The 72,089-nt window shown below is 40.3% G+C and overlaps 1 protein-coding gene across 1 annotated transcript; it reads left to right on the top strand.

The window, feature by feature from the left end:
* The first annotated feature begins 42,260 nt into the window (after positions 1-42,260).
* On the top strand, positions 42,261-53,924 carry TCP11X2 (t-complex 11 family, X-linked 2). Its single transcript, XM_045384165.2, has 9 exons — positions 42,261-42,391; positions 44,682-44,814; positions 48,711-48,831; positions 49,566-49,786; positions 50,617-50,753; positions 51,000-51,220; positions 51,319-51,500; positions 52,262-52,425; positions 53,627-53,924. Exons 1-9 carry the CDS (start codon positions 42,265-42,267, stop codon positions 53,857-53,859), a joined length of 1,539 nt encoding a protein of 512 aa, XP_045240100.2. The 5' UTR covers positions 42,261-42,264; the 3' UTR covers positions 53,860-53,924.
* The last annotated feature ends 18,165 nt before the right edge of the window (positions 53,925-72,089 follow it).

Genomic DNA, 72,089 nt, shown 5'->3' with positions numbered 1-72,089 from the left:
TTGCGGCACTATTCACAATAGCAAAGACTTGGAACCAACCCAAATGTCCATCAGTGACAGATTGGATTAAGAAAATATGGCACATATACACCATGGAATACTATGCAGCCATAAGAAAGGATGAGTTTGTGTCCTTTGTAGGGACATCGATGCAGCTGGAAACCATCATTCTTAGCAAACTATCGCAAGAACAGAAAACCAAACACCGCATGTTCTCACTCATAGGTGGGAACTGAACAATGAGATCACTTGGACTCAGGAAGGGGAACATCACACACCGGGGCCTATCATGGGGAGGGGGGAGGAGGGAGGGGGGAGGGATTGCATTGGGAGTTATACCTGATGTAAATGACGAGTTGATGGGTGCAGCACACCAACAAGGCACAAGTATACATATGTAACAAACCTGCACGTTATGCACATGTACCCTACAACTTAAAGTATAATAATAATAAATAAATTTAAAAAAAATAAAAATAAAAAAATAAAATCTATAAATTCTGGTCCCCCCAAAGAAAAATAAAAAAATAAAAGAAAACCAACTGCAATTAAAAAATTGACTACATATTAAAATAGACACATAACCAAAGAAGATATACCAATGGGAAACAAAAAGATGCTCAACATAATTTGTTACTGAGAAACACATTAAAATGACAATGTGAGATGGAACTGGAGAACATTGTGTTAAGTGACCTAAGCTGGGGACAGAAAGATAAACACTACATGTTCTCAGTCATGTGGAAGCTAAGCAAAGTTGATTTCATAGAAGTAAAATGTAGAACAGAGGATACTAGAGACTGGGAAAGGTAGGGAGATTTTTTTTAGAGGATACAAAATTACAGCTAGATGGGAGTAATGAGTGATGAGTTCTAGCATTCTATACCACTGTAGGATGACTATAGTTAAGAATAATATGTAAATTTAAATAACTAGAAGGAGGATATTGAATGTTCCCAGTGCAAAGAAATGACAAATGTTTAGGATAACGGATTTGCAAATTATCATAATCTGATCACTATATGTATCGAAATATCACTATGTGCATAAATATGTGCAATTATTTTGTCAATTAACAAATTAAATAAAAGGAAAAATGACAATGTGATACCACTGCATACCTATTAGAAACCTCAAATGATTGATTATACCAAATTTTCTTGAGGATATGGAGTAACTGAAATGCTCATACATTGCTGAGGAAAACGAAAATTGTCCAACCACTTTGATAAACAGGTAGTTTCTTGAAAAGTTAGACATACACCTACCACATGATCCAGCCATTCCAACCCCAGGTATTTATTCAAAGAAGTGAAAGTTTATGACCATAAAAGACTTGTACACAAATTTTTATAGCAGCTTTATTTGTAATAGCTCAGAAGTTGAAACAAACTAAATGTCTACCAAAAAGTGAATAGATATACAAATGTGCTATATCCATATATTAGAATAATACTCATCAATAGAAAGAAATTAACATAATACGTGAAACAACATGGTTGATCCCAAGAGAATTATGCTGAGTGAAAGATACTGGACAAAAATGAGTACATATTGCATGATTCCGTTTACATGGAATTTGAGAAAATAAAAAGAATCTAGACTTCCAATTCTGAAACAAGATGGTATAGATTCACTTATCTATGCCCCTACTGTCTAAATACAATTAAATAGCCTCACAATTATTTAACAGACAATGACTGAAGCAAAACCAAAAAAACCTCTATGAGCTGGAAAGAAGAGGGCAGAATGGCTAGTATACTTGACTTTAAAAAAAAAAAAAAAAAGACAAAATGCTGAGTTTCCTGGGTTTGGTGTTTATCTCCCATATACCCCAGATTGGGTTTGGGAGTGTCCGGCACTCAGGAACCAATAAGTATAGACAAAACTGACCAAGAAAATAATGGCCAAATTTCTGCCCAAAAGACTAAGAAAGGAAAAGTTCAACAGAAACCTACGGAGAAGCTCCAGCTCCTGCTCCACAACTAGAGCCCCTGTAAGTAGTCTCACCGAGGAGACCACCAGCAAAGATTAAGTAGGAGCACCAGAAAAAGCAGAGTAAAATAGAATTATGAGGGCTCGGGTAACTAAGCTGTTATCGGAGTGAAAGCCCACAAAAGTAGGCCAGAACGTACACAATAAAACTAACCGGGAAAACTGCCTGCTAAAATAGAATATTTTAGGATAGAGAGAATAGGATAAAGAGTCTCCTAATGTAATAAACAAAATTTCCAGGATTCAAATGAAAGTCACTAATTTTACCAAAAACCAAGAAAGTCACAATTTGAATTGACGACAATTGATGCCAACACCAAGATGAATTAGATGTTGGAATTATCAGTTACTGTGACACCTGGCAACTCAGCTCTATTGAGCTCAGTTGAGTTCCTGAAATTTATTCCCTTGTTGATTCTTGGATTGATGTTTTTATTATATATCTCTTTTCATCCTTTTACTTTTAACTTCCCTATACTTTTTATGAAGTGAGAGTCTTATAGATAGCATATAGGTGAGTAGTGTTTTTTTTTAAATCTATCATGCCAATCTCCATCTTTTAATTTGTATATTTAGACAATTTGTATTTAAAATAATTATTGATATGTTCTGTGGTCAGAATGTGTCCCCCAAATCCATGTGTTGGAAACTTAATCCTCAGTGAAGCAGTGTTGACAGGTGGGGCCTAATGGGAGGTGTTTAGGTCATGAGAGCTCTAGCCTCAGGAATGGATTAATGCCACTATAAAAAGGGCCTCCAGGAGTGAGTTTGCTCTCTCTTGCCCTTCTGCCATGTGAGTTTGTAGGAAGAAGGCCCACAACAGATGCCTTGATCTTGAGCTTCCTAGACTCCAGAATTGTCAAGTCAAAATGAAAGTAAAAGTTCAGCCAATAATCACTGTGATAATATAAACAAGAGTCTGAACTGGAGAAAATGTCAGCTCTCCCCATTCTATTTTCCTCCATGGAATGACACCCATAGACTCAGGGGCAGGTGGATAATCACAGACGTGAGGGTCTTCTCACTGCCAAGGGAGCAGTGAACAAAAAGTTCCTGCAGTTTCCTGTAAAGCCTGGGGAGCGGGAAAGGGGGGAATGGCTGAAAGTGGAAAAGTACTGAATAGTGAACCAGAGTGGAAAACAGTGATTTCAATATCTCCCCCCAAAAGGAAACCTTGGCAGAGGTTCCTGAGGAAGGCATATTAATTTCTTGTGGCTGCCATAACAAAGTACCACAAACTGTTTAGGCCACAAACTGGAGGCCTTAAGCAACAGAAATTTGTTGTCTTGCAGTTCTGAAGGTTAGAAGTCTAAAATCAAGGTGTCATCTGTGTTGGTTCCTTCTGAAGGCTGTGAGAGAGAATCTGTCCTATTCTTCTCTCCTAGCTCCTGGTAGCCTTGGGCATTCCTTGGCTTATAGATAGTATTGTCCCTGTGTCTTCACATTGTCTTCACTCTGCATGTCTCTCTCAGTTCCACATTTCCCCTTTTTATAAAGATACCACTCATATTGGATTAGGGCCCACTTAGTAACCTAATATTAACTAGATCATCTGCAAAGACCCTATTTTTCAGGTAAGGTCAAATTCACAGTTACTAGAGTTAGTACCTTAACATCTTTTTATGGGATACAATTTCACTCATAACAGAAGCCCTCTGCCAAATGCCCCCTAATAACTAGGCCTCCAAATGGAGGTGCCTGGGCCAGGAATGCAGATATGAAATAAGAGTATGGGTTACAAGAGACAACTGAGTCATTGACTGCAACTCCCTTCAAAGACTGAATTGCATTGATTATGCATCAAGTCTGGTGTAGGGAGGGCAGCTTTATCCTGTGAGGCCTGTCCAATATGTTTGTCATTGCCTATGGTCAGGGCTAAAATATTACACATAGGTGTTTAGCCAGGAGCTTGACTCCTCCATCATACCCATTGAATTCTCAGGACCCAAGTAAGAAACATAGTCTACCCTATCGTGAACTCGAATGGGTCAGATTTGAGGAGCTGTGTCAAGACCTGGGCAATTAGTCTGAGGCCACAGTAAACCATGATGATCATGATCAAAATTATTCTAAACAGGATGATGTGTTTAGACCGGCCTAGAGGATTGGATATAACCATGAATCCCAACAGTTTCCAAGCCAGGAAAAAATGTCTCAGAACATTAGGGTGTACTTTAAGAACGCAGGAGGCTTCTTTTTAAAGTTTTTATATGAATCATTTTTATCTAGTCCAAGGTGTGAATTCAGGCACAGCACAATTCTGGCCAGCAAGTTAAAGTTGACCTAAATATCTTCTAGAGCTAGGGCATTCTCATGATAGTCGGGGTATACACACAAGGAGTATAATCCTAGAGGGCACACATGGTCCCACTGGAGACAAAGAGTTCACAATGCTAAGGCACCCTAAGAAGGACATAGATTAATCAGTTGGTTAGATTAACGAGGCCCCCATTTTGATCTCCCACTGTGGGGCCTTCTGCTCTAGGGTTCCCAGTCCAGTCCAAACAGTTCAGTTTAGTCTTTGGATTTAGAGGGACTGCTTGAGGCTGTCAGTTTCAAAAAGTTAAGGTTGTCCATAACATCAGCTGATCATCCTTATGAGTGTGGAGAGTATCTGTAGGTGTTCTGTGTGGAAAATACAGGAGCTGTGACCAGATTCTGCTGCCTCTCATAGTCAACATTGTCAGATACGATTTTAGGCTTAGGAATTAGTGTGAATCACTGAAGCCTGAAAGGGCAGCAAAGGAAGATTTTATTTTTATTTTTCAGGATGAGGGGAACACAGTTCTGAAAAATCAAGATCAGTTCTGAGAAAATAAAAATCACTGATATGCTCTCCCTCCTCAGTGCCTCCCCAGGTGCTGCTTTTTTTCTGTTGTTGTTGGTTGACTCCCATTTAGTAATCAAAACCTCCAATTGTTTTTCTCTCCCTTATTTTCATCCAGACCTTTTCTCTGGAAGGTTTGTATGCAAGAGGGACAAAAGGCTTTTTATAGAAAACAATATTTGTTTTATAACTTCAGCAGAAAAACATGCAATGTTTAAGAATTCTTAGCATAGGACAGGAACCCCAGCACTCTGGGAAGCAAAGGCAGGTGGATCACTTGAGGCCAGGAGTTCAAGACCAGCCTGGCCAACATGGCAAAACCCTGTCTCCACAAACAATTAGCCGGGTATGTTGGTACACACCTGTAATTCCAGGCACTCGGGAGGCTGAGGCATGAGACTTGCTTGGACCCGGGAGGCAGAGGTTGCAGTGAGCCAAGATGATGCCATTGCACTCCAGGCTGGGTGACACAGTGAGCCTCTGTCAGAATGAAAGGAAGAAATGAAGAAGGAAGGAAGGAAGGAAGGAAGGAAGGAAGGAAGGAAGGAAGGAAGGAAGGAAGGAAGGAAGGAAAGAAGGAAGGAAAGAAAGAAAGAAGAGAGAGATAATGAAAGAAGAAAGAAAGAAAGAAAGAGAAAAATTTTAAATGGGCTCACATAACTTTTCATTCATTGCTGTTTAATAGTTGCTTTAAACTTTCAAACTTTCATCTTTATAAGTCTTCAGGAAAGGGGTCAAAGGAGATGGAAGGCCCTTGCGGATTCCCCATAGAGACTGAGGTTTTAATAACTATAAAAAAGGTTACACAATTGAAGGAAAGGGACAGACAGACTGATCAAATATAAGGTCCAAATGAGAAATACCATTTCATTGAATTGATGCATTGAGATGAGAGAACGCTTGCCTGAGATGTGTAGTCCTGTCTGTGGGTATCTTGTTCTTTTCATTAGCCAAGTAAGCCTGTCCTTAACTGTCCACTGAAATGCTTAATAATCCCAGTAACTTGGGAACAATACAGAACTTGGAGAGTCCATTGTATGCCTCATGATTGAGCCCACTGATATGTAGCCTGGGATACAAATATGACACTATCAGATTCAGTGTGCTCAGGAAAACCAAACAGAGAACAAATATGGTCTTATAGGGCTACGATAGTGTGTCCTGAATCAGTGGAATGCACAGGGAGGGCTAGACCAAACCTGGAGAAGTGCCAACTGCAATCAGGATCCAGTAAAGTCTTCTGCATGGGATGAGACACCCAAAATGGTCTACCTGTCAAAAACATTCTGGCCTGTTGGTTTAGGGAATTCTGTCCCTGAGTAGTGATTTTAGCTTTGGCCAGGGTTTGGTAGGAAGGACAGTTTTTTCATGCTGTTTTGACATCTCACAGCAGTGGCAGTCCATGCTTGTAGTCCCAGTCTAGGATGATGTCTGAATTCCCATGGGCCATCTTCTCTTCTTGTGGATCCAGGAGGCAATTGGTTGCACATCTGCTTGCTCTGGGGTAGACACTTCAGTCTCTATGTTTAGCTGACAAACACTGTCTGCTTCTTAGTAATAGTCCCCTTTGTCAACATAGGGGCCTTTCTGGTGAGCATCCATACAGGTAACAAACAGGACTAATTTTTAACCAAAAGCCGCCTCCTCATGGGGGGTTTGTTTTATATGCTGGTCCAAGGTTGGAAATAAAATCAACACGCAGATCAATAGGCGGGATGAAAGACTCAGGAATGGCACATGCTGGGGAAGTTTGGGGGTGTATTAGTCTTTTTTAAGCTGCTAATAAAGGCATACCTGAGACTGGGTGATTTATGAAGAAAAAGAGGTTTAATGGACTCACAGTTCCACATGGCTAGGGAGGCTTCACAGGAGCCTCCTGAGGGAAGGTGAAGAAGGAGCAAAGGCATGTCTTACATGGCAGCAGGCAAGAGAGCCTGTGTAGGGGAGCTGCCCTTTATAAAACCATCAGATCATCTGACACTTTTTCACTTTCAAGAGAATGGCATGGAAGAAACCTGCCCCTGTGATTCAATTATCTCTCTCTGGGTCCCTCCCATGACAAGTGGAGATTATGGGAGCTATGATTTAAGATGAGATTTGGATGGGGACAGAGGCAAACCATATCGTTCCGCCCCTGGCCCCTCCCAAATATCATGTTCTGACATTTCAAAACCAATCATGCCTTCCCAACAGTCCCCGAAAATCTTAACTCTTTTCTGCATTAACTCAAAGGTCCGCAATCTGAAGTCTCATCTTAGACAAGGTAAGACCCTTCTGCCTAGAAACCTGTAAAAGCAAAAGCAAGTTAGTTACTTCCTAGATACAATGAGGGTACAGGCATTGGGTAAATGCACCTGTTCCAAGTGAGAGAAATTGGCAAAATGAAGGGGCTACAGGCCCTTTGAAAGTCCAAAATCCAGCGAGGCAGTCAAATCTTAAATCTCCAAAATGATCTCCTTTGACTTCATATCTCACATCCAGGTCATGCTGATGCAAGAGGTGGATTTCCATAGTTTTGGGCAGCTCCACCCCTGTGGCTTTGTGGGGTACAGCTCCCCTCCTGGATGCTTTCATGGGCTGGCGTTGAGTGTCTGTGGCATTTCTAGGTACACAGTGCAAGCTGCCGGTGGATCACCATTTTGAAGGCTAGAGGACAGTGGCCTTTTTCTCACAGCTCCACTAAGCAGTGCCCCAGTGGGGATTCTGTGTGGGTGCTTCAAACCCACAATTCCCTTCTGGACTGCTCTAGCAGAAGTTCTCCATAAGGGTGCCATGCCTGCAGCAAACTTTTGCTTAGACATACAGGCATTTCCATACATTCTCTGAAATCTAGGCAAAGGCTCCCAAACCTCATTTCTTGACTTCTGTGCATCTGCATGCTTTCAACACCACGTGGAAGCTGCCAAGACTTGGGGCTTGGACCTTCCGAAGCCATGGTCCAAGCTGCACATTGACCCCTTTTAGCCATGGCTGGAGCAGCTGGGACTCAAGGCACCAAGTCCCTAAGCTGCACAAAGTAGGGGGGGCCCTGAGCCCAACCCACAGAACCATTTTTTTCCTCCTAGGCCTCTGGACCTGTGATAGGAGGGGTGCTGCAAAGGTCTCTGACATGCCCTGGAGACATTTTCCCCATTGTCTTAATGATTAACCTTCAACTCCTTTTTTTTGATGCAAATTTCTGCAGCCAGCTTGAATTTCTCCTCAGAAAGTGGGTTTTTCTTTTGTCTTGCAACGTCAGCCTACAAGTTTTCCAAACTTTTATGCTCTGCTTCCTCTTGAACCCTTTACCACTTAGAAATTTCTTCCACCAGATACCCTAATTCATCTCTCTCAAGTTCAAAGTTCCACAGATCTCTAGGGCAGGCGCAAATGCTACCAGTCTCTTTGCTAAAGCATAACAATAGTCACCTTTGCTCCAGTTCCCAACAAGTTCCTCACCTCCATCTGAGACCACCTCAGCCTGGACTTTATTGTACATGTCACTATCAGCATTTTGGTCAAAGCCATTCAACAAGTCTCTAGGAAGTTCCAAACGTTCCCACATTTTCCTATCTTCTTCTGAGCTCTCCAAACTGTTCCAACCTCTGCCTGTTACCCAGTTCCAAAGTTGCTTCTACATTTTCGGGTATCTTTACAGCAGTGCCCCACTACCTGGTACCAATTTACTGTATTAGTCTGCTCCCATGGTGCTAATAAAGACATGCTCGAGACTGGGTAATTTATTTTAAAAAGGAGGTTTAATGGACTCACTATTCCGCATGGCTGGGGAGGCCTCACAATCATGATGGAAGGTGAAGAAGGAGTGAAGACATGTCTTACATAGCGGCAAGTGAGAGAGCCTGTGTAGGAGAATTGCCCTTTATAAAACCATCAGATCTCATGAGACTTATTCACTGTCATGAGAATGACATAGGAAAAACCCACTCCCACGATTCAATTACTTCCCACCAGGTCCCTCCCATGACACGTGGAGATTATGCGAACTACAATGCAAGATGAGATTTGGGTGGGGACACAGCCAAACCATATCGGGAGGGTACCCCATGGGGGCTTTGTTGATAAATTTGGAAAAGGCAATTCTCTATTTGAAGAGACTGGTTCTTTTCTAGTCACTTCTTCCCTGAAGTGGTTCTTAAAGGGACTTTTAGGTCTGGCTCCCAGAACAAAAGCTGAGTTATTTCTGTAAAAGGACCTTCCTTATGTTGTGGTTCAGCAGTGGTCTTTTTGGTGTATGTTGAGCAGAAAGGGTCAGGGTAGGAGCAGGGAAAGACAGAGTGTCCCTGGTCAGCATGTGGTTGAAATGGTTGTGGACCCTAAGTGAGGACACCCAGCTGTGCCCAGAGCTCTATCATTAATAACCATGGGATCCTGGCCAAGTCTTTTCTCTGGGCCCACCTTGAGTTCTCACATGTCAGATAAGAGGAAGAACAAGATGATGTTGAAAGTCCTCTCCATCACCAAAGGTCTCTGAGCCCTCAGAAGTGTGAACCTCCCAAAATTGAGACAGATCTCAGTTAATTTAGAAAGTTTATTTTGCCAAGCTTGAGGATGTGCACCTGTGACGCATCCTTAGGAGGTCCTGGCGACATGTGCCCAAGGTAGTTAGAACACAGCTTGGTTTTTATACATTTTAGAGAGACATGAGACCTTAATCAACATATGTAAAATGAACATTGGTTCAGTCCGGAAAGGTGGGACAACTCGAAGCAAAAGTGGGACAACTCAAAGTGGGGAGTGGAATTCTAGATCACAGGTAGGTGAGAGACAAGTGGTTAGATTCTTTTGAGTTTCTAATTAGCCTTTCCAAAGGAAGCAATCAGATATACATTTATCTCAGTGAGCAGAGGGATGACTTTGAATAGAATGGGAGGCAGATTTGCCCTAAGCAATTCCTAGCTTGAATTTTCCGTTTAGCTTAGGAATTTTGGGGGCCCAAGATATTTTCCTTTCACAGAGGTTCGTTCCCAAAGGATTTACCTTTCAGACCCAGACTTTCTGGGGCCCAGTTCTTGACCATGAGCTTTTATTTAAAACTCACTCAGGCTCAATGGTAGGAATAGCAAAAGCCTGTACTTCCAAGGTATGAGAGGATGTGTGTGCGTGTGTGTTTTCAGGACTCAACTTATCCCCAGGTGTCGGCGTTGTGGTGTGGCTCTCCCCAGCCTACTACATACCAGGCAGGTGCACATAGTGTATATGGCATCCCCAGTCCCTGTGGCTTGTCCAGCCAACCTTAGGATCTCCTTTTTAACAGGTTGGAGCCATTGGCAATGAGGAGGAGTGGGTCAGCCTCTATGAAGAGGAGAATGACCTGATTCCCAGACACTGGAAATCCCAAACCTCATACCCCACACTCACTACAGTTTAGGACACCAGATTGTAAGCCACTTCAGGAGGAAGAAAGTGTTGGCATCTCAAGCACGTGGTTTCAGTCTGCAATAACACAAAGTTATATAACATAAAAAAGTTTTATGTATGTAAATTAGGAGTTTTCAAGAAGCAATAATAGTAAATCAAAACCTTAAGGAATAGGCAATATACACAGTTGAATAGCATTCCAAGGGAGATTATACCTTGAAGTCAGGTTAATGATGTTCTTTCCATTAACACTAGCTATTAAAATAGTGTATAGAAATGGCTTACTATTATATTAAGCTTAATCACCAAGAACCAAAGGCAGCAGGAATGTAAAGCATATTGCTTTGTAAAGCACTTTGCTTTACAGAACTCCACAACCTCTTGGAACTGTTAACTCGCAGTGTGCAAGCAAAGCAGGTGTCCTAGGAATATCCATCTGCTCCCCCTTTCAGAGCCTAGAAGTTGCTAGTCTCACAAATCAAGAACTTCATATGCCATTTAACTATTTGTTTCTTGATCCTGAAACTCATGGGGCAGTAAATCCTTGGACTTAACAAAGAGTAGAGTGACCATGAGCTGTTACTAATGTTATAACTTCCTATATGATTATTGAAGGAGATTATATTTCTAGTTATCAGCAAGTGTTGAGTTTGATAATGTCATTGTTCTGCCAAGAAAGATATATTTCATAAGATTGAGGAATGAAAGAATAAGAATTGGTAATTCAGGGAGTGAAAGGTAAAATTACATCTTTGTGAATAACTTTTTTTTTAGTACAATATCAAAGTTAGAGTTTGAAAAAAACTAATGAAAAATGCTGTTTAGCTTAGCATCCTTGCTAAGATTACAGCAGATGGATCAAGATACAAATACTCATATTTAGAGAAAAACATTTTACTTAAAATGAGCTGTTGGGATTCAAGACTTACCAAGTAAAATTAGCTGAAGCTGTATAATTGTTTCAAACACCAGAAACCGTGATTACGGAGCAGTGTCTCTGTCTTAAGTTCATGTAAATTTAGGGAACTTCTGTAAAAAACGTGTGTGTTTGTGTGTGTGTACGTGAGGATGTGTGTACTTAGAATTTTTTTCTTGTAGTTAAGTTCAGTTTAAATAAATATATATGTACATAAAGAAGAGATAGAACTGAAAACATTAGCATAGACTTTAAAGACCATCCAACTCTCTCATTGTATAGATAAAGAAATAGACGGCTGGGCACAGTGGCTCACACCTGTAATTCCAGCACTTTGGGAGGACGAGGTGGGTGGATCACCTGAGTTCAGGAGTTCGAGGCCAGCCTGGCCAACATGGCAAAACCCCGTCTCTACTAAAAATACAAAAATTAGCCAGGCGTGGTGGCACGCGCCTGTAGTCCTGGCTACTCAGGAGGTGGAGGCAGGATAATTGCTTGAACCCAGGAGGCGGAGGTTGCAGTGAGCCGAGATCCCGCCACTCCAGCGTGGGTGACACAGTGAGTCTCTGTCTCAAAAATAAATAAATAAATAAATAAATAAATAAAATAAAAATTAAAAAAAAGAAAAGAAATAGAGACAAATCCGACATGCTGAAGGTCTCATAGTTACCCATTGGGTTAAAATCCCAGGGTATGGGTTCTGGGGGCACTGAGAGAGGCACAGAAAATAGCATGTGTATTACTTATAAAAAATCACTGTGCAACTCCTAACAGGGTTGCCTGTCGAGCCCTCTGTGGTCCAGCATCCAGCTAGGAGTTCTTTGTGGGGTGTCCCTTCAATTTCCTCTTTTAAGACTTCTTTACGGAATAGCCAGATCCAGAAATCTTTTCCGAAGGGTCCTTACCTAGACTGCCCAGGAGAGGGCACATGTTTACCATTTTTATGTCTTTCTGTTGGTTTATATTTGCTATTTTGACGCAGCCACTTTTTTCGTACCTGAGAATTTGTCTGTTAAAATTCAGGTTGTGTCATGGACTGGTTGATCTAATTCCATTAGGAAGTTTAATTGAGCTTGATAATCAGTAAGAATGGTATGAATGGGCCTGGAAATTTGAGTTTGGTTGACAATCCTATTATCTACTCTTCCCACTTCCTCATTGTGGACCCAAGGGATGACCAGAGTGGCTCACATCTATATCTATAGCTTTTGTGATTCTGGTTCAGATATGTTATCCAATGGTAAGGAACTTGTCACGGGCAGTTGAAACCTGTCAGGTCTGAAGTAGTAACCAGTTGAGGAAGGAAAAGTATTCATACTTTTCATTTTCCTCCTCTTCTTCCTACTACTTAGGCAAAGTGTCCAATGTCAAGGCACTCTAGAGTACACATACAAAGTGGTGCACTCCACAAGGTGCCAATCTCCCTCACTACATTTGAGAAGATTATGTCCTTCATTTTGGAAGCAAGCTTACCAAGTCTCTAAGGTCTCATCAGGCCACACTAGGTGAGGTGATCCTCTTTCATTAAAAGCGTGAATCTCAATAACTCACTGCTTTGCAGGCTTTCCATCATTGCCAAGGACCTGCTTAGAGCTAACAGTAGTCACTGGGTGTAATTCAGCTAGGAGAATCTCCAATGACTTTTGGGCTCATCATGGGAGAACAGTAAACAGTAGCCAGAGAATTGCTTCCCTGAATTTCTTAGAGTCCCTCTTTTGGAATTCAAATGTGACCCACTAGATAAGTTCAGCAAAATAGTTGGAAATGAATAAGGATTAATGGGACCCCTCAAATTAAACATCCAATAGTTCACTGGCAACATCCAAGAATTCCCCATGGCTTCTGCTAGCATTTCCCAAGACCCATTGATATAGTTGGGAAAGTGTCCTGTGGAACGTGCTAGCATTTCCCAAGACCCATTGACAAAGTTCTCTGTAGGATCCTCAAACTCTTGCAAAGCATCTACTAACACCCTCTGAGAGTGCCCCATGGACTCCACTAGCACCCCATTGGCAAAGTGGCCCATGGGATTTTCAGGCTTCTTGTTTTTCTACAATTGTGCTTAATCCACTACACTACTTGCTGCACCAATTTGTCAGGAGCTCAGCTGAGCTGAAGAGAGCTGAGCTACCAGGTGTCAGAATAGCTGATAAAAAATGCCAAAATGAAAGTAACAATCAAGCTTTTAATCACTTACTATGATAACATAACCAAGAGGCTAAACTGGAGAAAACACCAGCTCCCCTGTCCCATTTTTCTCTGTGGCACACTGTTGGTCTAGGATCAGGTGGGTTGGGTCAGCACAGATGTAGGGGTCATCTCGTAGCCAATGAAGTCTTGAGCAAAAGGCTCCTGCAACTTTATGGACCAGAAGGTTAGAGGGAAGGGCTAGGAATGGGAAAATTCTGAGTACTGAATCAGAGTGGAGAAAAGCTGTTTGCGATTACTCCTTCCAACTCCATAAGGAGGCCTTGGCATAGGTGCCTGATGAAGGCTTTTGCCAGAGACCCAGATAAGGAAGCCTCTGAAAGGAGGTGCTTGGCTTAGGAATGCAGATATGCATAAGAGCATGGCCAGCCAGGTGAGCCTGAGTCCTTGACTGCAACTCCCTTCAGAAACTATAATTCACTGGCTATGTACCAAGGTTTGTGTGGGAAAAGTAGCTTTTTCCATGTGGTCTGATTGGTGACAACTTTACAATTGCCAATGGTTGGACATGAAAATAATATGTAGATTTTTAGCTAGGTGCTGGACTCATCAAATGGAAGACATGAACGAAACTATGAACCAACTAAACCTAACACATATACAGAACACTCTGCCCAACAATGGCAGAATATACATTCCTCTCAAGTGCACATGAAACTTTTTTTCAGAATAGACAATATGTTAGCCCACAAAATGAATCTAAATACATGAGAAAATATTGAAATAATGCAAAATATTTTCTTCAACCACAACAGAATGAAACTAGACATCAATAACAGAAAAAAAACTGGGAAATTTTATACATGTGTAGAAATGAAACAACACACTCCTAAAAAGTCAGTGGGTCAAAGAAAATCACAAAGGATATTGGAAAATATTTTGACATGGCCGAAAATGAAAATGCAACATACCAAAACTGATGGGATACAGCCAAAGCAGTGTTCAGAGTGAAATTAACAGCTGTATGTATACATTAATAAAGAAGAAAGATTTCAAATCAATAACCTAAGGTTTCATCTTAAGAAACTAGGAGGCTGTAAGCCAAAAGAACAAAGCTGGTGGCATCAAGCTACCTGACTTCAAACTATACTACAAGGCTACAGTAACCAAAACAGCATGGTACTGGTACCAAAACAGAGATATAAACCAACGGAACAGAACAGAGCCCTCAGAAATACTACCACACATCTACAGCCATCTGATCTTTGACAAACCTGACAAAAACAAGAAATGGGGAAAGGATTCCCTATTTAATAAATGGTGCTGGGAAAAGTGGCTACCCATAAGTAGAAAGCTGAAACTGGATCTTTTCCTTACTCCTTACATGAAAATTAATTCAAGATGGATTAGAGACTTAAATGTTAGACCTAAAACCATAAAAACCCTAGAAGAAAACCTAGGTAATACCATTCAGGACATAGGCATGGGCAAGGACTTCAACACCAAAAGCAACGGCAACAAAAGCCAAAATTGACAAATGGGATCTAATGAAACTAAAGAGCTTCTGCACAGCAAAAGAAACTACTATCAGAGTGAACAGGCAACCTACAGAATGGGAGAAAATTTTTGCAATCTACTCATCTGACAAAGGGCTAATATCCAGAACCTACAAAGAACTCAAACAAATTTACAAGAAAAAAATAAACAACCCCATCAAAAAGTGGGCAAAGGATATGAATAGACACTTCTCAAAAGAAGACATTCATACAGCCAACAGACACATGAAAAAATGCTCATCATCACTCGCCATCAGAGAAATGCAAATCAAAACCAGAATGAGATACCATCTCACACCAGTTAGAATAGCAATCATTAAAAAGTCAGGAAACAACAGGTGCTGGAGAGGATGTGGAGAAATAGGAACACTTTTACACTGTTGGTGGGACTGTAAACTAGTTCAACCATTGTGGAAAACCGTATGGCGATTCCTCAAGGATCTAGAACTAGAAATACCATATGACCCAGCCATCCCATTACTGGGGATATACCCAAAGGATTATAAGTCATGCTGCTATAAAGACACATGCACACATATGTTTATTGTGGCACTATTCACAATAGCAAAGACTTGGAATCAACCCAAATGTCCATCAGTGACAGACTGGATTAAGAAAATGTGGCACATATACACCATGGAATACTATGCAGCCATTAAAAAGGATGAGTGCGTGTCCTTTGTAGGGACATGGATGCAGCTGGAAACCATCATTCTCAGCAAACTATCACAAGAACAGAAAACCAAATACCGCATGTTCTCACTCATAGGTGGGAATTGAACAATGAGATCACTTGGACACAGGAAGGGGATCATCACACACTGGGTCCTACTGTGGGGAGGGGGAAGGGGAGAGATAGCATTAGGAGATATACCTAATATAAATTACGAGTTAATGGGTGCAGCACACCAACATGGCACATATATACACATGTAACAAACCTGCACATTGTGCACATGTACCCTAGAACTTAAAGTATAATTAAAAAAAGAAAAAAAAAGAAACTAGGAGGCTGCGCACGGTGGCTCATGCCTGTAATCCCAGCACTTTGGGAGGCTAAGACGGGCAGATCACGAGGTCAGGAGATCGAGACCATCCTGGCTAACATGGTGAAACCCCATCTCTACTAAAAATACAAAAAATTAACTGGGTGTGGTGGCGGGCGCCTGTAGTCCCAGCTACTCGGGAGGCTGAGGCAGGAGAATGGCATGAACCTGGGAGGCAGAGCTTGCAGTGAGCTGTGATAGCACCACTGCACTCCAGCCTGGGTGACAGAGTAAGACTCTGTCTCAAAAAAAAAAAAAAAAAAAAAAAAGAAAAGCTAGGAAAGAAGGCACACTAAACCCAATGGAAGCAAAAGGAAGGACATACTACATATTAGGGAGGAGATTAAAAAACCTAGCAAGTAGAAAAACAATACAGATAATTAATAAACCCAGAAATTGGTTCTTTGAAAAGACCAATAAAATTGACACCACCAGTTAGACTGATCAATAAAAATAGACAGAATATTCAATTTATGAAAGTGTGAGTATTCAGTAATGAAAGTGTGCATATTACTACCAACCTTATATGATTTTAAAAAAATTATGGGAGAATACTATGAAAAATTATGTGTCAAGAAACTAAAAAACCTAGATGAAATGGAGACATTCCTAGAAAACACAAATTACTCAAACTAACTCAAGAAGAAATAAGACATTCTGATAGACCTAACAAATAGAATAAATCGGCAATCAAAAATCTTGCAATGAAGAGAAGCCTAGAACCAGATGGCTTCACCAGTGAAGTCTGTCAAACATTTAAAAATGAATTAATATCAATCCTTCTCAAACACTTTCAAAAATTAAAGATTAGGGACTACTTCCTGACTCATACAATGAAACCAGAATTACCCTGATATTAAAGCCAAACATAGACATCAAAAGCAAAGAAAACTATAGATAAGTAGATAGATAGATAGGTAGAGATGAAAAATACTCAAAAATTACTAGCAAACATAATCCAGCAGCATATTTAAAAGATTATACACCATGACCAAGTAGAATTTATTCCAAAAGTAAAGAGTGATTCAACATATGAAAATCAAACAATGCCATACAACACATTAATAGGAAATGAAGGGAAAAATTTCCACACAGTTATCTCAGTTGATGCAGAAAAATCATTTGATAAAATCCAAATAGGGATAGAAGGGGAATTTCTCAATCTGATGAAGGACATCTACAAAGAAAAGCAACAACTAACATCATACTTAAAGGGGAAAGACTGAAAGCTTTCCCCATAAAGTCAGGAAAAATAGAAGGATGTCCAATATCATGACATCTGTTCAACATTTTACTGGACAACTAGGCAAGAAAAAGAGTAAAAGGTATCCAAATTGAAAAGGAAAGTAGCACTATCTCTAATCACAGATGACACAACCTTGTATTTATAAATATTTAAAAATTCATGAAACATCTATTTGAGCTCATAAATGAATTCAGCAAGGTTCCAGAATACAAGAGCTACATACAAATATAAGTTCCTGCTCTATGTACTAGCAATGAACAATCTGAAAATGGATTAAGAAACACTTTTGTTTATAACAACATCAAAAAGAATAAAATATTTAGGAATGAATTTAAGGAGGTACACAAGTGCAGTGAAAACTATAAAGCATCATTGAGTTAAATTATAGAGTAACTAAGTAAATAGAAGGGCGTTCACATGCATGGAATGAAAGATTCAGTATTGTTAAGATGGCAATACTCCATCAATTGATCTACAGATTCAATGCAATCCCTATCCAAGTCCCAACAGCCTTTTTTTCCAGAAGTGAAAATACCATCCTAAAATCCACATGGAATTACAAAGTGCCCTCAATAGCCAAAACAATCTTGAAAAAGGAGAAGAAATTTGGAGGACTCACACTTCCCAATTTCAAAACTTACTACAAAGCTATAGTAATTAAGACAGCACGCTACTGGCTTAAGCATAGGCATATGGATCAATGGAATAAAATTTGGAGTCCAGAAATAAACCCACACAGTCATGGTCAATCGGTTTTCAACACCATTCCATATGGAAACAATAGTCTTTCAGCAAACCATACAGCTAGACAGCCACATGCAGACTCTTTCTTCACACCACATGGTGTTAGGCTTGCGGATGCACGGAAGTCAAGAATTGAGGTTTGGGAGCCTCTGCTTAGGTTTCAGAGGATGTACAGAAAAGCATGGATATCCAGGTAGAAGTCGGCTTCAGGGGTAGAGCCCTCACGGAGAACTTGTACTAGTGCAGTGTGGAAGGGAAATATGGGGTCAAAGCCCTTACAAAGACTCCTCACTGTGGCACTGCCTAGTGAAGCTGTGAGAAGAGGCCCACCATCCTTCAGACCCCAGAATGGTAGATCCACCAACAGCTTGCACTGTGTGCCTGGAAAAGCTGCAGACACTCAATGCCAGCCCATGAAGGAGCTGCCCAAGGCTGTGGTAGGCCACCCCTTCCATCAGTATGCCCTGGATGTGAAACATAGGGTCAAAGAAGATAATTTTGGAGATTTCAGATTTAATGGATGTCCTGCTGGGTTTCGAACTTGCATGGGTCCTGTAGCCCCTTTGTTTTGGCCAATTTCTCCCATTTGGAATGGGTGCATTTATCCAATGCCTGTATACCCATTGTATCTTGAAAGTAACTAACTTGCTTTTGATTTGACAGGCTCCTAGGTGGAAAGGACTTTCCTTGTCTCATATGAGACTTGGGACTTGAATTTTTGGGTTGGAATGAGTTAAGGCTTTGGGGACTGTTGGGAAGGCATGATTTGTTTTGAAACGCAAAAAGGACATGACATTTGGGAGGAACAAGGGGTGGAATAATATGATTTGGCTCTATGTCCCCACCCAAATCTCATTTCGAATTGTCATCCCCATAATCTCCATGTGTGGAGGGAGAGACCTGGTTGGAGGTGACTGAATCATGGGGATGGTTTCCCTCATGCTGTTCTGATGATAGTGAGTGAGTTCTTAGAGATCTGATGGTTTTATAAGGCAGTTTTTCCCTGCTCTCTCTTGCACTCTCTATTTGGCCTGCTGCCTTGTGAAGGTGACTGCTTCACCTTCCACCATGATTGTAAGTTTTCTGAGGCCCCCCCCAGACATGTGGAACTGTGAGTCAATTAAACCTCTTTTCTTTCTTTAGAATATTTACTGGGAGAATTAGTAAGGGTATAAAGATAATCATTACAAAATCAATTAAGAGATAGAAATTAAGCTGATTTAGAATATGCTATGCATATTGGCATTTAGAAAATCTCTGGTGTCCTTAACAAAAACATAGGCAGAAGTGGAGCAGAGGAGGTCATCACACAGTTTATGGGGGTGTAAACAGGAGAGGAGGAAATTGATACACCAAATACAGGTGATTATGATAATTAATCTCCATAGACAGTTAATATGGCAGGGTGGTAGGCAAGTATATGGCTTTATTGCAGGGATGGGAGAGGGGTAGGGTAGGGTATCTCTATTATTATTACAGTTTTACAGATGAGGACAGTTAAAGCATAGAGGTATTAGGTCACTGAGCTTGTATATAGTGAAATGATGATTTGTCTCTGGTCAGTCTCACTCCACATTCTGTGTCCTAATCACTAAGGAGGTAGCCAAAAGTAAATTGACATTAATTCAGACTTAACTAATTACCAGCCTTCCAGAGCCCTGCCACAGACAGATGATCTACAAGTCCATGACCTATATCTCTCATAATGTTTCCCCCTGCTAACACCACGTCCCTTTCTACCAATAACAGCTAGGGCCCTTATCAAGACACTGAATCTGCCAAATTTGTCCACAAACTCTGAGGAAGTCTCCCTCTCTCCACCAACCTTCTGGGTCCCTCTGCCACTTGGACCCATTTGGCTCCCTCAGTGTCCAATTTGCTGAGTAAACTTCTAAATTTGCTATCACTCCTGATGCCCAAGTACTGTCCACTGAGGCAGGATGTAAAATTTGGTAGAAAGGTTGGGATCTGACCCACAGTCTGATCAAAGTTTTCCCTGAGCATGGACTACAGTTCTGATAATTCTCTGCATCGATAGATCTGAATTTACAGAGGGCTAAAAGATTAGATACAGTTCAGACGTTTCTATTAATGGGCTAGGCATGGTACATGGACATAGGATTGTGACCATGCCCACAGGATCCATGTGACTTCATCTGAATGAGAGAGCTGAACCTGCCACACGATGATGAGGGCCAAAGGGGGGCAATATTCACATGACTCGTTGGGTTCCAGAGTCTACAGTTTTTACACAACAGAAAGAGTTTAGCCTGCCTAGTGACTATAAGGGAGCACACGATCAGAGTGCTAAGGTCTGAATATTTGTGTTCCCCCAAAATTCATATGCTGAAATCCTAAACCCTAAGATGATGTTATTAGGAGCTGGGACTTTGGGGAGTTGATGAAGTCATGATCCCTCATGAATGGGATTAGTGTCCTTTCAAAATAAGCCCAGGAAAGATCCCTTGCCCCTTCCTCCATGTGAGGTTACAGTGAAAAGATGGCCAAGTCCCTTATCAGACACTGAATCTGCCAGTGCCTTGACCTTGGACTTTCCAGCCTCCAGAACTGTGAAAAATAAATTTCTGTTGTTTGTATACTACCCAGTCTATGATATTTTGTTATAGTAGCCCAAACAGACTAAGCCACATGGTATCCATGTGACCAGTAGCAGTAGAGTACCTGTGGTGCCCACATAATTATGAGGGCCTCATTGCCACATGAAAGTAGGAGGCCACATGATTGTAGTAGTCACATGATCCATAGCATTAGAAGCCTGCAATGTTCATTTGCCTGGAAGGGCTATTTCTGCCTCATGACAATAGAGTTCATTGTCAGTAGTGTCCTAGTGTTCTGCATGGTTCAGGGGTCTATCTGATTCATGACACATGGAGATCCGATACTGCCCATGATCCTGGGCTCCATAGTGATGGTGGTGCCTCCAGGTGACCTTCACAGCACATGAGCTTCGCCTTTAGTTGCCCCATCCTTTTTTTTTGTGATCATTTAATATGTTGTTTTCTACTAACACATTACATTTAATACATAGCAAATTAACACATAACAGTAAAATGGGTCCTTCATAAAACTATAACCATAGTCATAATATAGGGAGTGCTGCAAGAACCTAGGCACGGTAGTTGGTACAGATTAAATACTGTTGATTTAATGCAGGCTTAAAGGAAATTAAAGCAAATCAATTAAGTCTGTTTTAATTATTATTTTGATAAAAAGTATAATGATTAAAATGTTCCAGGTACTTTAAAAGGTTAACATATTTAATTGTTATAACTTTATGACCTTTGTGCTATTATTATTCCAATTTTACAGATAAGGACAGTTGAAGCACAGAGGTCACTCGGCTAAGTGGTCACCAAACTTGTATATAGTGAAATGATGATTTGTCTTTGGTCAGTCTCACTCCACATTCTGTGTCCTAACCACTCAGGAGGTACTCAAAAGTAAATTGATATTAATTCAGACTTACTAATTCAAACTAACTGAAAAGCCAGTCCCAATCACTGAAAATTTGAGGTCATGAAAGATCTCTTTGAAATGCGATTTTAATAATTTCAACTACCATCAAGAATTAGGACCAATCAAAAGTGAATCTAATTAAAGATCTCAGGAGATTTACTTTAATGTCTGGGTATAAATTTATCATTAATATATAAAATATTTGTATACTAAGGGGGTATAAAATGCTTGATGTTAGTTAAAATTTCTTTTCTAAAATTCACATTAAAAAGGGAAATGTTGCAAAGTTTAAACATCATAGCTAGCTCGCATCACAACTACAAAGTTATAAAGGAATGAAATCTGAATTAATTTTATTTTACCATACTTATATTCTACTAGTGCCTCTCCAGAAAGTACAGAGAAAGAAGAATATACATTGCAGAGGTTTTTGAAACTGCAATTTCAACAATACTTCTTTTTTTTTTTTTACCATTTCTTTTATTTATTTATTAATTATTATTATTATACTTTAAGTTCTAGGGTACATGTGCATAACGTGCAGGTTTGTTACATATGTATACTTGTGCCATGTTGGTGTGCTGCACCCATCAACTCGTCAGCACCCATCAACTCGTCATTTACATAAGGTATAACTCCCAATGCAATCCCTCCCTCCCCCCTCCCCCCTCCCCATGATAGGCCCCGGTGTGTGATGTTCCCCTTCCTGAGTCCAAGTGATCTCATTGTTCAGTTCCCACCTATGAGTGAGAACATGCGGTGTTTGGTTTTCTGTTCTTGCGATAGTTTGCTAAGAATGATGGTTTCCAGCTGCATCCATGTCCCTACAAAGGACACGCACTCATCCTTTTTAATGGCTGCATAGTATTCCATGGTGTATATGTGCCACATTTTCTTAATCCAGTCTGTCACTGATGGACATTTGGGTTGATTCCAAGTCTTTGCTATTCAACAATACTTCTTTTACTAAGTTTCTTGGGAAAATGCAGTTTTGTCTGTGTATCCAAAATAAATTTGATGTGGTCTTTCTGATTTGCTGCCGTAGGCAAACCTAATGCTGTAAAAGTGGTGGGATTATTTTGTCAGGTCTCTGCAAGGTGGCATAGCTGCATACATAGCTGCAGAAAACTCAACAGATGAAAGTTTGAACCGTGGATAAATTTCACTATATTAATAAGGACAACAGACTGTGTTTGTTGTACTAAATCAATTGAAGAAAGTCTCAACTTTTTTGGAGTAAAGGTTGGAAGATAAGATGGTATTCTGGAAATCTGTGTGTCTCAGTCAATTTTGGAACATTATTTATGGAAAACATGTAAATACAGGATATAAAATTAGAGCCACACATTTACAACAGAACGTATTATGAAACTTCAGTTTGGATTTGGAAAGTATCTATATACAGTCATAGTATGGAATCTGACATCAAGATCCAGAGTCTGTCCAACCTTCATTTCTATAATTACATGCATATAAACAGATCAACAGTGAAAGACACAGAAGAATTGTATGTATGCCACTGATGCCCAGTTGAGCCTTATAGTGTATCGGTGGTGATTGGGATTAACTTTTTTATATTGAGAAATTATTCATATGTCATTAAATTTATTATTTTAAAATTTACAATTCAGTGGGTTTTAGTATGTTCACACAATTTTGCAGCCATCACCACTACTTAATCCCAGAATATTTTTATCATCCCAAAAAGGAATGCCATACCTGTGAATAGTCTCCCTCTATTGCCCTTTCCCCACAGCTTTTGGCAACCACTAATCTAGTTTCTGTCTCTATGGTTTTGTCTATTGTTAACATTTCATATAAAAAGAATCATACAGTGTGTGGCTTTTTATGACTGGCTTCTTTCACTTGACATATAATTTTTAAAGTTTCATCCACGTTGTAGCATGCGTCAGAATTTCATCCCTTTTATGGCAAATAATATTGCATTGTATGGATATATGACATTTTAATTATAAAATAATTAATTGATGGTTATTTGTGTTTGTTTCAGTTTTAGATTATTATGAATAATGTTACGGTCAACATTCATGTACAAGTTTTAGTGTAAACATATGTTTTCAGTTCTGGATATATGCCTACAAGTGAAATTGTTGGGACATATGGTAACTCTATATTTAATCATCAGAGGAACATCCAGACTGTTTTCCTGAGTAGCTAGCTGCACCTCTTTACATTCCTACCAACAGTATATGAGAGCTCCAATTTCTCCATGTATTCATTACTATTTGTCATGTCTGTCCTTTTGATGATAGCCATCCTAGTGGGTAAGAAGTAGTATTTAGTTGTGGTTTTCATTTGCATTTCTCTAATGACTAATGATACTGATCCTCTTTTTTTTTTTTTTTTTTTTTGAGACGGAGTGTCGCTCTGTCGCCCAGGCTGGAGTGCAGTGGCCGGATCTCAGCTCACTGCAAGCTCCACCTCCCGGGTTCACGCCATTCTCCTGCCTCAGCCTCCTGAGCAGCTGGGACTACAGGCGCCCGCCACCTCGCCCGGCTAGTTTTTTGTATTTTTAGTAGAGACGGGGTTTCACCATGTTAGCCAGGATAGTCTCGATCTCCTGACCTCGTGATCCGCCCGTCTCGGCCTCCCAAAGTGCTGGGATTACAGGCTTGAGCCACCGCGCCCAGCCCTGATCCTCTTTTATATGCTTACTGGCCACTTGTGTATCTTCTTCATAGAAATATCTATTCAAATTATTTGCTCAGCTTTAATTGGGTTTGTTTTTATTATTGAATTGTAAGAGTTCTTTATATATTCTGAATACTAGATTTTTATTACATAAAATATTTGCAAATATTTTCTCCTGCTCTGGGTTATTTTTTCATTATATTTTTTAAATTTAAATTTTTATTTTAAATTCTGGGGCACATGAGCAGGATGTGCAGGTTTGTTACATAGATAAACGTGTGTTATCTTTATAGTGTCCTTTGATGCACAGTGTTATCTTGATAGTGTCCTTTGATGCACAAAAGTTTTAAATTTTGATGATGTCCAGTTTACTTTTTCTTTGGTTGTTGTGTTTTGATGTCATATCTGTTATGGACTGAATGCTTGTGTCCTCCCAAATTTATATGTTGAAATTCTAATTCCCAGTGTGATGTTGTTGGGATGTGGGGCCCTAGGGGGTAATTAGCTCATGAGGGTGGAGCCCTCATTAATGGGATTATTCCCCTTGTAAGAAGAGACACAAAAGCTTGCTCTCATTTTCTCTGCTCTCTCCCATGTGAGGATACAATAAGAAATTGACAGTTTCCAACCCACAAGAGTGCCTTTGCCAAAACCTGATGGTGCTGACACCCTGATCTTCCACTTCCGTTCTCCAGAACTGTGAGAAATAAATTTCTGTGGTTTATAAGCCACCCAGTCTCTGGTATTTGTTATATAAGCCTGAACTGACTAGCACAGTATCAAAGAAACCATTTCTTAGTTCAAAGTCACAAAGATTTACATCTTTTTCTTCCAGTAGCTTATAAATTTAATTCTTACATTTAGGTCTTCCATCCATTTTAATGTATTTTTTTATGTAATATGAGGAAAGTGGCCAAATTCATTATTTTGCAACCACTATGTGTATATCCACTTGTCCCAGGACCATTTTTGAAAATATTGTTGAAAACCAATTGACCATAGATGTATGGGTTATATCTGGGCTCTTAATTTTATTTTACTTATATATATCCTTATGGAGACATCAGTATCACACTATACTGATTACTACAGTTTTGAAATCAAGGAGTGCAAGTTCTCCAAATTTGTTCTACTTTTTAAAGATTGTGTTGGTTATTCAGGGCCCCTTCTATTTCCACACTGAGATGGTTTGGCTCTGTGTCTCCACCAAAATCTCACAGAATTGTAATTCTCAGTGTTGGAGGAGGAGCCTGGTGATAGGTGATTGGAGCTGGGGGTAGTTTCTAATGGTTTAGCACCATGCTTCTAGTGCTATCTCATGAAAGAGTTCTCACGAGATCTGGTTGAAAGTGTATGGCACTTCCCGCTTCCCTCTCTCTCTTCCTCCTGCTCCAGCTACATAGGATGTGCAGGCTTCCCCTTCACCTTCCGCTATGATTATAAGCTTCCTGAGACTATCCAAGCTATGCTTCCCATACAGGCTGTGGAACTGTGAGCCGATTAAATCTTTTTTTAATAAATGACCCAGTCTCAGGTAGTTCTTTATAGCAATGTGAGAACAAACTAATACAAACATGAATTTTAGGTTTCCCATTTCTGTGAAAATGCAGTTGGAATTTTGAAAGTTATTTTATTAGATCGGTAGATCAATTTGGGGGAGTAGCAACATCTTAATGATGTTAATTATTCCAATTCATGAACACAAATGTCTTTTCATTTATTTAGGTCTTCTTTAATTTCTTTCAGCAATGGTTTGTACTCTTCGGTGTGCAAGTTTTGTACCTTCTTTTCTAAATTTTTAAGTGATCTTATTGATGTGATTCTATTGTAAAAAACGTTGGTTCCTTAATTTCATTTTTAATTAGTTATTTCTAGTGTATAGAAATACAACTGATTCCTGTATGTTAATTCTGCAACTTTGCTGAACTCGTTTGTTAGGAATAATATATTTTTGTGGATTTGTTTTTTATTATAAAATCATATTATCTGCAAATAGAGATAATTTTATTTCTTCCTTTATAATCTGGATGACTTTTGCTTTTCTTCTAGTCTAATTTCCCTGGTTAGAACTTCCAGTACATTATTGAATAGAAGTGGTGAAGGTGGACATTTCTGTCTGGTTCCTGATCTTAATGGAAACATATCCAGTGTTTCATTAAGTATGAAGTTAGCTATTGGTTTGTCACAGCTGCCCTTTATAATGTGGAGAAAGTTCCCTTCTAGTCTTAGTTTGTTGATTATTTTTATTGTAAAATAGTGTTGGATTTTGTCAAATGCTTGTATTGTGATGATCATGTCGTTTTGCCTTTATGTTATTTATATTGTGTATTACATTGACTGATTTTCAGATGCTGAAACAACCTTGCATTCTTGGGATAAACTGCACTGGATCAGAGTGTATACTTATTTTTCTGTGATGCTGGATTTGTTTTGCTATTATTTTGCTGAAGATTTTTCATCTATATTCATAATACATACGTCTTTAAGTTTATTTTCTTGTAATGTCTATCTGGCTTTGATACAAGAGTGATACTTGAATCATAGTATTCCCTCTTTTTTATTTTTGGAAAAGTTTGTGAAGTATTGGTGTTATTTCTTTTTAGAACTTTTGGTAGAATTAACCAATGAAGCCATCGTTTTCTGGGCTTTTTTTTGTGGGAAGGTTTTTGAGGACTGACAGAGTCTCTTTACTTGTTATATGTCTATTGAAATTTTCTATTTCTTCTTGAGTTCAACTGGCTGAGCCAGGGGGTGGAGCTGTGGCAAATGCTTGCACTTTAGGCATTGCTGTCTGTAGCCCCCAGGGGACTAGTGTCTGCTGGGCCCCATCAGCTTTTAGAAACAGGAGAGATAGAAGCCAGTCCTTAGGGTAATACCGTGAAAATTGTAAATCTAGATGTGTGGTGTGACTCCTTTGCTCTTCAAGGAGACACTGAGAGCCTGGGGTTCTCTCATCATATGATGCTGTGCCTAGAGTGGGGATTATGGCGAGAGGGTCTGCATTTTCCTTCTTGTTTTGATGTGGCTGGTTTCAAACTCACTCAAGGTGCAGGAGCCTGTCAACTAGTTTCTGGATTCCTCACAAAAGAAACTCATCCATTTCTCACAAAAGAAATTGATCAATCATCTTGCTATTGAATCAGTGTGTTTATTGGGAAAGAAGAGTCCAGGGCTTCTTATTCCACCATCTTGCTAATGTCATCCCTTGATAACAGGATAGTTTATTTTATTTCTTATTGTATATGTTGAGGATGTACAACATGATATTTTAACAGGTGTAAGATGACATCTTCTTGTGGTTTTAATTTGCATTTTGCTGATGATTATTGATGTTGAGCACCTTTACATATACTTACTGGCCACTTTTATGTCTTCTTTGGGAAAATGTCTATTTAGGTCCTTTGCTCATGTTTTAAAGGGACTGTTTGTATTTTTTTGCTATTGTGTTGTGTGTGTTCCTTATATATTTTGGATATTAACTCTTTATCAGATATATCGTTTGCAAATATTTTCTGCCAATCTGTAGACTGCTTTTTCATTTTATTGATGCTTTCTTTGCTGTGCAGAAGCTTTTTAGTTTGATGTAGTCACACTTATTTTTATTCTTGTTGCTTGAGCTTTTGGTGGGATAACAACAACAACAAAAAAATCACTGCCAAAGCCAATGTAAAGGAAGTTTTCCTTTATGTTTTCTTCTGGGAGTTTTACGGTTTCATGTTTTACATTTCGGCCTTTAATCCATTGTGAGTTGATTTTTGTGTATGATGTAAGAGAAGGGTCCAAGATAACTGGACATTGTGAATTATATAAGTGGTGAGATTATTGGACCCTTGGAAATCAGATTCTTGGGAAATCAGATTATTGGGATCTTGGAAATCAGATTCTCCTTTCTTTCCAGAATATTTTTTTTGTTCTGTTTGTTTTTATTATTTGTTTAGGGACTTTCTTAAATTAGTTCTGTTGTGTGTGTGTGTGTTGTTTGTCATTTGTGGCCACTAAAGTCTCTAATTGGTTAGCTTAACGATCAGGTAATGATTGGACATAGATTTCCTTAAAAGCCATTAACCAACAAGTCTCCCAGACCCTGTATGTATTGTGGATAATTCCTTCAATGTTCAGGCAAGCAGTTTATGACTGTCTCTTAGCCTTCAACTTGTGGTGGGTCTCAAGATCGCCCAGAAGCAAAAATTTACAGCCTTCTTAAATCTTTTCTAGGTGTGCACACAGCCCTGCACATGTGAGTGGTCTCCTAGATTCTTGGGTATTTTAAAGGCCTAAGCTTTTCAGAGTCCCCTATAAGCATCTTATTCCCCAGTTTTACTTTTAAAGTTTTTTGTTCAGCTTCTTGTTTGTCTTAACTCTTATTGCCACCTCAGGTACCTATTGTGTTATACGATTGCTACTGTTTTCTTTAAATCAAATGCCCCTGTGAAAAAGTCTGTTCATACAGAGTGAGATCTGGGTCAGACAAAATAAAGACAAGACTTGAAATGAGTGTTTCCAGGAAGCTGCCAAATAGTTCCTATGATGATGTTTCTCCAAGAATGATGTTTTGGACAGCTTCAAACCCTCTGATCCCTCCCTTGGCTGTTGGTTTTCATGGTGATTATATAGCTGTTGAGTGTTATGACAACTTTGGACCTGAAGAAAAAGTGGTGGAAATAGAACAAGTTGAAATAGCACAATGCTTGCTGTTGTCTCTGAAATTCAAACATTTTTCTTTAATAAACTCACCTTGAATTTTTCAAAGCCTTGGTTAATTTTCAGAGTTCTGAAAAAGTTGACTTTTATAATACTTGCCAGTGTACTCACTGTTCTTATGGAGAGAAGAATTTTCCAAGGTCCTTCCTCTGCCATTCTCACTAACATCATCCCATATTGGCCTTTTATGACAAGTGTGTCTTTACCGGAGTCAAGAAAAATGAGAAAATCTACAGACCACCATCTAAAAGGGTCTTTGTTTAGGAAAATCTGCTATGTAAAATCTCAGGTTTAGGAAACAAATTGGTGGATAATAATTTGCTTTATGAAAGACAGATTTGCTCAATTAAAGAGCTAATTTAAAAGTTCCTTTAAGTTGTGAATCCCATGGTTCATTTAATGAAGTTATTGGAGTAAGAAAACATGTCCCTAGCCTTTCAAGAATACCCACTCTGTAAATATATAAATGTATTACATTGTGTTTTAAGAGTGAAAATTGGTCGGACATGGTAGCTCATGCCTGTAATCCCAGCACTTTGGGAGGCCGAGGCAGGTGGATTGCTCGAACCCAGGAGTTCAACACAAGCTTGGGCAGCATTGTGAAACCACTTGTCTACAAAGAATAAAAATTAGTCAGGCATTGTGGCACGCGCCTGTAGTCCTAGGTACTTGGGAGGCTAAGATGGGAGGATCTTTTGAGTCCAGGAGGTTGAGTCTGCAGTGAGCCATGATTGTGCCACTATTCCAGCCTGGGTGACAGAGAGAGATCCTGTCTCAGAAAAAAAAATAGGAGCAGAAATTAAGGAGATGAGAATTAAGAAGTGGGAATTAAAGGAATTTATCCATTGACAAATGGATAGTTTTAGATTAGTTAACACAGAGGTAGCAAAGTGAGTTTTCTTGGCTTTAACCGTCAAACAACTTTCTTAAAGAGCTCCCACGGTTCATATGATTTATTTAAGACCAGAAAAGCCTAAGGCCTTTGATGTACTTATTTTGAGAAAAGGCATATACCAACTTTGAATCAAAATTCTAACTTCTCCAACACTTTCCATAATTATGAAGACATTCAGATATGTACAGTTGACCCTTGAACAACACAGGTTTGAACATTGTGGGTCTATTTATGTGCAGATTTTTTCAACCAAACGTGGATTTAAAATGCCATATTCACAGGATTCAAAACTTGTGTATTTATGGAGAGCCGACTTTTAGTATGGTCAAGTTCTGCAGGACCAACTGCTGGACTTGAGTATGTGTGGGTTTTGGCATATGTGGGTGCTGGGGGAGGTCCTGAAATTAATACTCCATGGATACCAAGGGAATACTGTACTCAATTCCATTATGAGATGTCAGAAAATACTACCTGCTGTCAGAAAGTGGATTTTCTTTATTTTCTGAGGAAAGATCTTTTAAAAATTTTTTTTGCCAGTGAAGATGCATTCTGGCGTCCACAAAAAAATCTCTCTAGTTAAAAACAAAAACCAAAACATAAATAAGCTACCAACTTTTGCCAGAATTTAAAACCAACTGAGTGTATTTTTGTTGAAACTGCTTTAAGTGTGTAACTCATTCATGTCCTGGAGCACCAGGTACAATTGTGGTGATGCAGCTCTTGGTAGGGCTTTAAAATCAGCCTAGTATCTTTGGGCTAAGGTTGCCTCTAACACCATCTTGTAAACAAGGAGGCCAGGGAATGAGAAAGAGCAAGAGTGAGGGTAACAGTGAGAGATCCCTTACCCAGGAACCGGCCTCTCTGAGTTGCTTCTGGGATGCTGCTGCCCTCTGCTGCCACGTGTCCTGGGAAAACCCCTGTGGTCTCAGGACCTAAAATGTTCTCTCTTTTTTCTCAAGCTGATGCTTTATTTGTTCTCAGCTTTAAAGACTCTTGCTGGCGTGGAAATAAATGAAAACTAACCAAATGAGAATAAGCAAAGACTATTTATTCGGAGCTTACTATAGCAAATGAGTCAGCCATCATCACTTGTGTTTTGGCAGAGGCTCAAAGGCAGGCAGAAGTGTGAGAAAACTTTATAGTGGAAAAAAGGGAAGACTTCAGGTATTCCCTGATTGGAGGTTTTTGGCATAGGGAAGCTGTAGGTGGGCTAACTAGAAGCAGAACACTTCATGTGATTGGTTAGGAGGTTCATATTTATTTTGTTCTGGTTGGTCTTAATGTGGATGCAGGAACAAAAAATGGAAAAGCTGTCAATTATTAATAAAGTACTGGCCATTTGGGGCCAATTGTTACAGAAATTGTTTAGTTTCTTGGATTATTACTAGAGATAGCAATCTGGCTTCCTGCAAATCTGATTTATAGCAGGCTGTCTTCTTTGTTAATTATAGATAAGGGAATTAGTTTCCTGGGAAGGTTGTGGATCAGAGTTCTGAAGTCAAGAACTGAAAGAGACATAGAGAGGAAACATGTTTATAACACAAAGACAGAAAGGCTGACTCTGGTAACTAAGATGAGTCCAGCATATTTGGCAGGGAAGGATGTTCCATTTCATGTCATTCTCGCAACAGTGTTGTTGCCCTGTGGGCTTAGGGTATTTAGGCATATTCCTTCATTCTACACTTTATTTATTGAGTATCCATTATTTTTTAAGCACAGTGAAGAACCAAATGAACAGCATCTGCCCTCAGAAAGCTTAGATTCATGGTGAAGTTCAATATTCAGTAAATACTAATTATGCAAATAAATGTATAATTACAAACTGTGGTAATTCCTATTATTAAAAAGTACAGAATGTTAAGAGAGGGGCTAACACGGAACTCTTGTTTAGACTGGGGAACCATAGAAAGTTCTCTGAGGAATTTAGAATTTGAAAGCTGAGACTTGAGCAATGAGGAATCAATTAGTCCTGGAAAAGGGGGTAAAGAAAGAAGAAAACATCATAGGGGGAAAAAAATAGCAAGTTTAAGACCTTGGGGTAGGAAGGCACATGGCCTGTTAAGGAAAAGGAAAGAAGGTCAGTATTGGCATACGCTAGGAATGAATGGCGTGAGAAGTGAATGTAGAAGTAGACACTAAATGCTGCTGTCAGAAGTTTCATCTTCCATTGCTTTGTATCTCCTTTCTTTGAAGATCTATACTGATTGCTCCACCCATCATGCCTCACTTTTAGCTTGGAAGCCCCCAGATTACCTAGAACCTTCTCATACTCCTGTTGTGTTCTGCGAAGAAAACATATTGGTAAAAGATAAACACGGATAATGTTGATGTGTAGTTCTGTACTGTAAAGGAGACTGTAATGAAATAAATATATTTTATGACTCTGTGTGGTGGTTTTATTTGAAGCTGAATATGGTGGTATGCATCTGTGGTCCCAGCTACTTGGGAAGCTGAGGAAGGAGGGTTGCTTCAGCCCAGTAGTTTTGAGTTTAGCCTGGGCAACATAGCAAGACCTTCATCTCTAATAAAATAAAATAAATAAATACACATCCTGTATTTATGTGTCCCCACCATGTTAGTTAGCTGTTTATCTTCCACTACACTATACTGTACGGTGATCTTGGGCCCTGTGACAGTTAATATTAGGTGTCAACTTGATTGAATTGAAGGATGTAGCTGGTAAAGTATTGTTTCTGGGTGTGTCTGTGAGGGTGTTGCCAGAGGAGTTTGACATTTGAGTCAGTGGACTGGGAGAGAAGTCCCACAGTTAATGTGGGTGGGCACCATCCAACTGGCTGCCAGCGTGGCTAGAACAAAGCAGCCAGAAGAAGCTGGGATAAGTTTGCTTGCTGAATCTTCTGGCTTCCTTTTCCCATGCTGGAAGCTTCCTTCTGCTCCTACTGCCTTGGACATCAGACTCCAGATTCTTTGGTCTTTGGACTCTGGGACTTGCACCAGTGGCTTGCTGAGGGCTCTCAGGCCTTTAGGCACAGACTGAAGACTACATTGTTCACTTCTCCGGTTTTGAGGCTTTTGGACTTGGACTGAGCCACTACTGCCTTTTCTCTTCCACAGCTTGCAGACAGCCTATTGTGGGACTTCGTCTTGTTATTATGTGAACCAATTCTCCCTAATAAACTCCCTTTCATGTATACATATAGCCCATTGGTTCTGTCCCTCTGGAGAATCTTGACTAATAAGGTCCTATTTAGCTTCACCTCTTGGTTTTACAATCCATTGTATATCATTTTATCATTTACATTTTTTTCTTTAGCAAATGTATGTACTTAGTTAAATTGCTCTTGCGTGGCTCTATATATTGTGGAGTAAACAATCTGAGATACAGGTTTTAGTCCTGACTTTTCTGTAAACTGGTGGCAGCCTTACAGAAGTGATTTAAGTTCTCTGAGCCTCAAATGCTTCTTTATGAAATGAAATGTTTAAATTTTTTATGTGTTAACTAAATTATTTTTACCCAGTATTCCTCTTAAATTCTGTAATTTTATACCACTTATGGACATCTATGAATACCTCTCTTTTACGTAGTCTTCTTTTGTGTCCTTATGGATAAGATTGACTCTTGGGATAATTTTCTTTTTTGGAGTAGTATACATAAAGTATAATTTAACAAATAATTGATCACAGTATTGAGGTAGGGTTAAAGCACATCTGAAGGGTAAAAATTTCCTGCTGAAGGCATAAAATTCTTATAAATGACTTTGCAAACTGTGATATGCATACCCAGAGTGGGTAACCCCAGGTGTGCCAAGGAATAAAAGAAGCCAACAAATATATATGGTCCTTCCTCCAGGAGGAAAAACTTTGCTCAAAGATTTAGGGTTGTCTTTATGTGAAAACAAACATGAGTATATTCCTCATAGTAAACAAAAGTCATATAATATTATTGACAGATGGTGCCACGCAGTTCCAGGCTGTTGGTATCACAGTATTGAGGTTGGGTTAAAGCACATCTGAAGGGTAAAAATTCCCTGCTAAAGGGATACAATTCTCTTGACTGTCTTTACAAACTGTGATATGTGTACCCAGAGTGTGTAACCAGGTGTATTACTCACAGTAATATACAACAAACAGACATGGGTATACAACTCATAGTTCACAAAAGTCACATAATACCGTTACCGGATGGTGCCATGCAATTCCAGGCTGTTGGTATCCTGAACAAAGAACTGGACAAGACACACAGATAGCAAAGCAAAGCAGCAAAAGTTTGTTAAGCACAGTCTTACACTCTTGGATAGGGAGAGTGGACTGACCTCTGCGAGATGAGATCAGCATTAGTTTGGTGCACTTTGTTTGTTTTTGTTTGTTTGTTTGTTTATGTGTGTGTGTTTTTTTCTTCTCTTCCCAAGGCTGCCTAATCTCTAGCCAGTGTCTGCTTTTATAATTGACAGGTGTGTTGCTTAGTTACTTTGGCCCCTGTGCGTTTGTAGGGCTGCCTCTGTCCCATAATTTTAAATACACACATGATATGCAGTCCATATGTGTAAGCTTCAATGAGCTGAATTTCATATGGGGTCATGTTAAGGATACATTTTCTCTTTAATGCACGTGCCTATCCCTGAAGGGCTAACTCTTACCGGTTTGGTCCGGATCTTGCCAGCCACGGGGTTCTTCCTCACTTTTTTAGCTTCCTTTTGTTTAGGTGCTCAACTTCTGCCTCTTATCTTGCTTCTGGCTCACTCACCCCTTCACCTTGCTTTTGCTCTCTGCTTTTACTTATTCTGCCCTTTATCCAACTTTTAATTCCCTTTGCTATTCTCCTGCCTTATTTTCCCTATTCTCCTACCTCTTTTTTCCTATTCCCTGCCTCAATATTTTATAAAATATTATATGAAAAGGAAAGCTTTGGACTCCACCTTAAAATTAGAGATTCTTCATCTTCTCTTGGGATACATTGAAAAATATTTGCCTTTTTGGGTAATGTGCACTTTAATAGGGAATTATGTCACCAAGAAGAGAAAGTCCCGATAAATGATGGGGCATATCTGGCAAATATTATATCAGTCATTATGAAGGTTTAGATAAGATCTTAAGGTCGAATGGAGAGCCAGTCTAAGAAAGAGACTCTTATCACCCTGAAAGCCTAGTAATCCTTATAATCTTGATTTTGGGGAGTCAATTAAAGGCTGGGTTAATACTTGATTTCAAGATCCTGGAAGATATCTTGCCTTCTTCTCGACCACCTATCACACTTCTTATATATATCCAACTTCTGGTACTTACCATACCACTGCAAATTGGGTTTTCCTAAATTTTGATCACAGCTTGTCTGCCATAGATGCAAGGTGGTATCATGAAAAAGAAAAAAATGTATCATCATGTGTCAGAAGAACTGTGTCCAAGACTTATCTCCCTTGCTTACTGTGTGATCTTTATCAATTTACCTAGTTCTCTTTATTTCCAACTTGTTGTCATTTTAAGTGGGCATAAAATAATGTCCTACCTATTGTGCAGGCAGTATTGTGTGCACAGAACATGTATTTGGATATTTAGTTACATAAAAAGCAGTTATTGTTAACTGAAATTTGGAGGGGAAGAGGGCATATTTTCATTTAATCTTTTTAGGCCTCAATTTCTAACATTTTTCTGGTTGATTCTTTTTATAATTTTTAATTTTTGTGGATACATAGTAGTTATATTTATGGGGTATGTGAGATGTTTTGATACAGGCATGCAATGTGTAATAATCACATCATGGAAAATGGGGTATCCATCCCCTCAAGCATTAAACCTTTGTGTTACAAATATTTCCATTATACTCTTTTAATTATTTTTACATATACAATTTAATTATTATTGACTATAGTCAGCCTGTTTTGCTATCAAACATTAGGTATTATTCATTCTTGCTAAATTTTTTTTTTTGTACACATTAACCATACCCACCTTCCCCACTACCCGCCACTACCCTTCCCAACCTCTGGTAGCCATCCTTCTACTCTCTATCTCCATGAGTTCAAAGGTTTTGATATTTATTTGTTATTTATTTATTTATTTGTTTGTTTTTGAGACAGAGTCTTGCTCTGTCACCCAGGCTGGAGTGCAGTGGCAGGATCTCGGTTCACTGCAACCTCCACCTCCTGGGTTCAGGCGCTTCTCCTGCCTCAGCCTCCTGAGTAGCTGGGACTACAGGTGTGCACCACCACACCTGGCTAATTTTTGTATTTTTAGTAAAGATGGGGTTTCACCGTATTGGCCAGGCTGGTCCCAAACTCCTGATCTCAAGTGATCTGCCCACCTCAGCCTCCCAAAGTGCTGAGATTACAGGCGTGAGCCACTGTGCCCAGCCGGTTTTGATTTTTAGATCCTACAAATAAGTGTGAATATGCTATGTTTGTCTTTCTGTACCTGGATTATTTCACTTAACATAATGATCTCCAATTCCATCCATGTTATTACAAATGACAGGATCTCATTCTTTTCTTATGGCTTAATAGTGTTCCATTTTGTATGTATACCACATTTTCTTTATTCATTTACCTGTTGGTGGACACTTAGGTTGCTTCCAAATCTCAGCTATTGTGAACAGTGCTGCAATAAACATAGGAGTGCAGATATCTCTTCAACATACTGATTTTCTTTCTTTTAGAAATATACCCAGGAGCAGTATTGGTGGATCATACGGTAGCTCTGTTTTTAGTTTTTTGAGGAACCTAAGTGTTCTGTATAGTGGTTATACTAATTTACATTCCTGCCAACAGTGTACAAAGGTTCCCTTTTCTCCACAACCTTGCCAGCATTTGTTATTGTCTGTCGTTTGGATATAAGCCATTTTAACTGGTGTGGGATGATACCTCATTGTAGTTTTGATTTGCATTTCTCTGATGATCACTGATGTTGAGCACCTTTTCATGCGCTTGTTTGCCATTTGTATGTCTTCTTTTGAGTAATGTCTATTCAGATCTTTTGCCCATGTTTTAATTGGATTATTAGATTTTCTCCTATAGAGTTGTTTGAGCTCCTTATATACGCTGGTTATTAATCTCTTGTCAGGTGGGTAGTTTGCCAAAATTTCTCCCATTCTGTGTGTTGTCTCTTCATTTTGTGATTGTTTCCTTTGCTGTGCAGTAGCTTTTTACTTGATGTGATTCCATTTGTCTATTTTTGCCTTGGTTTGCCTGTGCTTATGGGATATTACTCAAGAAATTTTTGCCCCAGACCAATGTCCTGGAGAGTTTCCCCAATGATTTCTTGTAGTAGTTTCATAGTGGTGAAACAACAGGGGTGAAAGTGGGTATCTTTGTTGTGTTCCAGATCTTACAGGAAAGACTTTCACTTTTTAACCCATTCTTGTGATACTAGCTGTGGGTCTCTGCTTTTTATGGCTTTTATTATGTTGAGGCGTGTTCCTTCTATACACAGTGTTTTGGGGATTTTTATGATAAGGTAACGTTGAATTTTATCAAATGCTTTTTCAGCATCACTTGAAATGATAATATGATTTTCGTCCTTCATTCTGTTGGTATGGTGTATCACACTGATTTATTTGTGTATGTTAAACCATCCTTGCATCCCAGGGACAAATCCCTCTTGGTCATGATTAAAGATATTTCTAATGTATTGTTGAATTGGGTTTGCTAGTATTTTGTTGAGGGTTTTTGCATCAACATTCATCAAAGACATTGGCCTGTAGTTTTCCTTTTTTGATGTGTGTTTGTCTGGTTTTGGTATCAGGGTAATACAGGCATTGTACGATGAGTCTGAAAATATTTCTCCTCCTCTATTTTTCAGAATAGTTTGAGTAGGACTGGTATTAGTTCTTCTTTAAATGTTTGGTAGAATTTAGCAGTGAAGTCATAAGGTCTCGGGCTTTGCTTTAATATAGACGGAGACTATTTATTAAGGCTTTACTGTGTTACTTGTTATTGTTCTGCTCAGGTTTTGGATTTCTTCGTAGTTCAATCTTGGTAGATTGTATGTGTCTAGAAATTTATCCATTTCTTCTAGATTTTCCAATCTATTGGCATATACTTGCTCATAGTAGCCACGGGTGATTCTTTGAATTTCTGTGGTATCAGTTGTAATGTCTCCTCTTTCATCTCTGATTTTATTGATTTGGGTCTTCTCCATTTTGTTCTTCGTGAGTCCAGCTAAACTTTTGTCAATTTTGTTTACCTTTGACAAAAAAAAAAAAAAACAAACAAAAAACACAACTTTTTGTTTCATTGATCTTTTGTATTGTTTTCTTCATTGCAACTTCATTTATTTCTGTTCTGATCTTTATTCTTTTCTTCTAGTTTACTCTTGTTTTTATAGTTCTTTTTTTTTCTTTTTTTTTATACTTTAAGTTCTAGGGTACATGTGCACAATGTGCAGGTTTGTTACATATGTATACATGTGCCATGTTGGTGTGCTGCACCCACTAACTCCTCATTTACATTAGGTATCTCTCCTAAGGGTATCCCTCCCCTCTCCCCCCTCCCCACAATAGGCCCCGGTGTGTGATGTTCCCCTTCCTGTGTCCAAGTGATCTCATTGTTCAATTCCCACCTATGAGTGAGAACATGCAGTATTTGGTTTTCTGTTCTTGCGATAGTTTGCTGAGAATGATGGTTTCCAGCTGCATCCATGTCCCTACAAAGGACACGCACTCATCCTTTTTAATGGCTGCATAGTATTCCATGGTGTATATGTGCCACATTTTCTTAATCCAGTCTGTCACTGATGGACATTTGGGTTGATTCCAAGTCTTTGCTATTGTGAATAGTGCTGCAATAAACATACGTGTGCATGTGTCTTTATAGCAGCATGACTTATAATCCTTTGGGTATATCCCCAGTAATGGGATGGCTGGGTCATATGGTATTTCTAGTTCTAGATCCTTGAGTAATTGCCACACTGTTTTCCACAATGGTTGAACTAGTTTACAGTCCCACCAACAGTGTAAAAGTGTTCCTATTTCTCCACATCCTCTCTAGCACCTGTTGTTTCCTGACTTTTTAATGATTGCTATTCTAACTGGTGTGAGATGGTATCTCATTCTGGTTTTAATTTGCATTTCTCTGATGGCGAGTGATGATGAGCATTTTTTCATGTGTCTGTTGGCTGTATGAATGTCTTCTTTTGAGAAGTGTTTGTTCATATCCTTTACCCACTTTTTGATGGGGTTGTTTATTTTTTTCTTGTAAATTTGTTTGAGTTCTTTGTAGGTTCTGGATATTAGCCCTTTGTCAGATGAGTAGATTGCAAAAATTTTCTCCCATTCTGTAGGTTGCCTGTTCACTCTGATAGTAGTTTCTTTTGCTGTGCAGAAGCTCTTTAGTTTCATTAGATCCCATTTGTCAATTTTGGCTTTTGTTGCCGTTGCTTTTGGTGTTGAAGTCCTTGCCCATGCCTATGTCCTGAATGGTATTACCTAGGTTTTCTTCTAGGGTTTTTATGGTTTTAGGTCTAACATTTAAGTCTCTAATCCATCTTGAATTAATTTTCGTATAAGGAGTAAGGAAAGGATCCAGTTTCAGCTTTCTACTTATGGCTAGCCAATTTTCCCAGCACCATTTATTAAATAGGGAATCCTTTCCCCATTTCTTGTTTTTGTCAGGTTTGTCAAAGATCAAATGGCTGTAGATGTGTGGTATTGTTTCTGAGGGTTCTGTTCTGTTGCATTGTTTTTATAGTTCTTTATGATGCATTGTATCATTAGGTTTTTTATTTGAAGTTGTTCTTTTTAATGTAGGCATTAACAGCTATAAATTTTGATATTAGTACCGTTTTTTCTGTATCCCATAGATTTTGGTATGTTGTGTTTCCATTATCATTTCTTTCATAAAATTTTCCAGTTTCCTTTTTAATTTCTTTTTTGATCCACTGTTCATTTATGTGCATATTGTTTAATTTCCTAGGAGTTGCCTAGGAATTGCAGTCTTTGTATCCTAGGCTTCCCTTCAGGTTTACCTGGGACCCCAGGGCACTTTGGCCTCTAGTAGTGTGGGTTGCTGAGAGACTCAAGTTCTCCACCCTGGAATGGGTGAATCCCCTCTAGCTAGGTCTGGTTCAAATGCTCCCTATGTGAGTGGGCACTGGCTGAGCCCAGCACGGCTTTGCTCTCTGCTATGACAGGGTAGCACTGAGTTCAATGTGAAGTTTCCCAGTCACTGCCCTCTTCTTCTCCCAAGTGTATGGACTCTCTGGGCTGCACAGTTGCTGCCAAGGGATGGGGGAGGGGTGGTATCTGTGATTTAAGACTGTCTCTGTCTGACCTCTTGAATGCCTGTTTCAACAATATGAAGTTAAAACCAGGCACTGTGATTGCTCACCTGATTTTCGGTTCTCATGATGATGCTTTTCTGTATGCAGATAGTGGTTACAATTTGGTGTTCCTGCAGGGAGTACACAAGGTATAGCCTCCTATTCCACCATCTTTCTCTGTCCCTCTAGTTGGTTCTTGACAACTATTGATAAAACGTATTATTAAATGCAGTATCTGGGCCATCCCTAGGCAAAATGTGATTTGCTGTTTTCCACTAGTTCTCTTCCTTTATTTTTTCCCACACTTCTATTTCCCCTCATTACATCTCCCAGGAGATTTCAATATTACAAGACACTTATAAAGACTATTTCACTATTTGAATGAAGTGGTAATAGAATTTTAGGTATCACTGGGTAGAGTTTTTTTTTAACAATGCAGTTTTGTGAGAAGATGAATTGGTCTCATTCTCAAAGGTCTTTCTTAGAACGAAATACAATAGAATTCTGATTTTTAAAATGAGAAATGAACTTCTGGTATAGTGAAACATATGGCTTATGATTGTGTAATTTTGTGTTCAAATCAAGAAAAATATATTTAAACATTTATCCTGGGGTTGATGTGAGAGCAATTTGTTTCACAGTTGACATTACTGAAGGAAATACTAGGAGAGGATGAGGAGGAAATTCAGATTTAGTATTTATTAGTAAAATAAACTCTTTAGCTAAGAGCTAACTTTACTAGCCAAGTTCCCTCATATCCTCTTGTGCCTGGAAGTTAAGGTGGATTTTTCCTAGGCTGGAAAGTTCTTGAACCTCTTTCCCATAATTTTCTTCTTCAAAATTCCCATGTTGTGCAAGATATTCATACTGTACTATTGCCACTAACAAGGTGAGGATTGTGGTGAGAATCTGGTCACCGCATAGTCTTAATTTATAAAAGAAACAAGTCAATGTGTTAAGAAATTAAGTCAGAGTAAGAGAGGGATCAAATAGTATAGTGTGGAAATGTATATATGCTGGAAATAGGCCAGTCCAGGGATTCTCATATGACTGTGGTGAATGGCAAGTGGAGAGACAAAGTAGACTAGGACTGAAGAGTGAGCAGCATGAGGCCCCTTAGGATCATCCGTTCCAGTGCCCTCAGTTTACAGATGAGCTCCAAAGCTCACAATTGGATTGCAATGAAGAGCATGCCAAGAATTGAGCTGAAAGACCCCTAACCAAAATGTAGGATTCCTCTCAGGCTTATGGTCTTGCCCCTTTACCACACAGCTTCTGTGGCTAGCCCTTTAAAATGATTCTTGATTTCCATATTTGTAAAATGAGAGTTTAACAGTTTATGTGTCTCTCCTTACTTTGTGTGGAGGATTCACTTATACAAAAGATAAAAGAAAACCCAAAACAGATTTCTGGAATTTTGTAGCCCTGTTGGTTCTTCATTTGTAGGGGCTGTATGAACAGCATGAAGTGAAACAAATAAATAACAAATGCTTATTTTCTCCCCTAAATAGTTATTTCAATGCTATCTTTTTTTTCTGGGGCAGTAGGGATAAAAGCTTTGAACAGTTCATTCATGAGGAGCAGGGCTTGAGAAGATTACTTTCAAGTTCCTGAGGGGCTCCGAGCCTGGGCGGGAGGGTATGAACACGAAGCCTCCTTATGTCTATCTCAGCCTCCTGCCTTTATCACCCAATGGTGAGGCCCTGCTTGCCTTTCCTGTTCTCTTGGTTTCCAGGGCACCCTGGGCAATTGATACCACCCTGTTACCCTGGAAATGGATCACCCTTTGTTTTCACGTTTGGACTCTCCTATCTAGTGCCACTGGTAGGGGTGCGATCCTGGCGGACCTCATAATCTCCATGGCTCCGTCCTACTCCTCTCTGATGATCTCCCCTCTCCTGTTGGCTACAATGGTACTTCCCAGGACCAGGTTGGGCAGGCAGAGGGGCTTCACTAGCAGACACAGCGGTGAGGCAGCCAGTCAAGGACTAGGAGGAGGTGAGGGACTAGGGTTCCGAGGGCCGTGGGGGATACCCTGTTGCCTGAGTCCAGGCCGCCAGAGCCCCTTCAGGAAGGTCTGAAGCGGGAGCTAAGGAGTTAGAAGGTATTCCAGGACCAGTGTAAGGTAGCCAGAGCCGAGAAAGATTCCTTTCCTAGCTTGGTCAGTAATGTGCAGTGTGCCCCGCTTCTGGCGAGTTATTGTCCATCTCTGGGCCTTGTTTTCCTCTTCTGCTTGCCCAACACTAAACTTCTTGATTTCAGTAAAGGAAGTGCCGCTAATTCCCCTTCCCCTCAAGGCCTGTTTGAAGACCCTAGTTGTTCCTTTGAGAACCTTTGAGCCCTAGTCCTTAATCCTTTCAACTGAGGACAAAGGGTTCATTCACCAGGACACCCAATTGTAGTTGAAGAGCGCTCTTTCTTTTTGTCCGTGGGCGAGAGTCAGGTCTTACACAGCTTGCCTCTTGTTTTCTCTCCAATTCCAGATAACATCAAGATGCCGAAGACTGAGGAAACTGTGTTCCAGAATGATCCCAGTGTAGCAGAGAATGGGGCCCCTGAGCCTAAAACACCAGGGCAGAGCCAGAAAAGCAAGAGTTTCTGTTTACATGACCAGTGTCCTGGTAGGTCTAGAATCATGTCATCACTTTTTTTTTTTTTTTTTTTTTCTTGAGACGGAGTCTTGCTCTGCCGCCCAGGCTGGAGTGCAGTGGCCGGATCTCAGCTCACTGCAAGCTCCGCCTCCCGGGTTCACGCCATTCTCCTGCCTCAGCCTCCCGAGTAGCTGGGACTACAGGCGCCCGCCACCTCGCCCGGCTAGTTTTTTGTATTTTTTAGTAGAGACGGGGTTTCACCGTGTTAGCCAGGATGGTCTCGATCTCCTGACCTCGTGATCCGCCCGTCTCGGCCTCCCAAAGTGCTGGGATTACAGGCTTGAGCCACCGCGCCCGGCCTGTCATCACTTCTATGGACAGCAATTAGGCTAAAGGAATAGACAGCCTGTGATTTAAGGGCCTTTAAGGGATATAGAAGGCTCTTGCAACCCTGCATTTTTCCTTACTAATCCTTCTGTTAGTCTTCTTTTGGATTATTCTTTCTCTTGTCTTTCTGCCCCCTCTAATTTTTACATGCAGGACTTAGGCCCCTAATGGGTAAGTAAAATTAAAAGATTTTGGTTTTAGAGAAAGAGACCAACAAAGCAAATTACTTGTGTTTTACAATAGTCGAGAGTGATTTAGTCAGTTCAAAGCATGGGAAATAAATAGCATTTTTGTATTTTGATTTTGTAAAGTGTAAATGGTAGATCTAGGACAGATCAGAAGTGATCCAAATTATCTGTTGCTTCAATTGTGTTCTGTCCTTTTCCAGGGGTGCTTTGTTGACATAAAAATTACCACTGCTCTGGGGTAAAATTATTTAGATCCTTAATAATAGCATTTTTATGTGAACTTTGGGACTTTAAATCTTTTTCACACCTTATATTAGGCATTTGAAGCTTTGGCTTGACTAGTCCAACCTCACAGGAACTCAAATTGCAGTTATTTTACAATAATCTCCAGTGAATTTAACCAAAGATTAATCTGCAGACCTCTCCAGATGTAGCAGTTTGATCTAACCTCTTGAAGACTGAAGCGGGAAAAAGTATGAAGTTGAATCACATGTGTTTCTCTGGTGGCCACTTGGGGCCACTGCTAGTAAGCAGAATGGCACAATTCAGACTTCATAATGCCTCTCAAATAAATGATGTCTTAATGAATTAAGTAGATGGTGTATTTTAACATATGTAGCTTTTTCGTTAGGATAGAAAGGAAATATCAGTTGATGAGACTAACTTTTCAAGAAAAGTCTCATCGACTGTTTTTTAATGAAAAATAAATGGGCATACATAGACCATCTTCTTGGAGTGAGTTTTAGGATTCTTATATGTGAGTTTTATTATATCTTGAGGATCAATAGTTCTCTCTCACCAAGTTATGAAATTACATTGAAATTGAGTTACAAAATCATTTTATTGCATATTTTATTTTACATATCAAGTAATAATTGTAACTACTATATATACTTTGTTCCACTACCGAAAGTACTCTGCATAATGAATTTAGAACATTGGTTCCCAAATTCCAATGCCGGGCTGTGACATAGTTCTTACCAATATTGAATGAAATAAAACAATAAAGATGTTGTAATGAGTTTTCAAAATAATGTTAAATTGATTCAATTTAAAATTATTCTTAATGCTGACTGTGTTTTCTTTATACTTTCTGAGGTATTAAAATATGTTTTCTTTTTATGAAGTGATTATTTTGATGATGTAGGGTAGTTTTCTTGTTTGTTTGTTTGCTTTCATGTCCATATGTGGAAAAATAAAAATTGTTCTAATCATTATCCGTCACTCGTGTTTTGAAATGTTGTCTGTTGAATCCCCAGATTTGGAAACTACTGTTTTAGAAGCAGGATTCAGCTTTAGAGTCATCTAGTAAGATTTGTGTGGTATCTATAAGGAGATTTTAGCCTTCATCTTGTGTGTAGCCCCTGAGGTAGGAAGAGAACAGTGGGAACACAGTTACTTTTAGATACACGTTAATTTTACAAATCACAACTTATTCATTGTTTGCTGTGTTTTACTTATGGTTTTACATTTCAAGTGGAAGGTTTTGAAATCTGTTTTATGTTTTTCAAAAACTAATTTCTTCCTCCCATGCCTGACTTCTCTGAGATGTTCAGTGTTACTGAAGAGCAAGGATTTCAGAAAACTTCTAATAGTAAAATGTTTGAATGAGTCTGTGTAAGATCCGTTTGATGAATCTAAACTTGGGAGCCTTACTTGGCAGAGTGAATCTCTAAATAAAATAAAAATTCTCCTTCTGTGGGTTCCCTGTTGATGATGGTTACACTTTTTTTTTTTTTCCCCAGAGAGCAGACCTGATGTCTTTTCTGTCACAGATCTGATAGAGACAGTTAATGAAGTTTCCAAGCTGAGCATCGCACATGAAATCGTAGTAAACCAAGATTTCTATGTGGAAGAGACCATTTTACCTTCAAACAGGTACAGATTATTCAGGTTTTTTTCCAGTTTACTCTTCCTGGGGCGTAGGTACATAGCACAAATGGCTTTTGGTCAGGTTTGAAGCATCTTATTAATAAATTTAATGGTTGAGTATGTCTTATATAGTACCAACAAACCAGTGTAATTATAACTTTTAAAGGGTCAAAGCAGCAAATTATATTTAAACAGGTAATAAACCACTCCAGTTACAGATTGAACATCCCAAATCTGAAATCCATGATGTTCCAAACTCCAAAACGTTTTGAGTACCAACGTGATGCTCAAAGGAAATGCTCATTGCAGTATACTACAAGTATGCTGCAAATATTCCAAAATCCAAAAAATCCACAATCTGGCTAGGCGCAGTGTCTCACGACTGTTAAGTTCCAACACTTTGGGAGGCCGAGGCAGGTGGATTGCCTGATCCCAGGAAGTCAAGGTCAGCCCGGGCAGCATGGCAAAACCTTGTCTATGCAAAAAATACAAAAATCAGCCGGGCATGGTGTGCATGCCTATAGTCCCAGCTACTCAGGAGGCTGAGGTGGGAGGATACCTTGAGCCTGGGAAGCAGGCGTTGCAGCGAACTGAGATCGCGATCACACCACTGCACTCCAGTCTGGGCGACATAGTGAGACCCTGTCTCAAAAAAACAACAACAATAATAATAATCCGTAATCCAAAGTACTCCCGTCCCAAGCATCTTGGAAAAGGGGTATTCATTCTGTATTGTCAGAATGTTCATTTCAGGATCTTAGTTAATAATGAAACATAGAGTGATTTTTCAGATCTTTTCAGACAGACTTGGAAGAAGTAACTCCTAGCCGTTCATCTTTTAATTGTCTACAGATTAAAGAGACGCAGATGAGTAGATTTTCTAATAGTGGTTTTGTTCAGTCTTCATGGGTAGGAAATTTCAGGGGACATTTCTGCTTCATAATCAGTGTAATAAAGATTCTGCAAATCAAGATTAGATCCCTGTCAATAAATAGTGTGCTTCTACAATTAGGCTTTATATTGGTTTCTCTTAATTATATTGATATCGCAATATATGATTAAGAATCATTCAGCATTTATGGATTGAATGCTTCTAGTATTTATTAAGAGTTAAATGGGTTGATTTCTTTGTCTGAGTCTGTATTTTATGGTATTTCTAATTTCCCACCTTAAATGCTTCTGTTATTTTGCCACTTTTGGGATTCTGTTACATAAAGCACTCCTCGCTTTGTCAGTGGTTCTCTTGATCTTCATACTTCTTAGATTTGCCTTTGCCTGTTGCCAAGGATGGCTTACCTGAAGGAAGTTTTTACCAAAACACAGGTCTTGTAGCATCTCCCTCATTGCCTTTATAGTCCCTGGGGCCTGAGTTAGATTCATTTTTCTCCTGGTAGGGGTGTAGAAAAAAGTGAAACTAAGAGAATGAAGGTCTGTTAAAGTGGCTAGGGATCTCAGGGGGTGGGTAGATGACGCAGGAGGAATGATATTATTTAGGGCTTGAATTTCACTGTGTGTTCAAATTAACAGGCTTTTTCAAATGTAGTAATACAAAATGTATACTGGATAAGAGGTTGAAATAGAGTTTGGGGTTATACATTATCTACAGATAATTGACAATTAGTTTTCCCTTTGGGCTTATAAAATTATACTAAGCACAGTTATTGTTTTTTGGTGAAGACTTTCTTAATAAGGTAACACTTGAATTGAGTCTTTTCAGGTGGTTTAGGGGAGAAGGGACTCTCCTGGAAGAGGAAATGTCATTTCAGAGGCATAGAGGGATGGAAGACAATTATATATTAATTATAAGTGGACTGTTATTGTTAGAGCACAGGACGTAGGAGGAGAAAGAAAGTTAAGGTAGGAGAAGTGGCAGAATAGGATCGTGAAGGGTCTTAAAGGCCACGTACACTGCTAGAGATAGGCAGCTTCTGAAAAACTTTAAATGAGTATGCTATTATGATCAGATTTCTATCTTAGAAAACTCATTGATTTTATCAAAAATATGTATCATTGTTGGGGTAAGGTTTTGTAGGTAGAAGGTGGCCATTTAATAGACCATAGCAATAGTTCGGGAAAGAGATCACAGTGGGTGGGGACTGATTCCAGAGATATTTATGAAGCAAAATCTCTGGAATTTGGTGACTGAGTGGATAAAAGACATGAGGGGAAAGGAATTAAGAAGGGCTGCAGTACATACCAGATAGATAATAGTTGAACTTTCACAGGTTAGATTGTTGTGTTGGAGGAGAAACTTTGAATTTTTATTTCATATATTTATTAATCACTTGTGTTTTTGTAAACAGAAAGCATACATTACTATTATATATATGTATGTGTACATATACACATACACATACATATATGTATGTGTACATATAGCTATATGTCTATGTACCTATACACATACACATATGTATGTGTAGATATACACATGCACACACATGTGTAGATATACACATACACATATATGTATATATACACATATACACATACCCATATGTGTGTATATACATATACATATACATACACATATATGTGTGTGTATATATATACACACACACATATATGTGTGTATACATAACACATATATGTATACTTAGACATACACACATACATATGTGTATACATATACACAAATATATATGTGTATACATTCACACACAACATATATGTGTATACATACATATACACACAGATATGTGTATACACACATACAGATATGTGTATACATACACATACATACACAGATATGTGTATACATACACATATATATGCACAGATATGTGTATACACATATACATATGTACACACAGATATGTGTATACACATATACATATATACACACACAGATATGTGTATACACATATGCATATATATACACAGATATGTGTATACACAGACACCCACACAGATATGTGTATATACATATACACAGATACCCACACAGATATGTGTATATACATATACATACATACCCACACAGGTATGTATATATACATATACATATATACACACACAGATATGTGCTATACATATACATATATACATATACACAAACATATGTGTATATATATATTTTTGAGAACGAGTCTCACTCTGTCACCAGGCTGGAGTGCGGTGGTGCTATTTCAGCTCACTGCAAACTCTGCTTCCCGCGTTTAAGCAATTCTCCTGCCTCAGCCTCCCGAGTAGCTGAGACTACAGGTGCCTGTCACCACGCCCAGCTAATTTTTGTGTTTTTAGTAGAGACGGGATTTCACCATGTTGGCCAGGATGGTCTCAAACTCCTGACCTTGTTATCCGCCCGCCTCGGCCTCCCAAAATGCTGGGATTACAGGGGTGAGCCACCACGCCCAGCCTACTATTACATTTTTTAAAGAGAAAAAGTCTCAGATTTCTGGTTACAGAACTAAGTATACATGAGGAACAAATATAAAGAAGGAAGATCAGAAGTTCAGTTTTGGGCTTGCTGAATTTAAAGTGTCTCAAAAGACCTTCAAGTATTATCAAGAGATAAAGTCCTTTCCTAGATTTCAGGCCTGAAGGAAAAATAGCATCTGGTTCAAAGTTTTAAGTCTCTGGCTGTGGAAACTAAGTCACACATCCAGGCTAGATGCAGAACTAGCGTTAGAAGTCAGAGTCTCAACTCCTAGTTTATGGTTCTTCTGCTGCAGAAAGAGAGCATCTCTGGAACCCTGAGGTACCCTTCTGAGAGAATTTAGCCAATGCTTTTCCATCTGAGACTAACTTCAGTTTATTCAGCCCTTCTCAAGTGTAAATATAGGTCCTCCTAGCCTGTCAATTTAATGGTCTTTCATAATTTTAAATGTTGTTTGGGAAATTATGATCCTGTATCAATTCTCTAGGTAAAGAGCAATCTGCTCATTTAACCCTTCTTATAGTGTAGAAGGCAGGTTTGCGGAGGCAATGTACAATGCTTTTTGGAACCATCTGGAGGAACAACTATTGAGTACTCCTCCTGACTTCACCTGTGCTCTTGAACTTCTAAAAGATGTTAAGGAGGTGAGTAACCAACTCCCATTCGTGGATGGGAAGTTCCTGGGCATCTCAGAACCTTGGATCGTCAATGGCTATTAATATATCAAGTAGCATACTTTTTTATTAACGTGACCTACTACTTAAATAGATAGGATGGGGCAGCTTCCATTTTATTTGTACGAGATGAAACTTGACCATTGGGCGATTACTATAACAATATATAACTCAAATAAACAAATTATTACTGAAACCCCACTATGGTCTATGTGTTTCAGAAGCCCAGAGATGAATAGGAGAGCCCTTGCCCACAAGGAACTTACCTGTTTGAGTCAAAAGGCTATTTCAAGGGAACCTTAAAGATTCCAAATTTGCTACTTTATCCTCACACTTTGGAGTAAAACAATCTAAAAATGTCTTTATCCTTTATTAAGAATGACTCATCTCCTTGTGGTGGTGTGTATTTCATATTTCTAATATCCTACACATTTAAAACCACATTCTTATTTTTATTCATATTTTTACCTCATTCTACCTAAAAAATAATAATGACTACTACTACAACTGATCCCAGTGAAACCTTGAATGGTAATTGTCCTCTAAACAGAAAGAAATAATACTCTCTAAGAGAGTTAGAGACTCAGTTTTCTGCCCCCAAGAAGACATAATCTGGGATGCCTTTGGCCTAAGAGTATAGTTCATTGGAGAAAGTTTGAGGTTCTAAACAGAACTTGGCTCCTTTGATTTCCTTTGTTGGGCAGACCTTGCTATCACTGCTATTACCATGGCAGAACCGCCTAAGAAATGAGATAGAAGAAGCTCTGGACACAGATCTCCTCAAGCAGGAAGCAGAACATGGAGCCCTGGATGTCCCTCATCTTTCTAACTACATTCTCAATTTGATGACTCTGCTATGTGCACCAGTTCGAGACGAAGCGATACAGAAACTAGAGGCCATAACAGATCCAGTACAGTTACTGAGGTGAGAGTCTAGATGTGCTGTCCCCCAAATCTGCCTTAGACCCTGTGCTGGAGAACTCTGAGCCAGATGCTGTGATATAGCCCCTGTCTTATCTAGCTCTTGACACTGTGCTGGAGAACTCTGAGCCAGATGCTGTGATATAGCCCCTGTCTTATCTAGCTCTTGTGTACTGACGACCTGACTAACACACCTTTTCTCCTTTCTGGATTATTGGCTTTTATTTTCCAAGGACAGTCTCCCAGGGTTCCTTTGATGATCTTTAGATCAGTTGGGTCTCCTTTATGTCATGATACTGTTAAGACATTAAGGTACAGTAATTCTTTCTCCTATAGATTGCAAATTGCCTTTTCCCAGATGTTGTCCTGTTTGTCCCAACTCAAACCTTGTGAGGGGACAGGAAAGAGGATTATCCGTGTTTCACAGCTAGAAGAACCAGGACCTGGAATAGTAAAATGATCTGCTCAATGAGTTAGAAATTCAGTCACCCACATCCCAGCTACCCACATATAATTGTTAACACCTTGGTGATTTTCCTTTCACTGACTACCCTTTTTTTTTTAAGGTGACAAAATGATTACAGGCGAAAGACCTCTAATATGGTAGTTAAAGTGTCAGGAGGTATAACTGTCCTTAGTTTTGCCATCAACTCACTCTATGGCCTTGGGTCACTGGTCACAATACCGTTATTCATAAGTTGAAGTAGGACTATTTGTTTTTAAGGCTTTTTCTAACTCTCAGATACTCTGCTTTTATGGCTCCTTGCTTGGATTCCACCCTTCCACACTAGATTTCCTTTAATAGTGTAAATGTTCTGTTTCTCCCTATGGCAGGGGCATCTTCCGTGTTCTGGGCCTAATGAAAATGGACATGGTGAACTATACCATCCAGAGCTTTCGACCCTATCTGCAGGAGCATTCCATCCAGTATGAACAAGCTAAATTCCAGGAACTCCTTGATAAACAGCCCAGTATGTTTAAAATTTAAGGGCAAGAGAGGGGAAATTCGACCTCAGGTCTGCCTTCTTATAGCAATAGAGGCTATTTTCTATTTCTTGAAAAGGAAGATTCTTCCTTGGGCAAGGGGTAGGGAGAGGGAGTGTTTCTCTAAGATCGAAAGATCTACAAAATCACTTCTTTATAGACCAGGAGTATGTCTCAAAGCTGTCCTCTTTAAGCCTTGGAATCTTACGATGCGTATTTCCTTCTCGTCATAGGTCTCCTCGATTATACCACAAAATGGCTAACCAAAGCAGCCACAGACATCACTACACCATGTCCGAGTTCTCCTGAGTCACCTAGCTCCTCTCGCAGCGTGGCGTGTTCACTTCCAAACGGGGCAGGTAACAACTCAGAGCCCCTGAGTCCAACAATGGTGCTATACCAAGGCTACCTGAACCTCCTCCTCTGGGATCCTGAAAACGAAGAATTCCCTGAGGTAGGGATGTGTGTTGGGGCATTGCCTTGTTCTATGCTATTCAGTGCCTCCATTCAAACCCTCCTCTTCTGATGGGCTGTCCTTCGCTCCCTCACCAGACTCTGCTGATGGACAGAACCCGGCTCCAGGAAATGGCGTTCCAGTTGCACCAGTTAACTGTCCTGGCCTCAGTCTTGCTAGTGGCCAGAAGCTTCTCTGGTGAAATTTTATTCAGCTCATCTGAATTTGTGGATAGACTGAAATGCATCACCAAGGCCCTAACTGAGGAATTTATCTCCAGGTAAGATTCGTAGATCTCTGTTAGAGGGGAAAATGTGTGGTATTTGGGACATAGGTAATATCAATACTATTATTGCTTATTCTTCATCACAAACCACACAAAGGCCCTTGGAAACGATCTGCAAAGATTCTGGTATCTTTGATAAGTTGTATTGAGGTTTGGGATACAGAAAATAAAACTTATTTTCCAAAGAGAAGAGTGTGGAAGCCAGTTTGCTGCAAATATTCCTTATGTGCTTGCTAAAAATGCATCATTATATACTTGATTGAATGACAGTGGATTTGTGCTATGTGTATCCAGAAGTTGATCAGTTGGTCAGTGATAGTGACCATTCACTGCATGTGGGGGCAGGGATATTATACCAAAGTAAAAGGAGGAGTTGGAAGTCCAGGCCTCTTAATTTATTTGCAATTTAATTGGTGGGGTAGGAGAAAAACCGTGAAAAATATCCAATAGAGTCTTAAAACAATATTTAAATACAGTTGATGGGACTGGAGAATGCTGAGTAGATCCAAGGATGGAACCGAGCCCTTGCCCAATTTACTTTGTTTTCATCGAAGTGGCGTATGGTGCTGTATGTTTGGATCAAGTGGTGCCTTGTGGGTAACAATGAGTGTATGTCATCTGCCCGGTGGCTAATGCTGTCTTCTGGTGGCAGAGAGCCGGAATTCTTCCTGGAATAGGCCTGGTTTGTGGTATGAGGCTCTCCGGACTTTGTCCCTCTGCCAGGCCCACTCTGCATTCTATCCCTCATTATCTAGGCCTGAAGAGACTATGCTGAGTGTGAGTGAACAGGTGTCTCAGGAAATCCATCAAGGCCTTAAGGACATGGGCCTCACTACTCTGAGCAGTGAAAACACAGCATCTCTCCTAGGCCAACTCCAGAACATCACCAAGAAAGAAAACTGCATTCGGAGCATTGTTGGTAAGAATCCCCATGGTCGTCGTGCAGAAAAGTGGCAAGAATGTGGGGGGTGCGGGGGTGGGTAGACCTTACCCTGAAAGTGAGTTACCTAACCATTTAAAAATGAAAAGGCATGATCATTTGGAAAGTTGTTCGCTTTAGTTTCCTCTTCTATAATGTGCATGGTTCAAATAGATCTTTTTCAATTTGGAGAATGCATGTATGGTTTGAAGGCAGCTCTGCACCCAAGATATGTCATTCACAGGTGTTGGATACTGTCACAGTAACCCTACGAATCATTCCTGGTATTTTCTTTTTTCTCTTCTTTTCTTTTCTTTTCTTTTTTTTTTTTTCTTTTTTTTTTTTTGAGACAAAATCTCACTCTGTTGCCCAAGCTGGAGTGAAGTGGCATGATCTAGGCTCACTGTAACCTCAAACTTCCGAGTTCAAGCGATTCTACTGCCTCAGCCTCCCGAGTAGTTGGGACTACAGGCAGGTGCCACCATGCCTGGCTAATTTTTTTGTATTTTTAGTAGAGATGGGGGGTTCACCATGTTGGCCAGGTTGGTCTTGAACTCCTGACCTCGTGATACGCCTGCCTCGCACTCCCAAAGTGCTGGGATTACATACGTGAGCCACCGCACCCAGCCCGTTCCAGGGCATATTCTAAATGTCGGTCAAGATATATGAAGAAACCCTTTCTCTATCCTCTGCTTTAAGCTACCATTTGGGCCCCTATGCCTCTCCATGGAAGTGCTGTTGAGTTAGGCTGTAGGGTATGTTCCATGCTGGAATGGAAGCAGCACACTTGGCCAGCTTGCTTTGAACTTTAGCATCGGATCGTAGCCTGGATTGGGTGTATGGGCCTGAACGTGGTGCACTGGTTGCAACATGTGTTGTTACTTTCAGGTACCGGGTCTACAGTCCTCTTATTAAGTTAAATGTGCACTAGGATCTCACGTCCAGCTACATAATCTTATGAACTCCCTAGAAATTTACTACCTCAGCATCTTTTGATCATGCACTGTCCTTTGGGAGCTTGATGGCATTCCACTCCCCCAAACAAACAAAAATCACATGTATACAATTTACCCGAATGAGCGGAGAGGTCAGTGAATAACTCTGTTAACGCAAAACTTTGGTGAGCAGATAGAGCAAAGGCATTGTGAATTTCTTCTGAACCCTGTTTGTTCCTCTTTTCATTGTTTTCCCCTGCTCCCAGATCAGCGGATCCGTTTGTTTCTCAAATGCTGTTTGCTTCATGGCATGCAGGAGTCTCTGCTACACTTTCCTGGAGGCCTCATTCTCATTGAAAGGGAGTTGGCAGAACTGGGCTGGAAGTTTCTCAATCTGATGCATCATAATCAGCAGGTATTTGGCCCATACTATGCTGAGATCCTAAAAAACATCATCCATCCAGCTCAAGCACAAGAAACAGATGTGGAGCATAACTGATAGTGCTGGACCCCAGCCATGGCAACAGGCATCCAGGAGAGAGAGGTCAGCATGTTTCTGGGAGGACATCACCTGTGGTCAGTCGAACACTCAGCCCTCTTCCTTGCTACAGCCAGGACACAGGGATGCAGGGGTCAAGCATGTAAACACCAAATGGCCCAATCCCCTTCACTAATAAACTTCTGAGCTGCAAGAAAATTTCAGTTCCTCCTGTGTTCTAGCTAAAGTCAGGTTCTGCACCCTCATCCCCTAACTAGCTGAGTGAGAATCCAGTGGGCCCTCCGTTTTCCCTTCACTGGCTGATCATTCTTCAGTATGCTTGCCTGAGCTGGAATCTGGGCATCAGGTACTGGTAAGGGAAAATCCTGGGACTGTATAGAATAACGCCCCCTCAAAACTGGGAAGGAGCTAAGAGACCAAAGAATGACCCGGACAAGTTCAACTTGATAAGTAGATGAATTTATTGGGACTTACGTATGGGGCATTCCTGGGTGGCAGCAGGACAGCTCTGGGGATCTGCCCTGACACTCGTCTGCAAGCTGATTTTAAGCTAATTTTCTGGCTCTTTGCCTTCCATATGCAATGAGACTCTTTTTCTTGGTATGTTTCCCAGTACGCCCTGGGATGTTTTGGTTCTCACGGACACCTCGGCTCCTAAGCTGGGCACCATGCATGGCCTTGGATCACCACCTGGCCTTCAGGGTTCAGGCAGCAGACATACAGCCTTAAGTAATCTGGTGGGGGAGGGGGAAACTCATTAACCTGCAGTCACTAGCATTATTTTCTCCAGTGAAAGCTCATTTCCTTGAGGGCTTTGAAAACTCTTTGTGAGATTATCCAGAGAATGAATATAAGGGCTTCTGGAAGTCAGAAATTCACTGAATTGCAGATGAAGAGAAGTCATAGAACTCCATTTCTAGCACCACATTTCCTTATAATTTTCAAGGATACAGCAATAGTAAGAGTTCCCAGCTCCTGTTCCAATGTCCGGTTTTAAACAGTATGAAAACTGGGGATTGGTTGAAAGTTGATATTGTGAATATCAACTTTGTGCCAACAAGCATTCAGCTAAGGACAGGTCTCAGCTTCCATGGGATTTCTGTTTCTTTCAAGTGATTCTAGGGGTCAGGCTTGGAATCTCTGATAATGACAGTAAACCGAAGCAATTAGGTCAGTGAGTGTCGTATCAAGTTCACTCCGATCCTATTTCTATAGCTGAATTAATCTTATCTTTCCACATCTCTAGGCTTAGAACATCTCATTCTTCTTGACAGAATCGATGTGCGTATTCAAGCGTGGGGCCGCTGCCATGCTTTTTCCCACTCCTAGTCTGGGACTCCAACTGCCAAGTTATGAATATGAGCTGACTTGGCAACACAAATGATAAATGTTCTTGGTCCACAAGGACTTGGGCTTGTTTTTAAAGACTGCAGAGGTTCATCCCATCATTCCCAGGCCAACTGCAGCAGACAAGCAGCAATCTAGAAAATTAGGTAAAAAATTAGGTTTGGATTTGGACTAGGTTTGGATTTAGAAGGGACAGGGAAAAATAGAAACTTACTTGTGGGATAGACCCAAACTGGGTGAAAAAAAAAATCATATCCTCATTATTTCGGCGGATGGAAGGAGCTGAGTACAATTTACTCAGCCCAAGAAAAGTAACAGATGAGATTGGAGTTCCGTTAGTCCCAGGGGAACCACCTGATTGATTTCCCTAGAGGGTGGATACCAGATGGGTGACATAGCTGGGTAAACAGAGTGCTACTTTTACTTTGGCTGGAGATAAGGCACACAGAAAAGCTGTGGAATGGATCACTCAAGTGTTCTAATCTTGTGACTAGATAATCTCAGGACAGAGACCACGGCAGATGAATGTTTTATAATTAATAAATAGGCAGTGAGCCCGGCCTAGTTAAATTATCTAATCTGATTAGACAATACTAGTACAATTTTTAAAAAATATATTAATTTTGGGAGCCAGATTATCTTACAGACAAGTGTGTTCTGAAGCGATCCCTGTGAAGATGACTGAGTAGTTGATGGATACTGACTTTCGGCTGCAGTGAAACTTTGCTTTATACTTTATAATTAAAATCTGACTTATTTTGATTTCTTGGAGATTTTGAGTTTATTGGTTCTCTTGTGCTTCCACATGGAGGAAATGGGAATCCTGATCCTAAACAAGGAAAGATAGCTCCACTCAATTCTGTTCACCATTTAGGGATGGATGGATGCACAGTTAGATAGGTGGAACATGCACATGGTTAAAAATGACATGCAGTACAGAGAAAATTTGGTTTCTTTCCCACCCCTGTATCTCATTTGTCCTACTTAGAGAAAACTATTTCCAGGTTTTTGTGTATACTTCTAAAGATATTCTGTGCATATGCAAGTATATATTATAATTACAACTAATATTTGTGAGTGTGTATGCGCCAGGCACTCTTTTAAGCACTCTACATATATTATTTCAATTATTCTTTAACAATTTATCTCCAATCTACTTTTCCAATTTTAGAACAATGTGGTACAGAAAGCTCTAATTGAGGGTGAGAACCTGTGTTTGTTTGTTTATATATTTATTTATTTATCTGGTCTTCTTTGAGTGAGTAAGGGAAAATCATTTCACTTTCTTGGGCTTTTTCTTTGTCTTCATCTATAAAATTCAATACTTGACTAAATTACTGATTTTGTTGTTCAATTCTATAGAGTTATTTGTCGAAAAATGAAATCTTTCCAGAAAGACCACGAATAAGAGAGATCAAAGCTAGGCAGCTTGAGTTGAAGTAGAGCTGGAAGAAGGAGTTTTGAGGACTGTTTCAAAACCACTGGACTAGATCATCTGTAGAGGTTCCTGTATTATTTTCTTCTTTTCTTATGGCTGTTGTAACAAACTACCCCCTGAACTTTGTGGCTTAAAATAACATACATTTATTCTTTTATCATCCTGAGTGTCAGAAGACCAAAATCAGTTTCAGTGGGTCAAAATCAGGAAGTCAGCAGGACCAGGCTCCCTCTGGTAGCTCTAACGGAGAATCCATTGCCTTGCCATTTTTAGCTTCTGAAGCTGTATTCTTTATTCCTTGGCAAGGCAATGGATTCTTCCCTGGAGCTTCCAGAGCTCCCATTCCTTTACCATCCAAGCCAGCATCATAGCGTCTTGTGTCAGTCACCACATTGCGTCCTTCTATGTGAAATGTCCCTCTCCTTCCTTCTTAATAAGGAAACGTTCTTACATTTAGCGCCAGGCAGGATAATCTCCCCACCTCAAGATCCTTAGTCACATTTGTAAAGTCCCTTTTGCCATATGAGGTGACAGTCAAGGGTTCCAGAGACTACAACATGGATATCTTTGGAGGCCATTATTTAGCTTACCACAGCCTACCCTCTAACTTCCCAAAATTCATGTTCATTCTACATGCAAAATATATTTGCCTCACCTCAATATCCCCAAAAGTCTTGACTCCAACTAGAGTTGAAAATCTCATCTGTAAATCATCTAAACCAGGTATGAGACAGACTCTGGGCATGATCCTTCTTGAGGCAAAATTTCTTTTCATCAGTGGCCCTGCGAGCTAGAAAAAAGGTTACCTCTTTTTTATTACAGTGGTGACACGGACATAGGATAATAGTTATAGACATTTCCCGTCCCAACGGGAAAAAAATGAAAGCAAGCAAAAAGTTACGAGCTCCAAACCAACTTGAAATCCAATCAGGTAAACTCGTTTAGGTTTCAAGGCCTGGGAATATTCCTCCGTGGCTAGAGGTTCTGCCCTCTTTTTTTTTTTTTTTTTAATTTATTTATTATTATTATACTTTAAGTTGTAGGGTACATGTGCATAACGTGCAGGTTTGCTACATATGTATACTTGTGCCATGTTGCTGTGCTGCAGCCATCAACTCATCATTTACATCAGGTATAACTCCCAATGCAATCCCTCCCCCCTCCCCCCTCCCCATGATAGGCCCCGGTGTGTGATGTTCCCCTTCCTGAGTCCGAGTGATCTCATTGTTCAGTTCCCACCTATGAGTGAGAACATGCGGTGTTTGGTTTTCTGTTCTTGTGATAGTTTGCTAAGAATGATGGATTCCAGCTGCATCCAAGTCCCTACAAAGGACTCAAACTCATCCTTTTTTATGGCTGCATAGTATTCCATGGTGTATATGTGCCACATTTTCTTAATCCAATCTGTCACTGATGGACATTTGGGTTGATTCCAAGTCTTTGCTATTGTGAATAGTGCTGCAATAAACATACGTGTGCATGTGTCTTTATAGCAGCATAATTTATAATCCTTTGGGTATATCCCCAGTAATGGGATGGCTGGGTCATATGGTACATCTAGTTCTAGATCCTTGAGGAATCGCCATACTGTTTTCCATAATGGTTGAACTAGTTTACAATCCCACCAACAGTGTAAAAGTGTTCCTATTTCTCCACATCCTCTCCAGCACCTGTTGTTTCCTGACTTTTTAATGATCGCCATTCTAACTGGTGTGAGATGGTATCTCATTGTGGTTTTGATTTGCATTTCTCTGATGGCCAGTGATGATGAGCATTTTTTCATGTGTCTGTTGGCTGTATGAATGTCTTCTTTTGAGAAATGTCTGTTCATATCCTTTGCCCACTTTTTGATGGGGTTGTTTGTTTTTTTCTTGTCAATTTGTTTGAGTTCTTTGTAGGTTCTGGATATTAGCCCTTTGCCAGATGAGTAGATTGCAAAAATTTTCTCCCATTCTGTAGGTTGCCTGTTCACTCTGATGGTAGTTTCTTTTGCTGTGCAGAAGCTCTTTAGTTTAATGAGATCCCATTTGTCAATTTTGGCTTTTGCTGTCGTTGCTTTTGGTGTTTTAGACATGAAGTCTTTGCCCATGCCTATGTCCTGAATGGTACTACCTAGGTTTTCCTCTAGGATTTTTATGGTATTAGGTCTAACATTTAAGTCTCTAATCCATCTTGAATTAATTTTCGTATAAGGAGTAAGGAAAGGATCCAGTTTCAGCTTTCTACTTATGGCTAGCCAATTTTCCCAGCACCATTTATTAAATAGGGAATCCTTTCCCCATTTCTTGTTTCTCTCAGGTTTGTCAAAATCAAATGGCTGTAGATGTGTGGTATTATTTCTGAGGACTCTGTTCTGTTCCATTGGTCTATATCTCTGTTTTGGTACCAGTACCATGCTGTTTTGGTTACTGTAGCCTTGTAGTATAGTTTGAAGTCAGGTAGCGTGATGCCTCCAGCTTTGTTCTTTTGACTTAGGATTGTCTTGGAGATGCGGGCTCTTTTTTGGTTCCATATGAACTTTAAAGCAGTTTTTTCCAATTCTGTGAAGAAACTCGTTGGTAGCTTGATGGGGATGGCATTGAATCTATAAATAACCTTGGGCAGTATGGCCATTTTCACGATATTGATTCTTCCTATCCGTGAGCATGGTATGTTCTTCCATTTGTTTGTGTCCTCTTTTATTTCACTGAGCAGTGGTTTGTAGTTCTCCTTGAAGAGGTCCTTTACATCCCTTGTAAGTTGGATTCCTAGGTATTTGATTCTCTTTGAAGCAATTGTGAATGGAAGTTCATTCATGATTTGGCTCTCTGTTTGTCTGTTACTGGTGTATAAGAATGCTTGTGATTTTTGCACATTAATTTTGTATCCTGAGACTTTGCTGAAGTTGCTTATCAGCTTAAGGAGATTTTGGGCTGAGACAATGGGGTTTTCTAAATATACAATCATGTCATCTGCAAACAGGGACAATTTGACTTCTTCTTTTCCTAACTGAATACCCTTGATTTCTTTCTCTTGCCTGATTGCCCTAGCCAGAACTTCCAACACTATGTTGAATAGGAGTGGTGAGAGAGGGCATCCCTGTCTTGTGCCAGTTTTCAAAGGGAATTTTTCCAGTTTTTGCCCATTCAGTATGATATTGGCTGTGGGTTTGTCATAAATAGCTCTTATTATTTTGAGGTACGTTCCATCAATACCGAATTTATTGAGCGTTTTTAGCATGAAGGGCTGTTGAATTTTGTCAAAAGCCTTTTCTGCATCAATTGAGATAATCATGTGGTTCTTGTCTTTGGTTCTGTTTATATGCTGGATTATGTTTATTGATTTGCGAATGTTGAACCAGCCTTGCATCCCAGGGATGAAGCCCACTTGATCATGGTGGATAAGCTTTTTGATGTGTTGCTGAATCCGGTTTGCCAGTACTTTATTGAAGATTTTTTTTTTTTTTTTTTTTTTTTTTTTTTTTTTTTTTTTTGAGACGGAGTCTCACTCTGTCACCCAGGCTGGAGTGCAGATTTTTGCATCGATGTTCATCAGGGATATTGGTCTAAAATTCTCTTTTTTTGTTGTGTCTCTGCCAGGCTTTGGTATCAGGATGATGTTGGCCTCATAAAATGAGTTAGGGAGGATTCCCTCTTTTTCTATTGATTGGAATAGTTTCAGAAGGAATGGTACCAACTCCTCCTTGTACCTCTGGTAGAATTCAGCTGTGAATCCATTTGGTCCTGGACTTTTTTTGGTTGGTAGGCTATTAATTGTTGCCTCAATTTCAGAGCCTGCTATTGGTCTATTCAGGGATTCAACTTCTTCCTGGTTTAGTCTTGGAAGAGTGTAAGTGTCCAGGAAATTATCCATTTCTTCTAGATTTTCCAGTTTATTTGCGTAGAGGTGTTTATAGTATTCTCTGATGGTAGTTTGTATTTCTGTGGGGTCGGTGGTGATATCCCCTTTATCATTTTTAATTGCGTCGATTTGATTCTTCTCTCTTTTCTTCTTTATTAGTCTGGCTAGTGGTCTGTCAATTTTGTTGATCTTTTCAAAAAACCAACTCCTGGATTCATTGATTTTTTGGAGGGTTTTTTGTGTCTCTATCTCCTTCAGTTCTGCTCTGATCTTAGTTATTTCTTGCCTTCTGCTAGCTTTCGAATGTGTTTGCTCTTGCTTCTCTAGTTCTTTTAATTGCGATGTTAGAGTGTCAATTTTAGATCTTTCCTGCTTTCTCTTGTGGGCATTTAGTGCTATAAATTTCCCTCTACACACTGCTTTAAATGTGTCCCAGAGATTCTGGTATGTTGTATCTTTGTTCTCATTGGTTTCAAAGAACATCTTTATTTCTGCCTTCATTTCGTTATGTACCCAGTAGTCATTCAGGAGCAGGTTGTTCAGTTTCCATGTAGTTGAGCGGTTTTGATTGAGTTTCTTAGTCCTGAGTTCTAGTTTGATTGCACTGTGGTCTGAGAGACAGTTTGTTATAATTTCTGTTCTTGTACATTTGCTGAGGAGTGCTTTACTTCCAATTACGTGGTCAATTTTGGAGTAAGTATGATGTGGTGCTGAGAAGAATGTATATTCTGTTGATTTGGGGTGGAGAGTTCTATAGATGTCTATTAGGTCTGCTTGCTGCAGAGATGAGTTCAATTCCTGGATATCCTTGTTAACTTTCTGTCTCGTTGATCTGTCTAATGTTGACAGTGGAGTGTTGAAGTCTCCCATTATTATTGTATGGGAGTCTAAGTCTCTTTGTAAGTCTCTAAGGACTTGCTTTATGAATCTGGGTGCTCCTGTATTGGGTGCATATATATTTAGGATAGTTAGCTCTTCCTGTTGAATTGATCCCTTTACCATTATGTAATGGCCTTCTTTGTCTCTTTTGATCTTTGATGGTTTAAAGTCTGTTTTATCAGAGACTAGTATTGCAACCCCTGCTTTTTTTTGTTCTCCATTTGCTTGGTAAATCTTCCTCCATCCCTTTATTTTGAGCCTATGTATGTCTCTGCGTGTGAGATGGGTCTCCTGAATACAGCAGACTGATGGGTCTTGACTCTTTATCCAGTTTGCCAGTCTGTGTCTTTTAATTGGAGCATTTAGTCCATTTACATTTAAGGTTAATATTGTTATGTGTGAACTTGATCCTGCCATTATGATATTAACTGGTTATTTTGCTCGTTAGTTGATGCAGTTTCTTCCTAGCCTCAATGGTCTTTACATTTTGGCATATTTTTGCAATGGCTGGTACCGGTTGTTCCTTTCCACGTTTAGTGCTTCCTTCAGGGTCTCTTGTAAGGCAGGCCTAGTGGTGACAAAATCTCTAAGCATTTGCTTATCTGTAAAGGATTTTATTTCTCCTTCACTTATGAAACTTAGTTTGGCTGGATATGAAATTCTGGGTTTAAAATTCTTTTCTTTAAGAATGTTGAATATTGGCCCCCACTCTCTTCTGGCTTGTAGAGTTTCTGCTGAGAGATCTGCTGTTAGTCTGATGGGCTTCCCTTTGTGGGTAACCCGACCTTTCTCTCTGGCTGCCCTTAAGATTTTTTCCTTCATTTCAACTTTGGTGAATCTGGCAATTATGTGTCTTGGAGGTGCTCTTCTCGAGGAGTATCTTTGTGGCGTTCTCTGTATTTCCTGGATTTGAATGTTGGCCTGCCCTACTAGGTTGGGGAAGTTCTCCTGGATGATATCCTGAAGAGTGTTTTCCAACTTGGTTCCATTTTCCCCCTCACTTTCAGGCACCCCAATCAGACGTAGATTTGGTCTTTTTACATAATCCCATACTTCTTGCAGGCTTTGTTCATTTCTTTTTCTTCTTTTTTCTTTTGGTTTCTCTTCTCGCTTCATTTCATTCATTTGATCCTCAATCGCTGATACTCTTTCTTCCAGTGGATCGAGTCGGTTACTGAAGCTTGTGCATTTGTCACGTATTTCTCGTGTCATGGTTTTCATCTCTTTCATTTCGTTTAGGACCTTCTCTGCATTAATTACTCTAGCCATCAATTCTTCCACTTTTTTTTCAAGATTTTTAGTTTCTTTGCGCTGGGTACGTAATTCCTCCTTTAGCTCTGAGAAATTTGATGGACTGAAGCCTTCTTCTCTCATCTCGTCAAAGTCATTCTCCGTCCAGCTTTGATCCGTTGCTGGCGATGAGCTGCGCTCCTTTGTCGGGGGAGATGCGCTCTTATTTTTTGAATTTCCAGCTTTTCTGCCCTGCTTTTTCCCCATCTTTGTGGTTTTATCCGCCTCTGGTCTTTGATGATGGTGATGTACTGATGGGGTTTTGGTGTAGGTGTCCTTCCTGTTTGATAGTTTTCCTTCTAACAGTCAGGACCCTCAGCTGTAGGTCTGTTGGAGATTGCTTGAGGTCCACTCCAGACCCTGTTTGCCTGGGTATCAGCAGCAGAGGCTGTAGAAGATAGAATATTTCTGAACAGTGAGTGTACCTGTCTGATTCTTGCTTTGGAAGCTTCCTCTCAGGGGTGTACTCCTCCCTGTGAGGTGTGGGGTGTCAGACTGCCCCTAGTGGGGGATGTCTCCCAGTTAGGCTACTCAGGGGTCAGGGACCCACTTGAGCAGGGAGTCTGTCCCTTCTCAGATCTCAACCTCCGTGTTGAGAGATCCACTGCTCTCTTCAAAGCTGTCAGACAGAGTCGTTTGCGTCTGCAGAGGTGTCTGCTGCGTTTGTTTAGTTTACTGTGCCCTGTCCCCAGAGGTGGAGTCTACAGAGACAGACAGGTTTCCTTGAGCTGCTGTGAGCTCCACCCAGTTCGAGCTTCCCAGCAGCTTTGTTTACCTACTTAAGCCTCAGCAATGGCGGGCGCCCCTCCCCCAGCCTCGCTGCTGCCTTGCCGGTAGATCACAGACTGCTGCGCTAGCAATGAGGGAGGCTCCGTGGGTGTGGGACCCTCCCGGCCAGGTGTGGGATATGATCTCCTGGTGTGCCTGTTTGCTTAAAGCACAGTATTGGGGTGGGAGTTACCCGATTTTCCAGGTGTTGTGTGTCTCAGTTCCCCTGGCTAGGAAAAGGGACTCCCTTCCCCCTTGCGCTTCCCAGGTGAGGCAATGCCTCGCCCTGCTTCAGCTCTCGCTGGTCGGGCTGCAGCAGCTGACCAGCACCCATCGTCCGGCACTCCCCAGTGAGATGAACCCAGTACCTCAGTTGAAAATGCAGAAATCACCGGTCTTCTGTGTCGCTCGCGCTGGGAGTTGGAGACTGGAGCTGCTCCTATTCGGCCATCTTGCTCCGCCCCCACATTTGTCTCTTCGAGGTTCTGCCCTCTATGCCTGAGGTTCCATCCTTTAAGTGAACAGAGCCAGGCTCTGTCCTCAGAGTCATCTTTTTTTGTTTTTGTTTTTGTTTTTGTTTTGAAGAGTAATACATGTTTGCAGCAGAATACTTTTATCTGCCTGTTTCTTGCCTGTAGAATTTTGGAAGTCCAACAGCCTTCTTTTATTTCATCCTCTGTCTGTCACTTTCAGTTCAAGTTGGCAGTGTTTCTGCTGGCATGGCATTCTTTGAAAACCTCATGGGTCTACTCTATGTGTTGAGGATTCTCTCCACTGGACAAGAGGTTACTTGACAGATCTTTCCTGGATAATCTTATCTCTATTCCTGGATTCTGCTGAGAAGATCGAGGGGACCCACGAGTCACATGCATGATTTAATTGAGCCCTGCGAATATTCTGATCTTTTCATCCTTTCAATGCTTTAGCAAAAGATTCTCCAGCCATATCCTTGGCTTTCTTCTTACTGCATGTTTTCCTGAGAGTCAATCTCCCAATTTTAGCATTTTGTGCAGTCTGAATAGGCTGAGAATTTCCCACATCTTAAAGTCTTGGTTCCTTTTTGCTTAACAGCTCTCATCCCTCAATTTCTCCTTTTATTCTTGTATTATGCTATAAGCACCACTAAGAAACCAGACCACAGCTTCAACATGTTACTGGGAAATCTCCTCAAATAAATATTCGGGTTCATCCCTTTTAAGTTCTGCTTTCCACACAAATGTAAGGCACAATTGAGCTGAGCTTTCTGCCCCGATGTGACAAGAATACCCTGTCTCCCAGTTTCCAAAAACATGTTTCTTCTTTCTGAGCCCTCAACAGCAGTGCCTTTTATCATCCATATTTCTACCAACAGTTCTGTGATAATTTAGGTATTCTCTAAGACAATATAGGCTTTCTTTGCTGCACGAGTCACTCCCTTGTGCTACATTCTTTATTGGGATATAATTCACACAACAAAAGTTTCCTATTTTAGAAGATACAATTCAGTTTTTTTTTTCAGTGTGCTCACTGTGTTGTGTGCGATCATTCCCATAATCTATTTTGATAACATTCCCATCATCCTAAAAAGAAATCCTGTACCTATTAGCAGATCCCTGCCCTAACCCCCAGTAGTTACTAATCTACATTATCAGGGGCTCCTCTGTGAGCGGTATTCCTTGTGGCCTCACAGTGGCTTAGCCCTGGGATAAGTCCAGCAAGGGAGGGGAGCAAAGCAATGCACTGTGGCTGACCACTGTCTACCTGGTGCCAGAGTGGTGGCTGCCCCCCCAAGGCAAAGACCTTGGCAGCAGAGAAAGTAGTTAAGAAGGAAGTTTTTTTTTTTTTTGGAGGGGCAAAGTCTCTAGAAGTATGGGAAGACCCTCTCTGCATGCAGTCCCATGTAAAGACCTCAAATCCCAAGGCTAGAGAGGAGGTAGAGAGCCTTGGGGACTGGAATCTATGTATTTCCAATTTCCTTATGCCAACTTGAAGCTTAAAGACTGGTTTGGAAGATTTTGTTTCAGTTTCCCAGCTGCAAAATCTTCCATCGGCCTGGACTTCTGGGCCTTTAGGGCTAGCTGATCGGCCACCTTAAATGCCCGCCCCAAAGTCAGGATGGTCTCCTGTGTCAGATCCTGGGAGGAAACAGATTACAACCGAAATAATTTGGGGGTTTAGGGGCTGTTTCTTCTCTTTCTGATGCCTGTCCTGTGTCACCATGCCCCTACGCAGAGCACCAGCACAGGCATAATCTGGACCAGAGAGATTATTATACTGGCAATGTGAGCTACAGTTACACAGTCTGTAACTAAGTTGCCCCATTTAGTCTTCAAAAGAAGCCTCTGAGATTGGTTGCACTATATCCCAGTTTTTACAGCTGAGGAACTAGGCACAGTGAAAGTTGTACAAGATCATACAGCTAGTGAGTGTCTGAGCCCAGAATCAAACGGAGGCAGTCTGTTACCAGAGCCTCTGCTCCTAAACACCCCACTGCCACCAGGCAGGTGGTAAGATTTGGGACACACATAAGATTCCAATGACGTTGGGAGTGCCAAGAGTTGTCTGGGATCCAGAGCCACACATATTTTGGAAAACATCATTTTCTCTTGACACTTAACAGCAACATCCACCCTGGTACTGAGAGGGCAGCAGGGAGCTCTGTAAAAGGTGGATTAGCTTGCTGGAGCTGCCATAATAAAGTATACAAACTGGGTGGCTTAAACAACAAACATGCATTTTCTCACAGTTGTGGAGGCTAGACATCTGTGTCAGCGACGGTGGTTCCTTCTGAGAGCTAAGAGGGAAGGATCTGTTCCAGGCCTCTCTTCTTGACTTAGAGATGGCTGTGTTCTCCCTATGTCTGTTCACATTATTTTCACTTTGTGCATGTCTTGTACAAATTTACCCCTTTTATAAGGACGCCAGTATGACCTCATCTTAAAATCTGTTGCCCAGGAGAGCATAGGCGCCCCAAAGAAGAAAATTGGGAGAATGTCACATAAAGTATTAGACCGAAGGTTTGGTAAATAGGGCCTCCATGTCGACAAAGGAGGAAGGCTGGGCAAAATGCAGACCTTGCCTGACCTAGGAGAACCTGTCACTGAAGTGTTGGGCAAGCCCCTTCCTTCCTCTGTGCTTTAATGTCACCAATTGTTATGTACGGAATTATGGTCCCCCAAAAATCACACGTTGAAAGCTTAACCCCCAGTGCCTCACGATGTGATTGTATTTGAAGGCAGGACCTCTAACAAGGTAGTTCTGTTAAAACGAGGCCACTGGTGTGTGCTTTCATCCAATCTAACGGGTGTCCTTGTAAAATGTGGCGGTTAGGACATATAGTATTAGAGATACTAGGGATGCACTCACACAGAGGGACTACCATGCGAAGAGGCAGCAAAGCGGCAGCCATCTGCAAATGAAGGTGGGAGGCCTCAGAAGAAACCAAGCCTACCAATACCTTGATCTTGGACTTCTGGTTTCTGGAACTGTGAAATAATTAGTTTCTGTTGTTTAAGCCACCTAGTCTGTGCTATTTTGTTATGGTACCCCTAGCAAACTAATACACCACTGAATACAGAGGAATTAGACTGAGTGATAGCGAAGACTTCATGTACACATCAAGCAATTGCTAAGTACGAAGAAGGTACTGGCAGAGCGCTGTTGATGAGTCCAGCCTACAGATCTCCTGCTCAACAGTGACATTCTCCTGGGGGGCAAGCAGTGTCCTGGGATTCCCTGACTACTGGTTTCCCTCAGGGCGTGCCTGTATCACCTCCCTCCTCAACCCCTAGAAAGTGCGCCCTCTCACCACTACATCACCAGCTTTCCTTCATGCAGGTTAGGGTGCTGAAACACCCAGACACTGCTTCTCCCCATTTTATTTTATTTTGGTGTAGGTGAGGAACAGTGATCTAGGTTTGAGGTTTCTGCTCTTGGATATGGCCATTGAAGGGGTGAAGGGTTTACATCCAACCACTGGCTTTCTTTAGCAGGGGTGTTACAGGAGGTTGGGATCTCAAGAAGTGCTGCATGGAGGGGAATTCTGAGATCATTAAGGGAATGATGCCATTAAAGTCTCATGAGCAGACAACTAGGACTAATGGAATCCATATTTGCAAAGATCAGCAGCAATTATGCACTAGGGCTGAGGGCAGGTGCTATAAGCAGGGACTCCAAGGGTAAGGATATCAGTTCAGAGGCAAGTTCTGGGACAGACTCTTAGGAGTGTAGAGTAATAACAGGAGCCAGAGGTATTCTGAGGGAAGGCACACAAGTTAGTTGGAGATAAGGGATGGAAAAGGGCCTGAAGGCTACTCTCCTCAGGAGTTTCTACAGCTGCTTCTGGGCTCATTCCCCACGGAGGCTCCCTGTGAGAAGCACCCCTTGTTGGAGGTGTTTAGGAACTTGATGCCTTCGTACGTGATGGGCAGGAAGAGAAGCAACATATGGGGAATAATGCCTCCTCTCAGAGCTAAGCCCTCATGAACTCCATAATCCAGGCCTCCCTGCCACCATATCCCTAAGCAGAGTGCTCCAGGGCCCGGCGACACGAGCAGAGCAGCTGTAGCTGGACCCTCCTGGCTGTGGCTGCCGTTTGCTGCCCTCCATCCTAATCAGCCCTTACTTATACCTCACACTCCTCACCATACCACAGATAATCTACCCGCAGCTTGGTACAGGCATCTGCAGTGGACGCTGTCCCTCACAGATTGTTTTGACCAGCGTGGAGCCCAGATACTGTGGAAACAAGGAGTGATGAGGCTTAAGAAACTCTGCATCACCACCCCTGGGTGGCTAGCCAATTCAGGACCATGCCTCTGGCAGTGTTCTCTGGCCAAAAGATCACCAGGAGCATACCTGGAGCCAAACAAACGTGGGCTTTTGACTCATTGCAGTGAGGGAGAACCAGGGAGACCCATGGGGGATCTCCCAATAAGAGGGTGTTAGGGATGACTTATTTTAGGATTTGGGCTTGTGTTTATTGACTTTTGTCGGGGGCTTAAGGAAGTCAAGATTTGCTCTGGATTGGATTGCTCTTAGGAAGTGGGGATAAATCTAGAAAAACGAGGAGAAATGACAGGGTGCAACTTAAGAGACTGGCCACGGCCCGCCGCACTCACTCTCGCTCATCCCCTCTTCTGGAGGCTTTAGCTGCCATGTTGTGAGGACATTCAAGCAGTTTTTGGCGCGGCCTACGTGGCAAAGAACATAGGTCACATATGTCGAAGTCAGAGCAAGTCTGAACAGTGTTTGTTAGTTGTTTGTTTCAATTCCCTAAATATTCAGACAGATCTTTGCCTGAAAGGTTTAATTATAACTCCGTCAGCTAAAGAGGCCTATAGAGCAACAATCGTCTTCAGTTTTTCACAATTAAATGGCACCTGCATCTTCAGGCAGAAGAGCCAGTGGCTCATTTTCCAGAATTCAAGGTAGAGCATTTGGAAATGTTAACAGCTTTAACAAACCTCATCATCTAAGTGCCAGGCCCTAGTCTAAAGTGCCAGCACTAGTCTAATTTCCCAGCCCACTCTTCTCTCCTGAGCCCCCAAACTCTTATTTACAGCTTCGTGTGGCACAGGGTGAGTGGTAGTACCCACCACCTCATGCAGGCTGTGATCTGTAAAATGTATGACAACTAGGGCCCTCCAACACATATCTGGACCCCTATGAATACACCTCCACCTTCACTGAGCATGAACTCCCTTGTCTCTCATGTCTGCCTGTCCATCTGTGACTTTGTGTGTCTGCAGGGGAGGCACAAACTAAGTATCTTCGTGCAGTGACAGGAGCTTTAGTTTCAGCGAGTGCAGAGCAGGGTCAGTTTGCACGCAAGGAGATAAAGCTGTGGCCATTACTGACTACAAACTCCACTGGGCCCTAAGTATGGAGTAAACTGCAAATTCAGAAACGTCACCAGGGAAGAGGTTTGTGAGGCTAGAGGCTCTGGTGTAAAGGAATACACAAGTATGGAGCCGTGTCTGCATGTCTGAGGATGAGCTTCTCTATGGGGCCTTCCACACAGAATTTCTCATCAGCACACTGGGAAAATTTTTAACCCCTAACCCTTAGCAGCAGGGTCAATAGGGAGCAGGGATATTGACCATAAGGAGAAATTCAAAAGGGGCCCCATGTTATGCTGGCTCCTCATCAGCTCCCTGGGGCTCTCTCTACACCAAGGGCATAAACATTTTAAATTTCATGCAAATAGTATGAACATCTTAAATTTCAATGGATTCTGCCAAGTGAAACTTAAAATTTTGACATGAAAACCCACAGTACATAAGAAGAGCCTGTTTCCTGACACCCTTCCCATCGGGAAAAAAGAAAGTCTATTCGATGTCCCAGCCTTCGCACTTCTGAAAATTTGTCTTTTCATTTAGTACATTATCTCAAGTTTTGCATTACAACTTCTGTAGTTACTGTAACTGGGAACATTTTCATGGCATTTTATTTGGCATATTTGTTGCTCTTCATGATAATTCTAGGTTGACATCATTTTCTTATTCCTCTATAAAGTTATTTCTGTATCAAGGATGTTAATGTCTCATCTGAGATATATTTGCCAAGTTGTCTTCCCAATTATTTCATATATCTTTTACTTTTTTTGCAAGTAGTTTATTTTTTAATTATAATAGATTTTTATGATTAAAGAAGTAATATGGGTTTCGTGTTTAAAAAGTTAATGAAGAATACCTGGAGGTCTTAGAACTTCAGCCTCTGGATTGATCAGTGTTAAAGAGCAGCCCCAGCAGGCAAGTTATTAATCAGCTCTAACTTTTCCCCTCCTTGTAGGTAGGACAGTGGTAATACCTATTGTGAAAGGTTTCACGACGATTGAAGGAGATCACGTAACAAGTTTTATCCACAAAGAAGCAGATTGGTGACTTTATATATGTCTCTTGGCTCTTCCACAAGCCCAAACTTGGGCTTGTCCCTGCACACTACAGCTTCTCGGGAACCAGCCACGTGGTGATTATTGCTGAGTAGGGTGTTGATCATGACTTTTCTTTTCTTATGTATAATTCATTTATTTCCAGACTGCAGAAAATATTTCACTATCTCAATAAAAATCACATTTCTGCCATCTTTGCTGTGACCCCAACCCTGTAATAGCCACTAGCTCCCTCAGCCGAGTGTGTAAGGGAGGGGAGGCATAAACTGAGTGTCTTAGTGCAGTGACAGGGGCTTTAGTTTCAGCGAGTGCAGAGGAGGGTCACTATGATAGTCGTGTGTGTCACAATAAAGAAGAGAATTGCTGAGTAAGGAGATTTCATCATGATTGCATTTTACTTTCTTTCAGCATTTGTGAATGAAAAAAACATTTAGTAAGTATTGTTTTATTTTTCCAAATAATTTTCACTGAAGAAAACTTAGAAATCGGAGGTCACTGACCACTGATGTCAAGAAAGCTACATGGGGTGTGGTGTATGCGTATACACACACACACACACACACACACACACACACACACACACACACACATATGTGTGTGGTGGGACATAAATACTCTGTGTGTGTGTTATCTTTTCATATCCAGAAATATATTTACACAACATTTTTGTGATGAAATTCGTATCCCAGAATGTATCACAAAATTACAAAAATTGTATGTCAGTTACTCTGGATGATTTCAAAATTAATACATTTGTTCTAAACGTAAATGAAATGGAAAAATACGTCCTTATTAGATAAATTTTCTTGTATCTTCCTTTCACCCTGTTAAATTTAATAAGCAGGTATTCATTGGCCTGAGTCTGTTTTCCTACTTTGACTTCCTAGGTAACAAACTGCAACCTAACTTAGTTTGTAAACAAATTGAAAACCGAACTAGGAGTATAACGAACAACAGAATCTTAGCAAATCACAGGAGGCTCAGCTTCAGCTCATCACAGGCTGCCAACTGATTAGACCACGTCCAAATAAAGCAGATGCCTAGCTGTAACCAATCAAGTTATTTCTGTACTTTGCTTCTATGTTCTGTCTGTAAATACTGCTCAAGTTGGGGAGCAGAACTCACGGAACCACTTCTGGCACTGACTGATCCCTGATGTGTAAATTGTTCTTTGCTCAAACTTTGTTAAACGTAATTTGCCTGAAGCTTTTCTTTTAACAATCATTTTGCACAACAAGATGTCTGCTCTTGGTAATTTAGGTTTTATTTTCTAGATATATTTCCATGTGTATAATATTGTAAAGCTAGTTTTATAGGGGCATATATACTCTTCAAAGTCTGGTTCACTATATATGCACACACTAATCTTTAATTTGCCTTTATATTTATATATCTCATTGCTTTTTTTACTTTTATCTTTACATTTGATCATGATGTATACTTCTTCTCTGAATTATTTCACTGTAGAGCTTGAACAATACTTTTTCAGGCAGTCAGATGTATTTACATACCAAGCATTTGCTTACAAAATATGCTCCAAATATTTTTTTCAATAATTCACATTTTTATATGTGACTTTCTCGGGGGAGGGGGGGGTGAGGTGTGGATGGATGTCTTTTTAAATTTTGCCTTAATTTATCTAAATAAATTTGTAATATAACTAAAAGCTTTTCCAGGGTCACAGGTCTAGTTTTAAGTACCCTGGTGTCTACGTCATGCCCACAAGGTACACAAACATCCCCCTCACTTGACGGCGAAGATGATGGTGGAGATGAAATCCTGCCCCTCAGTTCTAGA

The sequence above is a fragment of the Macaca fascicularis genome, chromosome X (assembly GCF_037993035.2).
Source record: "Macaca fascicularis isolate 582-1 chromosome X, T2T-MFA8v1.1".
NCBI classification, from domain to species: Eukaryota; Metazoa; Chordata; class Mammalia; order Primates; family Cercopithecidae; genus Macaca; species Macaca fascicularis.
This window is presented reverse-complemented; position numbering and strand designations above follow the sequence as displayed.

Excerpts from the sequence above, each read along its gene's own strand:
- TCP11X2 (XM_045384165.2), top strand. The coding sequence starts at position 42,265 with ATGCCGAAGACTGAGGAAACTGTGTTCCAGAATGATCCCAGTGTAGCA. Across the intron at positions 51,501-52,261 it reads ACTGAGGAATTTATCTCCAG|GCCTGAAGAGACTATGCTGA; the intron begins GTAAGATTCGTA and ends CTCATTATCTAG. Across the intron at positions 52,426-53,626 it reads CTGCATTCGGAGCATTGTTG|ATCAGCGGATCCGTTTGTTT; the intron begins GTAAGAATCCCC and ends CCCTGCTCCCAG.